General features: G+C 38.7%; 1 protein-coding gene and 2 non-coding genes across 3 annotated transcripts; all 3 read right to left on the bottom strand.

Moving 5' to 3' along the window:
- Positions 1-19,644: 19,644 nt before the first annotated feature.
- Positions 19,645-19,716, bottom strand: Trnag-ccc (transfer RNA glycine (anticodon CCC)). The gene has a single exon. It is a non-coding gene; the product is annotated as a tRNA-Gly (tRNA).
- Positions 19,717-37,922: 18,206 nt separating this feature from the next.
- LOC139710948 (uncharacterized) lies at positions 37,923-42,455 on the bottom strand. Its single transcript, XM_071622873.1, has one exon. The coding sequence runs from the start codon at positions 42,402-42,404 to the stop codon at positions 37,923-37,925; it is 4,482 nt and encodes a 1,493-aa protein (XP_071478974.1). The 5' UTR covers positions 42,405-42,455.
- A 21,472-nt stretch (positions 42,456-63,927) lies between these two features.
- Trnag-ccc (transfer RNA glycine (anticodon CCC)) lies at positions 63,928-63,999 on the bottom strand. Its single transcript has one exon. It is a non-coding gene; the product is annotated as a tRNA-Gly (tRNA).
- Positions 64,000-72,089: the final 8,090 nt, after the last annotated feature.

Below are 72,089 nucleotides of genomic sequence, written 5' to 3' on the forward strand. Positions count from 1 at the left end.
CCCATATAGTTTGTACAAACAATTTTGAAATTTCAAATTTTTCATACAAACACAGTTATGCCCGAGGCTCAAACCTGGTATATCTAACTAATTACTATTCTGAAGTTATTTAACCAGGAATAACATCATGTGTCAGACTGCAGTGACAGAAACATTGAAGTTTTGTCATCCTTTTGGTACAACTGTACATTGTACATGATCAGTGGAAAATTGTGAGGTTATGACATGGTTAGCTCACTCATTTGCATTCATTTCCACTGTACAAGAACTGTTTTGCAGAATTAGTAAAACTTCAAATGTCATAACTTCCTTATTCTGATTGCTTGATAAAGTGAGATTATATCTACTCATGTATATAACCCAGGATCTGATATTGTGCCATCTGCTGGTGTTCATATTGATGCCTCAGTTCCCCCTTGTTGAAAACAGTGGTTGATCCCTACACATAGGTTTGGAGACCGACAGATACCGGGGGATGATTATGTAGGGAATCGCCAGAGAATGTTGTCCGTTTCGTTGGTCACATCTGTCCGTGGCAAGGGCATAATCACAACAGTAAGTTGTGCAGTGGGTCACATACACTGTATCTCCAATATCGAAATATGTATGTCTAGTGGTGATTTTTGTCCCTGTGCCTTTGACTATCAAGATAGCAAACTGCTTTGGACAGGGGATAGTATTCCTTGAGGATAGTATGTAAAATGTACATTTATATGGATAGACATTGCCATACCTATGTAGTTTTCGCGCCCTTCCCAAGGGGGGGGGGGGGGGGGAGACCAAATTGTTTTAGTAGTTCAAACAGTACATACTGAATCGTTTAGCTGACAACACATATGCATTTTGGTCTTTGGTACTTGTTTCTTTTTTTTGTATAACTCAGTAATATTAGTATTGCCCTCTACACTTCCAAAAAATGTGTCAGCAACTGAAATACAGTGTATCATGAAGCATATGGAGGGATGGCAGTCAATACAATTTTATGTGTGACAAACAGAGTGAAATACGATGAAAGGATATGGCCTCTTGAAAGTAGGACTTTTCATATTTTCAATGTTAAAAAAATGAAGCCAGTGTAAACCACAGAATACAAAAATGTACTGCATAAAACCACTTCACCACATGGGAGGTGTACATGTAGTGCATTGTACTAAATTGTTGCAACCTCTGCTTTAAGGTTGAGCTAAATGGGTGGGACATATGTGGATGCTTTACAATTTTCTCTTCAGTGCCAATGAAATGGCAACATTGTACTTGCCCATTCTTACCAGTTAAACATTTCTTCTGACATTTTACTGGCCCAGGTCCAACAGATTAGTGGTAGTTTCAAGATTTTCTGAAAATCTAATTTTCCTCTAACAAATTGATTTTTGGGGATATTCCATCTCTTTTTTTTTTTTTTGAATGTCAAGAATGTGGCATGTCAAGCGAAGGAGTTATTGACAGGTTGTACACAAATTACTTTGTATGTGTGCTAAACATACATCATTTTGTCCATTGAGTGTAAGACAGGAGCATTGCAGTTCTCTTTCTTATTCAACATGAAGCAAAATTTATCTAATGTAGCATGTTAATATGAAGACGACCTATATTGCTGTTCAACTTGCTATTACACATCAAAATGAATAAGATTTTTTCCCCCTCGTGTTCACATGAACAATCGACAGCCTTGTATAACTCTTACAATTCATGTACATATCACTGATTACTGTGATCACATTGTCAACTCTTGGTTATGTCCACCTCAGATGGAAAGAATGATAAGCGATGCACATCTGTGAATAAAAGACAATATTATTACAGACCCTTGTGTCTCATAGACGTTTGGAAATTTGTGTGATGTCATCAAAGCTTTGCTGATGTGAATATACATGTAGCATTGATTCAGAAGCAGTGACATGTGCATACAATACACAACAGAAGTTTTTACACATCTTACCTGATTATATATATATATATATATATATATATATATATATATATACTCCTAGATGGGTCATTTGGAAGACATTTCCATTTGTTTTATATGCAAATTTTTATATACATGTTCAATGGCAGTTTACGCAATGGAGACACGAAAATTGTCTCCCTAATGACCAGTTGTCTCCCTAATGAAGACACTTCCCCCCAATATGTCTCCCTAAGGTGCCAACTAGGGATATATATATATATATATATATATATATATATATATATATATATATATATATATATACATACACTGGACAGCAAAGAAAAGTACCCACTTCTGTCAAAGGCTGCGCACAAAAGTTCACCTCCTAGAAATAAACAATTTGTGTACACAGGTATGCCGCAATATCCGTTAGTAATCACATACCCAATAGCAAGTGATTATCTTTATTACAAAGAAAAACAATGACATGCACAGCATCTTGGTCACTGAATCAAAAGTCACAAAATGTAACAGAATGAGCCTTACAAGTTTTACGCAAATTCAGTGTCACAGGACGAAAAAAGCAGTCACAAACATCAATTTTCAATAATGTGTATGTCCTCCTCGTGCCTGGACACATTCAAGGCATCTCTGACGCATGCTCTGGACGAGCTTTCTGGCGTAGTCCTGGGGAAGTTCTGTCCATTCCTCCTGCAGAGCTTGGATCAATGTTTGCCGATTGACGGGAGGCTGTTCCCGTGATCTCACCCATCTGTGGTGGAAAGTGCTTTTGCGTGTGACTTTTGACTCAGTGACCAAGATGATGTGCGTGTCAAGTTCTTCTTTCTTATGAAGACATTCACTTGCCTATGTGCTTGTGATTAGTAAGGGCATTGTAGCAACCCTATCATATGTACAAAAACTGTTTATTTCTAGGGGGTAAATTTTTGTGTGTGGCTTTGACAGAAGTGCACGGGTACTTTCTTTTGCTGTCCAGTTTATATATATATGTATATATATATGTATATATATACAATCTATATATATATATATATATATATATATATATATATCATATCATATGTGAGATATTGTATGAGAAAGGAAGGAGATATCGGTGCATAGCTTTGACATCATTATTCCTCTTACTGTTCCTCCTTTTCGGAAAAACGCAAGAGTTGAAAAATTGGTCTCCGCTGGGAATCGAACCCGGGTCTTTGGCATGGAACGCCAACGCCTTAACCGCTCGGTCACGGAGACGTCATACTTAGCTGTTCAGGCAGACCCAAGCTCGAATACCCGACGGACCAACCTTTCAACTCTTTATGCGCATGTTCCTTTTTGGGGCAGAGAGTTATGAATAACAACCAGCTGCGTGCCTCAGCTGGATCTTCTAATGAGATTCACGTAGCGGTGAATTGGGATGTTTTGCGAAAGAAGTCACCGCTACAACAGCTTTTTGGCTTCTCCTGAATAATTTTGCACATGTGAGATATGAGAAAAGAAGGAGAAATCGGTGCGTAGCTTCGACATAATTATTCCTCTTACTGTTCCTCCTTTTCTATATATACATATATATATAAGTAACAAAGCTGCAACAAAGTTCATGCTGTATTCACCAACGGTTTATTTCTTCACACAAATTTTCGGGCGTCTCGCCGCCCTTTCTCAAGTGTTGATACTGAGAGAACAATAACAAAATTAAGCCATAACAATATATTGCAACCGTGTTACTAAGGATGCGCGCTTTAACGCATCCATGCTAGGCATCCTAACACCCAGCGCGCATCCTGGCAACAGTACAATGTTACGTCATAATGAAATTACAATGAGTATAAAGCATACATGAAAAAACTTGGCACGACTGATACAGAAGTAATTCCTCTGAATACGCAGCTGCGGTGGTAATGTAAAAGCAGTGCATTATTTCTTTCAAAATTCAACATACACATAAATTAACTTTAATTCTAGTGTATAGATAATCTTTACATAATCTGAAATTATCATGATCAATATAAACATTCGATTTTTTTAAATCAAACTGAATCGTCACACTGATGGTTATGCAAAATATGTGCAAGCAGTTTACCATTCCTTTCAAACTTCAGCATACACATACATTAACTTCCAAATTCTGGTGAGTAGATAGTCTTTAAATAATCTGAGACTATAGCATGAATATGAAATACGTGAAAAATCATATTTTTCTTCTTTTGATTAAATAGATACGTCACAATACGTCTCGGAGTGGAAAAAAGACTGGTTCCAAGAAATGGTTAAAAGGAGCGTCAGCATTATATCACTCAAGCAATATAATGATAAGATCTATTGCAGCGGGGTAAACGGGAGAACATACAACAATAAGGGTGGGATTTCACGGAGCACGCGAACGATTTGCGAATGACGCGAATGGCAAAATCCAGCATTCGCATTTTAGTCTGCAAAAGATCGCCAAACAAACGTGAGGGTTCGGAAGCGTCGTCAATTGTTCGCGAATGTCGTTTTTACTTCGGCGATAGTTTCAAAAAAGTTTGAAATTTTTTGCGAACCTTTTCCGCACACTTAGTCGGGATTTGCTCGTGAATTGTTCTCGAAAGTGTCTTTAAAGCTTCGTCATATGCGCAAGACCTTCGCAAGACACGCGCGATGTTCGCAAAATGTTCGTGAAACCCAAAACAGACTCCGAAACTTCGGAGAATGTCTCGCGTATGTTACGCGAAATCTGCGAAGTTTTTCCGATCATTTTACGACGTAATCGCGAACTGTTCGCGTACCTTTTGAGACATTCTCGCGAACGTTTAGCGCACGTTTGAGGGATGTATGCCCTGTACGTTTTCTACAAATAAAAATCGTAGTATACATCTAAACATCAAACAATTAAATATTAACAACTATAGTAACGAAAGAAATTAAAGACTAGCAAAGAGAAAGAATATTTGATATACAAAAAAAATCGCAGAATACACTTAAAATCAATCTTAAAGGGAAGGTAAACCCCAAGAGCAATGTGGATTGAGTGAAAGCAGCAGCATTAGTAGAACACATCAGTGAAAGTTTGAGGAAAATCGGACAATCGATGCAAAAGTTATGAATTTTTAAAGTTTTGATGTTGGAACTGCTGGATGAGGAGACTACTAGAGGTTATGACGTATGAGTGGACAACAATACCAAGAAAATATAAAGAAATTTTTTCATGAAAATTACAAATTCCATCAACTTGATATTGACATATGTTAAGGGTAGCAATTATTCTTCCTGCTTTCTGAAAGCGGTTGGTCCATTGCTCTTTCATAATTCTAGAAAAGTGAATTTTTGTTGAATTTCCTTTATATTTTCTTTGTATTGTTGTCCACTCATACGTCATATCCTCTAGTAGTCTCCTCATCCAGCGGTTCCAACACCAAAACTTTAAAAATTCATAACTTTTGCATCGATTGTCCGATTTTCCTCAAACTTTCACTGATGTGTTCTACTAATGTTGCTGCTTTCACTCACTCCACATTGTTCTTTGGGTTTACCTTCCCTTTAAGTATGTAAATTTCATTTGAACTATAGAGATTATGTGTTGGAGGAACTGCAAAAAAAAAAGGAACAAATGCTTTACTAGTGGAGATACGTCCTAGGGGGAAAAAATGTAGGCAAACACACGATAGAGAAATGAGAGAAAAAGAAAGGAGAAATACAGGAAAAAAAATCAACTCAAGAAAGCTTTTTGAGTTGATTTTTTTCTTGCTTCCACCTCTCCTTGCTACATTTTCTCCCATGATTATTGAAAATGTTTCGTTGTTCGCATTTCCGTCGCGTGTTCTTCGTGTACGTAACATGCTGTACTTTGGCAATGATACACACGACAATCGCACATACGTCGTGGGAACTTCGCACAAATTGCGCAAGAATAGTTTTCGGCTTCATTGTCGGAAAACATTCGGAGAAAAACTTTTCCGAATGTTGGATTTTGTCATTCGCGTCCTTCGCAAATCGTTCGCGTGCTCCGTGAAATCCCACCCTAAGCGGCGCACCTACTTGTAAAAAGTGTAGTTCGTGAGCCATGATAGATCTATGTTCATGCCCTGTCCCTGGAAGCTTCGTGTGCGGATGATTGTTTTTAGTTCTTTCACGTGTCTTTCTTCAAATGCTTCCATGTCCTTGTATAAAATGCAACATTGCAGATCTGTTAGTGTGTGATTTGGTTTGTTGAAGTGTTGTGCGACTGGATGTTGTGTTTGACTTCTAATGATTGTGCTTTTGTGATTGTTGAAACGTTGTCTAAAATTTGTTGTTTCTCCGATGTAGACAGCCAGGGGACATTGCTTGCATGTAAGGCTGTATACTACATTCTTGCTGTTGCAGTCCCCTGACGTCGGATGGAGGGTGTGGCCGGAGCCAAGTGTGATATCTGTATCTGTGATTAGGTGAGCGCATATTTGACATCGTTTGTTTCCACATTTATGATTTCCAGTAGGATTGATTGTTCTGTTGACTCGAGATCGTGTAAGCAAACTCTTCAGGTTGCGTGGCTGTCGTTGTGCATGTAAGGGACGTGCTGTTAACTCGGGAGCTACCGATTGGACTTGTTTGAGAGTAGGCCATTCTTTCGTCACTTCCTTCATGAACTGTTGTGATGTGGGATGATATGTTGTTACAAAGACTTTGCGTGTGTGTGAGTCTTTGGGTTTCAGATTATCATGATGTAGTAAGGATGAGCGTCTTTTTGCTATCGCGCGGTCCCTACCTGCTTGCACAATGTCTAACGGGTACCCCGCTGCAACGAATTTTTGCCCCAGCTTCAAAGACGCATCCAGAAATTCCTTGTGATCAGAAATGATTCGTCTGTAGCGGAGCATTTGACTGTACACAATTGACCTCTTAATATGATTAGGATGGAAGCTGTTGTACTTAAGATACGTCTGTCTGTCTGTAGGTTTGTGGTAAACAGACGTGTTCAGCTTCCCTCCTTCTTTGCGGATAGTCACATCAAGAAAGTGTACTTCTGACCTAGAGCTGTCCATAGTAAATTTGATGTCGGGATGAACCATGTTGAGCTTGGAGTGGAACTCCGACAGCTGTTCGTCAGAATGGGGCCAAATGAGAAAAATGTCGTCAATGTAGCGGACGAACATGCTAGGTTTTAGAGTTTCTTTCGAGAGGAATTCTTCCTCGAGTACGGCCATAAAAATACTGGCATACGCTGGCGCAAATTTAGTACCCATGGCAGTACCCTGAGTTTGTAGAAAGCATTCATCATCAAATGTGAAGTAATTATGTTTCAAGATGAACTGGGCAAGACGACAAATGTCTTCTATGGGCATGTCAGAAGAAGGGTCGTGTTTGGTCAAAAATCTACGCAATGCATTAACCCCATCGGAGTGAGGAATGTTCGTGTACAGACTGACGACATCCAAAGTGACTAGAGTGCAATTTGGAGGAAGCTGAATGTTGTCGAGTCTATTAAGAAAATCATTGGTATCTTTTACATAGCTCTCGACGTTATGTAAGACCCCTTGTAGATACTTGTCAATGAAAGCTGACATCGGTTCAGTAAGTGAACCTACACTGGAAACAATTGGCCGTCCAGGCGGAATGATCTTATGTTCTCTCGATAACTCAGTAATTTCGGAAGTTTCCAAATCTTCAGCATTTTTGTCAGTGGCATTTGCTACCATCGTCGGAAGTTTATGGATCTTAGGTAATGTGTAAAATCTACTAGTTACCGGCTTACTTGGTACAAGTTGTTTCGCTTCTCTCTTATCGATGTGTTTCAGGTTATTACAAAGAGTCTCAGCTTCCTTCGTGAACAAGCTCGTAGGGTCACTGTCAAGCTTCTTGTAGAATCTAGTGTCGGACAGTTGTCTTTCCGCCTCGTTGATGTAGTCCGCTGTATCCTGGATGGTGACGGCTCCCCCTTTGTCAGCAGGCTTAATCGTGATGTCAGCGTTGTCACGCAGGGATCGGATGGCGTCTTGCTGCTTCCGTGATATGTTCGATGAGGGTTCCCGTTCAGTCTCCTTCAGCAGCTTGTCGAGGTGTCTCTCCACATTGCTCACAAACGAGTCGATGAAGGGGTTTCTTCCGCTGGGGACAGCAGGGCGTCGCTTTTGATAGACTAGTTTCCTCGTCGGCCTAGGTTGCGACGCTTCTTCTTCCTCTTCCGCAGCTGCGTATTCAGAGGAATTACTTCTGTATCAGTCGTGCCAAGTTTTTTCATGTATGCTTTATACTCATTGTAATTTCATTATGACGTAACATTGTACTGTTGCCAGGATGCGCGCTGGGTGTTAGGATGCCTAGCATGGATGCGTTAAAGCGCGCATCCTTAGTAACACGGTTGCAATATATTGTTATGGCTTAATTTTGTTATTGTTCTCTCAGTATCAACACTTGAGAAAGGGCGGCGAGACGCCCGAAAATTTGTGTGAAGAAATAAACCGTTGGTGAATACAGCATGAACTTTGTTGCAGCTTTGTTACTTATCTTTTTATCTTGCCAACACGTGGACTACCTTATCAACATACATATATATATATATATATATATATATATAATCAAAATGTGTACAATTTGTGAACTTTTTGCTCCCCCTGCTGAGCAGTCATACAGACGAGTTTGACAGCACACACACACACACACACACACACACACACACATATTATGTGTGTCCATTCAGTCTATCTAATGAGTGTCCTAATTTTAGACCTACTTGCCAGACCCATGGGATAAGTTAACGTGACTGCACATTTCTCTTGGCTCATTAAAAATTTCATGGTGCGTCAGCTGCAAAAGGCATATTGTTGTGTCAGACAACGTATCTCCCTAAACAAAGATATATCACAAAGTATGTGTCTGTTCAGAAGTCAGAGGGAATGTTTTGTCGTATTTCAACTTGATAAAATTCTACAAAGACCAAAAAAAAAAGGGGGGGGGAGTGAAGCTGTTTTCAATTTGAGGAAATTATACACACACGCTTATTTGTATTTGTTCTTTTTTTTTCGGGGTGATGGCGGGGGGGGGGGGGGGGTGTTGCATAAGGAAATGGAAATTGTCTCGCCAATTAGGAGGTATCCGACTCTCACATTATCGACCTCAATCATTTGCCACTTTTTTGTATTGGCAAAGTCATGTATATGATACTGATAATAATAAATGCTGTTTATAGTAATATGTTTGAATTTAAACATTTATTGATACATTTTCTTAATGTTACCAATGCATTTGAACACACACTTTTTTTTTGTTTTCAGTGATCTTTTCATTAATTCCATTTCCTTTGAGAATATAACAATTCAAAAAAAAATACACACATTCTACATAACATCTGTCATAATTCATGTAAATATTCCTACAGTTATGAGACATAATCCATAATCCATAAAACAAGAATAATCATTCAATTCATTTTAAGGCAGAAATCAAACAGAAGGAAGAAAATAGAATGAATTATCCGATCATTCCTTTTTAACTACAAAACAAACAAGAAAAATTCATATGCAATTGTAAGCAATTTAGCCAAACACTAGACAAACAGGAAATGAAATTTCTATTATATTAAAAGAACAATGACAACAACAACAACAACACAAACCACCTTCATTCCCACCTTTCCAAAATACCCAACCCTCAACTACTCATAACTTTAAACTTTAACCCCCCCCCCAAAAAAAAAAAAACGTCCTTCTCATATCTAAACCACCTCCCCACCCTCTACACCACATCCACCTCCTTACCCGAGACAGACACACTCCCTCTCATCCAGCTCTCATCTCATCCACCTTTCATCCACCCACCCATTCACACACCCACCCTGCACACACATCCACTTAACAACACACACACACACACACACACATCCACTTGTAAACACACATCCACACCCCCTGCACACACATTTACCTTTAAAAACACACGCACACACACATACACACAACGCACACACATTCACACACACAACACACACACACACACACACACATAATATGCTTGTGTGTGTGTGTGTGTGTGTGTGTGTGTGTGTGTGTGTGTGTGTGACATTATGCCTGTCGTGTGGCATATTATTACATAGATTGCAGAGAATTATCCTGAGATTGTGGATTTGGATTTTGTTTCCTTCTGATACATGAACGAAAAAAAAAATAACAAAAGAGAAGAGTAAGTGCTGCTTCATCAGAGCTTCGTAAAGTGACCTCTGACATCTTCTTGTACTTAGCAAAGCCCAAATGGCACTAAAGAATAATGTGATAAACTATTGATCGTGATGGTGGTCGGGTACATTCTACCCCTGTGCATGATATTATGATAACATGCATATTGAGAATGTGTCTGAGTGACAATGCCAGTTAAAAGAGGTACAGGGTGCAGAGGTACAGGTCTACCGAATGCACGGTCGACTGATGAAAATCAATTAAATGCTTTTCATATAATTATGTCGATGGAATGAAGACGAGAATAGAATATATTTATGTGTTTGTCTGCTCATCGGAGCGCGAGTCTTTGTTCCTCTCACCGCATCCAACACAGACATTCTTTGTGATTCAGAGCGAGATCTTCCCTCCCCATTGTTATATAACCATGACATTCCCACGAAGCGGGACTGCTCTTTCTTCCAGTATCTTTCCCACTAGAAATGAATAAGATTTGCAGGAAACATTAAAACATTCGAACATGCTTCTTACATTTCCCATCACGGTGCTTTTAAAGGTGATTTTTTTTTATTCTTTTTTAATGTAAATCATATTGTATGCGAATGAGTTACCAACGACATTTAAAGGCCCCCTGAAATCCAAAGGCATGTTGATTTGTGTTGATTTATGATACCATCAACATCACTTTTCCGGTGAAACGAATATCTAGAAACATTCCATATATTTTTACCGATTTTTTCTTCTATTTTTCTTCAGATTACTTGGGAACGCCCACAAAAAATCCTTCCAAACCAATATTCCTCAGATGATCTCATCTGTCAATCATTGCAATTAAGTACTAAAATGTTTAACAAAAGACATTGGAATGCACCTACCCCTCCACTCAGCATAACTCAGTTACCAAAATGTGCCATAACATGTTACGGCACATTTTTGTACCTGCACATTTTGGTAAATTTACCAAAATGTGCAGGACATTGACGGCACATTTTGGTAACTTTCTGCTCCTCCACAATCATCACAAATACAAATTGTAAGTGCAGTTGGTTTTTGTCTCCACCGAATGAGTTCGGTAACCTATAAGGGGACTATGAAAGTATTACGCATATCATTTTTAAACAAATCTAATTTTCTCATATAATAATTCCTTTTTTCTTTACGCAATACTATAGTGAGAGCATTTTTATATGCAGTATGCATTGGTCGGCCCCTTGAGACGAAAAGGGGTGTGTGGGGGTTGCACGGAACTCACCGACCTTCTTTCCCGTTTATCAGCACGATGCTCTAGTACTTTGATGATAGGTGTAGGATTTTGGTTAGCATTTGTTAGAAATATGCTAAATATGTGCACCTCTCAACTGGTAGTATGTATGTTAAATTCTTGTAGCGAATATTTGTTTTTGTTGTGGTAGTGGTTATTGTTGTCAATTTTCATTCATGTATTTTGATTTTGTCTTTATTCGTTCTGGCAATGAACGATATGGTAATCAATGTTTAGGAGAGGGATGAATGAGTAGAACCTGTAGAGATTCGAGTAAAATGATGCAATGCCGATATACAAACTGTGATTTTAAAGATCACCGTTTTGTTCTTTTCCTTGAGATGCTAACACTCAAAACTTTGAAATTTGACCGTTTGGTTTCGGTACGCACGTTACTGGAATGTGTAAACATTTAGAAGGCATGACAGCAATTTGTTCACGAAACGATGATTATTGTGCGTGTCCGGTGTGGTTGTGCGCGCATGGAATATCGAGGTATAGTGGAACCAGAGAGAGTTGACTTTTTTTTTTATTTGAGTCACAAGCTCCACCCCGTGCCCAGTGTACCCTTTTCAGGTGGTGAGCAATTAGGGACCGCCTCTATAATTGAGGAAGACTGTCTCCACAGGACGGTCAAAAAGGTGTCCGCTTCTACCTGGTGTTGTTGAAAGTGATGTTGAATGAAGAGAAGTTTCCCGTCCCCAGTGTCCCCCTTTCCGCAGGTGAGAATTTGCATTGGGACCGCCTCTATAAACAAGGAGGACTGTCTCCCCAGGACGGTCAAAAAGGTGTCCGCATTCACCTGGCAGGCTTGTGTATTATTGAAGTCAAGTTGTGCAGCCAGTTGTAGAAAGTGAAACAGGGTTGTTTCTTTCTTTCTAGTTTGGTTGACTGTGTTGATCCTGGTGAAGGTTGTGTTCTTTTTGTTTCCACTGACCGAGATTTTGATGTGAGTTAGTATGTTTGTGTCCATCGTTGTGCCGTCATGTTTTCCAAAAGCAAAACCAGCAATTTACAAAACTGTTCGGGTGTATAAGGCATCAGTATCATTTTGGAAAATGAAGCCAAAAGATAGAATGGCCGAATTTCAAGAGAAGGGTTATGACTATTATAAAGTCAATATTTATGCCCGGGGCATAGATGGTGTGATTCCATGGGACTCCCGGAGTGTGTTTGATAATAGTGAATTCATTTTGCTCGACAAAGTTATATTTTAAGTCATGCATGTGTCAGATAGTGATTTTTTTTTTTTTTTTTGTGACTGACAAAGGGAGGTCAGGATTTTTAAATGTGCATCTCAAAAGTGGATGAGATGTTTATGTACAGTTGATGTACATGAATGCGGATCAAACGATCTGTGAATTAGGGCATTAGAAGATAATGCTCAAAACTAATGAACCTTGCTATTACTTTATCAGTTTTGCGTCATCTAACCATGACCATGTCGATTTGAATTGTTGTGTATGTGCTTTGATTTATTAGAGTTGAAAAGTCTGGATAGGATGTATTTAACAGTCTGATTATTTTGTGTTGTATGTTTCATGGCAGCAAGGCCATGGTGAATGGCTATTGCCAAAGAAAAAGCAACATACAATAGGCTTATGAAAGGAATAAGGACTATCGAGTTTAGGAGATTGTTAGTCTCTCCGAACCTGCCGTATACTTTACAGATGAGGAATAACCACCCATCTTTTGCGTATTTCTATTGCCATGTAATGATGGACACTTTGATGTTATCATTAATTCGCATATGATGTGTTTCTGTTATGGGGAAGAGCTACCCCAGGACGAGTATTGTGATATATTATGTTTGAATGGTTTAGTGTGATGCTAATGTCATTACATTATGTTTAAGAATTTGCGAAAGAGCTATTATTACATTTTGATTCTGTCGACGATTGTCTTGATGTCGGGAGTGCAGATTAAGCAAGCCCTGCAATTAAATCCGCGTTGATGTTTTACGTGTTTTGTTATTAGTTCTCGAAGTTTATGAAGTCTCAGATTGAGAGGTGCAGACTTATCCTTTGTTGGAAGACAGATACTTTGTTATGATTTTGATCATGTTATTCATGTCTAACGATGGTAGTGACACGTTATCTTGATATTGACCATTGGGAGTATTGTATGTGTATCCTTACTTTGATGAGTATTAAGATTGGTCAAAGACATGGTTGGCAAGGTGATTTGATATGCTTGCTTGTAATAAGTATGTAAATATGACGCATCCTCTGCACGTTCTACCCAATTTCGAGGACGAAATTTTTCGGAGGTGGGGTAGATGTAGCCCAGATGGCTACTAGCACATATAATAAAGAATAGAATAGAAGAAGATAGAAAGTTAAAGAAAACAGAAGCATTACAGTTGTTTTCCAAGTCACCCTGTGACGTCAATATGAATCAGTCTTTTCCCCTTCATGGAGTTTATGAAACCCTTTATTTTGCTTCTAGCTAGACTTCCTTTTTTTTTTGTCAATTCTCCCCTCCCAAGAAAAGTTATTGGTCCTAGGAATTTATGAGTTTGACATTGGCCACTTTCTCCAGCTAGTGGTCAGTTCTCCGCACTCTCCATCCCCAAAGCCCCAGTCCAAATTACGGGAATGACGTGTTTTTTTTTGCCCTCTGATCCCTAAACATGAATGACCCTCTGAGCTGGAAGGTCGTTCTCCAGCCAGAACTTCTCCTTTATTTTGATGTACTTTAGTGGAGTAGGTCAGACAGGAATTCCAAAGACAAATTCAGGGACAACAACCCAGAAAAATGATGACGATCACGTTGGACGTCATAAGGACACTAACATTCATTTGTTTTATGATTCTATTATCCAAGAAACAATAAAGTCTTGACCAGTAGTTACAGAGAAGAAAGAAATAAAGAAATAAAAAGACAGTGGGCGAGTTAATCAGAAATTGAGATGAATCCAAGAAAACGGAGTTCCACAGAAACGAATGGGAGGAGCTATTGTGAGATCTGACCAATAAGAAATTAATTTCCAGTGAAGATCACACCCCAAAATAAGATTTAGCCAATGAAATACTTTTAGGGGACGGATACTACTAGTAAATTGTTATAAAAGACCAAGTTTGAGCAAGTAGGAGGAGTGAGGAGAGGAAGCATGGAGAGCATCATGGGAGCGGCTTCACACTATAGTGAAGCAAAGGCTGCAGAATACTTTGGAAGTTTGAGGAACTTTGAATAGTTGGAGACCACTTCTGAGATAGAGTCAGGAGATCCCCTTTCCTTGTACATCATGCTCCCCTCCATATTAATTAACTAAAGTCTTTCGACGCTGTGAATGTGACGAGGATCTCGGTTAGACTGCCCAAGAGTCAATGAGTCAACCGGTGGACAACGACAAGTTGAGAAACTGTACACCACGACAAAACAGAACTTTGGTTTACACCAATGTGGGGTGTAACGAACTCGAAATAGTCGACTGATGTCATTAGAGATGTTGAAGCGTCCTGTCAGGTTGCCACAACGTGGACGGCAATGGTGACGAACTGTTTAAGGAAGCAGTGAAAGCAGACCGGTTAACAGACGCCCCAGCCCTGTGGACGAGCTCGATATGCAGGCGAGGACCTCATCCCGCGACCATGCCGATGTCGAGATAAGTGGCCACACCCACTAACATCATTTCCCGATTAACTAAATCCCTCCCTTTCCCATAGATTAAGATGGTAGAATATGAAACGGTCTCCAAAGGTGTAGAAGAGTAAAGTGATAAATGATGTGTTCAATTGTGTTGTAAGGAAAGTAATTGGTGTTTGTAATCAAGTTTCTGGTTCAGACCTACGAGAAGGCAGGTCGGTGAATAAATATGCTGTTCGCAGCATTGACATTATCCATATAAATTTCATCCCTTCTCCCGCATTCTATATTCACTGTTGTTGTGAAGCAATACTTAGTTTCTCTCTGACTTTTGGAAATTTGTTGATGATTGGTGTCTATGTGATAAGCTAACCCCCGACCAGTACAGAGAGAAGCTAACAGACCAGACCAAAATTTATCCGCCTCTGTACAACATTGGTCGGCCCCTTGAGACGAAAAGGGGTGTGGGGGTTGCACGGAACTCACCGACCTTCTTTCCCGTTTATCAGCACGATGCTCTAGTACTTTGATGATAGGTGTAGGATTTTGGTTAGCATTTGTTAGAAATATGCTAAATATGTGCACCTCTCAACTGGTAGTATGTATGTTAAATTCTTGTAGCGAATATTTGTTTTTGTTGTGGTAGTGGTTATTGTTGTCAATTTTCATTCATGTATTTTGATTTTGTCTTTATTCGTTCTGGCAATGAACGATATGGTAATCAATGTTTAGGAGAGGGATGAATGAGTAGAACCTGTAGAGATTCGAGTAAAATGATGCAATGCCGATATACAAACTGTGATTTTAAAGATCACCGTTTTGTTCTTTTCCTTGAGATGCTAACACTCAAAACTTTGAAATTTGACCGTTTGGTTTCGGTACGCACGTTACTGGAATGTGTAAACATTTGGAAGGCATGACAGCAATTTGTTCACGAAACGATGATTATTGTGCGTGTCCGGTGTGGTTGTGCGCGCATGGAATATCGAGGTATAGTGGAACCAGAGAGAGTTGACTTTTTTTTTTTTATTTGAGTCACAAGCTCCACCCCGTGCCCAGTGTACCCTTTTCAGGTGGTGAGCAATTAGGGACCGCCTCTATAATTGAGGAAGACTGTCTCCACAGGACGGTCAAAAAGGTGTCCGCTTCTACCTGGTGTTGTTGAAAGTGATGTTGAATGAAGAGAAGTTTCCCGTCCCCAGTGTCCCCCCTTTCCGCAGGTGAGAATTTGCATTGGGACCGCCTCTATAAACAAGGAGGACTGTCTCCCCAGGACGGTCAAAAAGGTGTCCGCATTCACCTGGCAGGCTTGTGTATTATTGAAGTCAAGTTGTGCAGCCAGTTGTAGAAAGTGAAACAGGGTTGTTTCTTTCTAGTTTGGTTGACTGTGTTGATCCTGGTGAAGGTTGTGTTCTTTTTGTTTCCACTGACCGAGATTTTGATGTGAGTTAGTATGTTTGTGTCCATCGTTGTGCCGTCATGTTTTCCAAAAGCAAAACCAGCAATTTACAAAACTGTTCGGGTGTATAAGGCATCAGTATCATTTTGGAAAATGAAGCCAAAAGATAGAATGGCCGAATTTCAAGAGAAGGGTTATGAATATTATAAAGTCAATATTTATGCCCGGGGCATAGATGGTGTGATTCCATGGGACTCCCGGAGTGTGTTTGATAGTAGTGAATTCATTTTGCTCGACAAAGTTATATTTTAAGTCATGCATGTGTCAGATAGTGATTTTTTTTTTTTTTGTGACTGACAAAGGGAGGTCAGGATTTTTAAATGTGCATCTCAAAAGTGGATGAGATGTTTATGTACAGTTGATGTACATGAATGCGGATCAAACGATCTGTGAATTAGGGCATTAGAAGATAATGCTCACAACTAATGAACCTTGCTATTACTTTATCAGTTTTGCGTCATCTAACCATGACCATGTCGATTTGAATTGTTGTGTATGTGCTTTGATTTATTAGAGTTGAAAAGTCTGGATAGGATGTATTTAACAGTCTGATTATTTTGTGTTGTATGTTTCATGGCAGCAAGGCCATGGTGAATGGCTATTGCCAAAGAAAAAGCAACATACAATAGGCTTATGAAAGGAATAAGGACTATCGAGTTTAGGAGATTGTTAGTCTCTCCGAACCTGCCGTATACTTTACAGATGAGGAATAACCACCCATCTTTTGCGTATTTCTATTGCCATGTAATGATGGACACTTTGATGTTATCATTAATTCGCATATGATGTGTTTCTGTTATGGGGAAGAGCTACCCCAGGACGAGTATTGTGATATATTATGTTTGAATGGTTTAGTGTGATGCTAATGTCATTACATTATGTTTAAGAATTTGCGAAAGAGCTATTATTACATTTTGATTCTGTCGACGATTGTCTTGATGTCGGGAGTGCAGATTAAGCAAGCCCTGCAATTAAATCCGCGTTGATGTTTTACGTGTTTTGTTATTAGTTCTCGAAGTTTATGAAGTCTCAGATTGAGAGGTGCAGACTTATCCTTTGTTGGAAGACAGATACTTTGTTATGATTTTGATCATGTTATTCATGTCTAACGATGGTAGTGACACGTTATCTTGATATTGACCATTGGGAGTATTGTATGTGTATCCTTACTTTGATGAGTATTAAGATTGGTCAAAGACATGGTTGGCAAGGTGATTTGATATGCTTGCTTGTAATAAGTATGTAAATATGACGCATCCTCTGCACGTTCTACCCAATTTCGAGGACGAAATTTTTCGGAGGTGGGGTAGATGTAGCCCAGATGGCTACTAGCACATATAATAAAGAATAGAATAGAAGAAGATAGAAAGTTAAAGAAAACAGAAGCATTACAGTTGTTTTCCAAGTCACCCTGTGACGTCAATATGAATCAGTCTTTTCCCCTTCATGGAGTTTATGAAACCCTTTATTTTGCTTCTAGCTAGACTTCCTTTTTTTTTTGTCAATTCTCCCCTCCCAAGAAAAGTTATTGGTCCTAGGAATTTATGAGTTTGACATTGGCCACTTTCTCCAGCTAGTGGTCAGTTCTCCGCACTCTCCATCCCCAAAGCCCCAGTCCAAATTACGGGAATGACGTGTTTTTTTTTGCCCTCTGATCCCTAAACATGAATGACCCTCTGAGCTGGAAGGTCGTTCTCCAGCCAGAACTTCTCCTTTATTTTGATGTACTTTAGTGGAGTAGGTCAGACAGGAATTCCAAAGACAAATTCAGGGACAACAACCCAGAAAAATGATGACGATCACGTTGGACGTCATAAGGACACTAACATTCATTTGTTTTATGATTCTATTATCCAAGAAACAATAAAGTCTTGACCAGTAGTTACAGAGAAGAAAGAAATAAAGAAATAAAAAGACAGTGGGCGAGTTAATCAGAAATTGAGATGAATCCAAGAAAACGGAGTTCCACAGAAACGAATGGGAGGAGCTATTGTGAGATCTGACCAATAAGAAATTAATTTCCAGTGAAGATCACACCCCAAAATAAGATTTAGCCAATGAAATACTTTTAGGGGACGGATACTACTAGTAAATTGTTATAAAAGACCAAGTTTGAGCAAGTAGGAGGAGTGAGGAGAGGAAGCATGGAGAGCATCATGGGAGCGGCTTCACACTATAGTGAAGCAAAGGCTGCAGAATACTTTGGAAGTTTGAGGAACTTTGAATAGTTGGAGACCACTTCTGAGATAGAGTCAGGAGATTCCCTTTCCTTGTACATCATGCTCCCCTCCATATTAATTAACTAAAGTCTTTCGACGCTGTGAATGTGACGAGGATCTCGGTTAGACTGCCCAAGAGTCAATGAGTCAACCGGTGGACAACGACAAGTTGAGAAACTGTACACCACGACAAAACAGAACTTTGGTTTACACCAATGTGGGGTGTAACGAACTCGAAATAGTCGACTGATGTCATTAGAGATGTTGAAGCGTCCTGTCAGGTTGCCACAACGTGGACGGCAATGGTGACGAACTGTTTAAGGAAGCAGTGAAAGCAGACCGGTTAACAGACGCCCCAGCCCTGTGGACGAGCTCGATATGCAGGCGAGGACCTCATCCCGCGACCATGCCGATGTCGAGATAAGTGGCCACACCCACTAACATCATTTCCCGATTAACTAAATCCCTCCCTTTCCCATAGATTAAGATGGTAGAATATGAAACGGTCTCCAAAGGTGTAGAAGAGTAAAGTGATAAATGATGTGTTCAATTGTGTTGTAAGGAAAGTAATTGGTGTTTGTAATCAAGTTTCTGGTTCAGACCTACGAGAAGGCAGGTCGGTGAATAAATATGCTGTTCGCAGCATTGACATTATCCATATAAATTTCATCCCTTCTCCCGCATTCTATATTCACTGTTGTTGTGAAGCAATACTTAGTTTCTCTCTGACTTTTGGAAATTTGTTGATAATTGGTGTCTATGTGATAAGCTAACCCCCGACCAGTACAGAGAGAAGCTAACAGACCAGACCAAAATTTATCCGCCTCTGTACAACATTGGTCGGCCCCTTGAGACGAAAAGGGGTGTGGGGGTTGCATATATATATATATATATGCATATATATACATATCTATCTATCTATATATATATATATATATATATATATATATATATATATATATATATATCATATCATATCATATGTGAGATATTGTATGAGAAAGGAAGGAGATATCGGTGCATAGGTTTGACATCATTATTCCTCTTACTGTTCCTCCTTTTCGGAAAAACGCAAGAGTTGAAAAATTGGTCTCCGCTGGGAATCGAACCCGGGTCTTTGGCATGGGACGCCAACGCCTTAACCGCTCGGTCACGGAGACGTCATACTTAGCTGTTCAGGCAGACCCAAGCTCGAATACCCGACGGACCAACCTTTCAACTCTTTATGCGCCTGTTCCTTTTTGGGGCAGAGAGTTATGAATAACAACCAGCCGCGTGCCTCAGCTGGATCTGCAATGAGATTCGCGTAGCGGTGAATTGGGATAATGTTTTGCGAAAGAAGTCACCGCTACAACAGCTTTTTGGCTTCTCCTGAATAATTTTGCACATGTGAGATATGAGAAAAGAAGGAGAAATCGGTGCGTAGCTTCGACATAATTATTCCTCTTACTGTTCCTCCTTTTCTACATATACATATACATATATATATATATATATATATATATATATATATAATCAAAATGTGTACAATTTGTGAACTTTTTGCTCCCCCTGCTGAGCAGTCATACAGACGAGTTTGACAGCACACACACACACACACACACACACACACACACACACACACATTATGTGTGTCCATTCAGTCTATCTAATGAGTGTCCTAATTTTAGACCTACTTGCCAGACCCATGGGATAAGTTAACGTGACTGCACATTTTTCTTGGCTCATTAAAAATTTCATGGTGCGTCAGCTGCAATAGGCATATTGTTGTGTCAGACAACGTATCTCCCTAAACAAGGATATATCACAAAGTATGTGTCTGTTCAGAAGTCAGAGGGAATGTTTTGTCGTATTTCAACTTGATAAAATTCTACAAAGACCAAAAAAAAAAAAAGGGGGGGGGGAGTGAAGCTGTTTTCAATTTGAGGAAATTATACACACACGCTTATTTGTATTTGTTCTTTTTTTTCGGGGGTGATGGCGGGGGGCGTGTTTTTTTTTAGACGGCACTGATTGGGGAAACTAAAAATCTATCGGGGACCCTATCCCTAAACCTAACCCTAATCCTAATCCTAACCCTAACCATCAAACCCTAACCCTAACCCTAACCCTAACCCTAACCCTAACCCCAACCCTAACCCTAACCCTAACCATAACCATAACCAAAATCCCTAACCCAACGTTTTTCCCATAGGTTTAACACGCGCCATGCCCCAATCTGTGCCGTCTTTAAAAAAAAACGCTGGCGGGGGGGGGGGGGGGGTGTTGCATAAAGAAATGGAAATTGTCTCGCCAATTAGGAGGTATCCGACTCTCACATTATCGACCTCAATCATTTGCCACTTTTTTGTATTGGCAAAGTCATGTATATGATACTGATAATAATAAATGCTGTTTATAGTAATATGTTTGAATTTAAACATTTATTGATACATTTTCTTAATGTTACCAATGCATTTGAACACACACTTTTTTTTTGTTTTCAGTGATCTTTTCATTAATTCCATTTCCTTTGAGAATATAAAAATTCAAAAAAAAATACACACATTCTACATAACATCTGTCATAATTCATGTAAATATTCCTACAGTTATGAGACATAATCCATAATCCATAAAACAAGAATAATCATTCAATTCATTTTAAGGCAGAAATCAAACAGAAGGAAGAAAATAGAATGAATTATCCGATCATTCCTTTTTAACTACAAAACAAACAAGAAAAATTCATATGCAATTGTAAGCAATTTAGCCAAACACTAGACAAACAGGAAATGAAATTTCTATTATATTAAAAGAACAATGACAACAACAACAACAACACAAACCACCCTCATTCCCACCTTTCCACCATACCCAACCCTCAACTACTCATAACTTTAAACTTTAACCCCCCCCCCAAAAAAAAAGTCCTTCTCATATCTAAACCACCTCCCCACCCTCTACACCACATCCACCTCCTTACCCGAGACAGACACACTCCCTCTCATCCAGCTGTCATCTCATCCACCTTTCATCCACCCACCCATTCACACACCCACCCTGCACACACATCCACTTAACACACACACACACACACACATCCACTTGTAAACACACATCCACACCCCCTGCACACACATTCACCTTTAAAAACACACGCACACACACATACACACAACGCACACACATTCACACACACAACACACACACACACATAATATGCTTGTGTGTGTGTGTGTGTGTGTGTGTGTGTGTGTGTGTGTTACATTATGCCTGTCGTGTGGCATATTATTACATAGATTGCAGAGAATTATCCTGAGATTGTGGATTTGGATTTTGTTTCCTTCTGATACATGAACGAAAAAAAAATAACAAAAGAGAAAAGTAAGTGCTGCTTCATCAGAGCTTCGTAAAGTGACCTCTGACATCTTCTTGTACTTAGCAAAGCCCAAATGGCACTAAAGAATAATGTGATAAACTATTGATCGTGATGGTGGTCGGGTACATTCTACCCCTGTGCATGATATTATGATAACATGCATATTGAGAATGTGTCTGAGTGACAATGCCAGTTAAAAGAGGTACAGGGTGCCAGACTGCCATAAGTAGGTCTACCGAATGCACGGTCGACTGATGAAAATCAATTAAATGCTTTTCATATAATCATGTCGATGGAATGAAGACGAGAATAGAATATATTCATGTGTTTGTCTGCTCATCGGAGCGCGAGTCTTTGTTCCTCTCACCACATCCAACACAGACATTCTTTGTGATTCAGAGCGAGATCTTCCCTCCCCATTGTTATATAACCTTGACATTCCCACGAAGCGGGACTGCTCTTTCTTCCAGTATCTTTCCCAATAGAAATGAATAAGATTTGCAGGAAACATTAAAACATTCGAACATGCTTCTTACATTTCCCATCACGGTGCTTTTAAAGGTGATTTTTTTTAAATTCTTTTTTAATGTAAATCATATTGTATGCGAATGAGTTACCAACGACATTTAAAGGCCCCCTGAAATCCAAAGGCATGTTGATTTGTGTTGATTTATGATACAATCAACATCACTTTTCCGGTGAAACGAATATCTAGAAACATTCCATATATTTTTACCGATTTTTTCTTCTATTTTTCTTCAGATTACTTGGGAACGCCCACAAAAAATCCTTCCAAACCAATATTCCTCAGATGATCTCATCTATCAATCATTGCAATTAAGTACTAAAATGTTTAACAAAAGACATTGGAATGCACCTACCCCTCCACTCAGCATAACTCAGTTACCAAAATGTGCCATAACATGTTACGGCACATTTTTATACCTGCACATTTTGGTAAATTTACCAAAATGTGCAGGACATTGACGGCACATTTTGGTAACTTTCTGCTCCTCCACAATCATCACAAATACAAATTGTAAGTGCAGTTGGTTTTTGTCTCCACCGAATGAGTTCGGTAACCTATAAGGGGACTATGAAAGTATTACGCATATCATTTTTAAACAAATCTAATTTTCTCATATAATAATTCCTTTTTTCTTTACGCAATACTATAGTGAGAGCATTTTTATATGCAGTATGCTTATCACGGGATTGCTGTGTTTTTTTAAGCCTTACTTACATAATATAAATAATATAAATAATTTTTATGATTAATTGAACGTAATAATTGAACGTAATAATGACTTTGACACCCATGACAATCTTGGATAACGTTTATAACTACCCTCCTCACCCCCCCCCCCCCCCTTCCGACTCATCTAGCCCGCGATAAGAGGGTTCGGGGAACCCGTTTTGCAGTGGTGCTGAGTTTTGCAATGTCGGGAGATGCTTTTTGAATCTGTATTATTTTTGGGATGAGTGAAGTCTCCCGACCTCATGACACATCGGCATGCTTTCCTGGCCGTTCATGAAAAGAGGGGCAAAAAACTCTCGTTGAGACGTTAACAATCGCAATCTGTCAGGAATAAAGAAACAAAAACCAAATATAAATACCAAAGCTTCGCCAAGGTCTTCTAGAGTCGCTGGCTCTAAGTCTGCATTTGACTCCTATCTAGATAGCTCGTGTTGTACCATAGTCTCATTTCCCACTTTTTTGTTCTTTTTTTTTCCTCTTCTTTTTTCCCCTTCCTAAGTTAGTTTCATGTCAGTTGACATTGGTTTCTTTGACTTTGTGTACGTATTTTTTGAGGGTCCCATACCCTACAAGCTTTGCTTTTTAAGTGGGACCCTCCATTTCCATTCTAATCTTTGTATTAGGTATATACCTTAGAAACGAAATTCTGTTGTTACTCGTGACCACTTGTACGTTTTCTTTGAAATTGTTATAAATTTGTTCTGTAAACGTATTGTATATATTTTTTCTGTTTATTCAATGGAAATGGAAATAAAATTGAATTGAATTGAATTGAATTGAATAGATGTCATCATCACAAGAGGCACATGAGGTTCTTAAAAAGCTCGACATTTCACATAAGTCCCATTTAAAGAACAGTTCAAACCTGACTTTACATTGGTAAACTTGTTGAGACGTTAACAATCACGATTTGCAGGAATAAAGAAACCAAAACCAAATATACACTCAGCAAATAAAGAAAGTAAACACCTTTTTCAAGTTTATCCTTCTCATAGACTATCTGGCTGAAAAAGGTGTTTTATAGACCATGTTAAAGGCATATTTAATTGGCTATCAATCCAATAGGTCAATGAAAATGAAAACTTTACGTATGAGTGAACACATTCGTTTTTCTCTTCTAAGGCACAAAAGTAAACATTGCAAAAAGGACAAGTTGTTATTCAACCGTATTTGCTCTTCCATATAATAATGAGAACAACAGACAAATTCAACACAATAGAAATGCAAATTAATTTGCAAAAATCAACATATGATCTCAATAATGTCTCTGTAACCCTCCAAAGATAAAGAAAGGCAAAAAATAGTGGAGGAAAATGAAGAATTTTCTGTCAAATCCGCAGTCAAAAGACATAAGAGAGAAATTATGGTAACAAAGAAAGTTAAATCTAAAACGTTATTCCAAATTAAGACAATTTGAAATAATATTTGGTTCCTGAATTTGTCTCGTGCATTCTTGAATTCCTTAGTTAAAGGGTAAAATGAAGAAATTCTGTCGACTTTATCACCTTTACGGCTTACTCCCTATGTCATTTAAAGTTTGAATTGATGGATAATGCCTATGTTCCACCTTCGGTTTCCCCACTATGTTTTTGTTTTGAATATAAAAAGGAAACAAGGGAACGGAAACTTATTTCTGTTGTTTCATTCATGTCTCTCATTGTGTTAAATTGGTCTTTGGTTATCATTTGCTATCTTGGAGGTCATTTGCAAATGAATTTTGATATGTCCAATTCTGCAATTTTTACTTTTCTGCCTTGGAGGACAAAACGAATGTGTTCAGTCATGCGTAAAGTTTCCTTTTGCATAAACCTACCAGATTGATAGCCAATTAAGTGATCTTTGATATGGTATATGACACATTGATTTTTATCAAAACCTTCTATAAAAAATATTAAGTGGAAAAAGTGTTTACTTTCTTCTCTTTTTTTTTTTTTTTTTTTTTTTGCTGAGTGTAGATACCACAGCTTCGCCAAGGTCTAATGGAATCGCTGGCTCTAAGTCTGTATTTGACTCCTATCCAGATGTCAACATCACAAGAGGCACATGAGATTCTTAAAAAAGTCGACATGACACATAATTCCCACTTGAAGAAAAAAAAAACAGTTATCAGTGTTAGTTAATAGGAATGGTGAATTCAAAGATTGAAATTGTGAGGTATTAAAATGCATAATGTGATTCTCGAAATATCATATGATAATTCATTTCGTTGAAACCATCAGTTCATTTTAAAATTTCAAAGTTTAAGTGTATTTAATTGAAGACCTATCAAATTTTCATGAGAAAATGAAACATAATCTATGTAGATCTAGTAAACTATAATTTCCAATTAAAGGCATAATTTACCATTTGCAGATGAAACCAAAAAACAGTATTAGTGCTTTAAAATAGTTCTAAAATGTAAGTTAGGGATAGAAACAACCACTGTAAAAATTTGAATCTGTAAAATCGACGTTAAGTGTTGTTGAATATACAAAATGTGAACAATAGTAATAATAAAAATGTTTTCAGACTAAATCGTCTACAGTTACGGTTTAGTGAGAAAAATACAGATATCTCTTATATCTTAGGCTTTGTTGCGAACATTTTATATGATATAATGTTTTGTGGTACAACAGACTTACACACATGCATTACATGTCATATCTTGAACATTTTTAAAATCACTGTTGGAGTTATTGACAGGTTGTACACAAATTACTTTGTATGTGTGCTAAACATACATCATTTTGTCCATTGAGTATAAGACAGGAGCATTGCAGTTCTCTTTCTTATTCAACATGAAGCAAAATTTATCTAATGTAGCATGTTAATATGAAGACGACCGATATTGCTGTTCAACTTGCTATTACACATCAAAATGAATAAGATTTTTTTCCCCCTCGTGTTCACATGAACAATCGACAGCCTTGTATAACTCTTACAATTCATGTACATATCACTGATTACTGTGATCACATTGTCAACTCTTGGTTATGTCCACATCAGATGGAAAGAATGATAAGCGATGCACATCTGTGAATAAAAGACAATATTATTACAGACCCTTGTGTCTCATAGACGTTTGGAAATTTGAGTGATGTCATGAAAGCTTTGCTGATGTGAATATACATGTAGCATTGATTCAGAAGCAGTGACATGTGCATACAATACACAACAGAAGTTTTTACACATCTTACCTGATTATATATATATATATACATGTATATACACTGGACAGCAAAAGAAAAGTACCCACTTCTGTCAAAGGCTGCGCACAAAAATTCACCTCCTAGAAATAAACAATTTGTGTACACAGGTATGCCGCAATATCCATTAGTAATCACATACCCAATAGCAAGTGATTATCTTTATTACAAAGAAAAACAATGACATGCACAGCATCTTGGTAACTGAATCAAAAGTCACAAAATGTAACAGAATGAGCCTTACAAGTTTTATGCAAATTCAGTGTCACAGGACGAAAAAAGCAGTCACAAACATCAATTTTCAATAATGTGTATATCCTTCTCGTGCCTGGACACATTCAAGGCATCTCTGACGCATGCTCTGGACGAGCTTTCTGGCGTAGTCCTGGGGAAGTTCTGTCCATTCCTCCTGCAGAGCTTGGATCAATGTTTGCCGATTGACGGGAGGCTGTTCCCTTGATCTCACCCATCTGTGGTGGAAAGTGCTTTTGCGTGTGACTTTTGACTCAGTGACCAAGATGATGTGCGTGTCAAGTTCTTCTTTCTTATGAAGACATTCACTTGCCTATGTGCATGTGATTAGTAAGGGGCATTGTAGCAACCCTATGTACAAAAACTGTTTATTTCTAGGGGGTAAATTTTTGTGTGTGGCTTTGACAGAAGTGCACGGGTACTTTCTTTTGCTGTCCAGTTTATATATATGTATATATATATATATATATATATGTATATATACATATATAAATATATATATATATATATATATATATATATATATATATATCATATCATATGTGAGATATTGTATGAGAAAGGAAGGAGATATCGGTGCGTAGCTTTGACATCATTATTCCTCTTACTGTTCCTCCTTTTCGGAAAAACGCAAGAGTTGAAAAATTGGTCTCCGCTGGGAATCGAACCCGGGTCTTTGGCATGGAACGCCAACGCCTTAACCGCTCGGTCACGGAGACGTCATACTTAGCTGTTCAGGCAGACCCAAGCTCGAATACCCGACGGACCAACCTTTCAACTCTTTATGCGCATGTTCCTTTTTGGGGCAGAGAGTTATGAATAACAACCAGCCGCGTGCCTCAGCTGGATCTTCTAATGAGATTCACGTAGCGGTGAATTGGGATAATGTTTTGCGAAAGAAGTCACCGCTACAACAGCTTTTTGGCTTCTCCTGAATAATTTTGCACATGTGAGATATGAGAAAAGAAGGAGAAATCGGTGCGTAGCTTCGACATAATTATTCCTCTTACTGTTCCTCCTTTTCTATATATACATACATATATATATATATATATATATATACACTCAGCAAAAAAAAAGTAAGTTCCCCCCTAACATTTTTGGATATATCTCAAAAAGTATTTTACGGATGTTCATAATTCGAACGGGAATGGATAGGGAATTTCATTACTCATAACATGAATGGCATATCATTGCCACCAGATATCATTATTGGTGTAAAAAATCGCATTTTATGTCAAAATGCATGGGAAAAAAAGTTGCACTTTAGGCCATAGAGAGCATATTGTATACATTTCCTATGTAAGTTATCAAATGATCTTTTTAAATTGTGTAATTCTCAGGAATTTCTTCAGGTACAATGTGCTTCCCTATTAAACAGATGTTATGCATACTTTTTGAACAATAGGCCTTCTCAATATGAAAATATTGGTAGAAGCCATGTGATTTGTAATTCCAATTCAGGTTGATCACATTAATGTGCCTGTGGGCATTTTGCATCATGCCCTCAAGTTGTAGATCAGTTTGCTGAGGGAAATGGCATCGAACGTATGGAGTGGCCTGCAAGATCCCCCGACTGTAATCCAGTAGAGAATCTTTGGGATATCATTAAGTGGAAAGCGAGCAAGAAGTTGAAAGATGACACTTCACTGCAAGAATTTCAGCGCATCTTGCAGAGAGCATAGACCAACATTGAGCAGCGCCAAGTACAAACTTTAGATAACAGTTTGAGGAGGAGATGGCGGCTGGTCATTGCGGGTGGTGGACATATCAATTATCAAATACTTCACTATATGCTCATGAAAAGAAAGAGATAGAGAAATATGCAATAACCCATGCTTAAATGTTCAGAATCATGAGTGATTGTTTGATTATTTGTGTAAAAGTCATTGCAAATCACTAAAGTGCAACTTTTGTTTCCATGCATTTTGACATAAAATGCATTTTTTTTTCACACCAATAATGATATCTGGTGGCAATGATTTTCCACTCATGTTATGAGTAATAAAATTCTTTATCCATTTCCGTTTGAATTATGAAAATCGGTTGAATACTTTTTGAGATATATCCACAAATGCTAGGGGGAACTTACTTTTTTTGCTGAGTGTATATATATATATATATATATATATATATATATAATCAAAATGTGTACAATTTGTCTGTGAACTTTCTGCTCCCCCTGCTGAGCAGTCATACAGACGAGTTTGACAGCACACACATACACACACACACACACACACACACACACACACACACACACACATATTATGTGTGTCCATTCAGTCTATCTAATGAGTGTCCTAATTTTAGACCTACTTGCCAGACCCATGGGATAAGTTAACGTGACTGCACATTTCTCTTGGCTCATTAAAAATTTCACGGTGCGTCAGCTGCAATAGGCATATTGTTGTGTCAGACAACGTATCTCCCTAAACAAGGATATATCACAAAGTATGTGTCTGTTCGGAAGTCAGAGGGAATGTTTTGTCGTATTTCAACTTGATAAAATTCTACAAAGACCAAAAAAAAAAAAAAGGGGGGGGGGGGGGAAGTGAAGCTGTTTTCAATTTGAGGAAATTATACACACACGCTTATTTGTATTTGTTCTTTTTTTTTCGGGGGTGATGGCGGGGGGCGTGTTTTTTTTAGACGGCACTGATTGGGGAAACTAAAAATCTATCGGGGACCCTATCCCTAAACCTAACCCTAATCCTAATCCTAACCCTAACCATCAAACCCTAACCCTAACCCTAACCCCAACCCTAACCCTAACCATAACCATAACCATAACCAAAAACCCTAACCCAACGTTTTTCCCATAGGTTTAACACGCGCCATGCCCCAATCTGTGCCGTCTTTAAAAAAAAACGCTGGCGGGGGGGGGGGGGGGGGGGGGGGGGTGTTGCATAAAGAAATGGAAATTGTCTCGCCAATTAGGAGGTATCCGACTCTCACATTATCGACCTCAATCATTTGCCACTTTTTTGTATTGGCAAAGTCATGTATATGATACTGATAATAATAAATGCTGTTTATAGTAATATGTTTGAATTTAAACATTTATTGATACATTTTCTTAATGTTACCAATGCATTTGAACACACACTTTTTTTTTTGTTTTCAGTGATCTTTTCATTAATTCCATTTCCTTTGAGAATATAACAATTCAAAAAAAAATACACACATTCTACATAACATCTGTCATAATTCATGTAAATATTCCTACAGTTATGAGACATAATCCATAATCCATAAAACAAGAATAATCATTCAATTCATTTTAAGGCAGAAATCAAACAGAAGGAAGAAAATAGAATGAATTATCCGATCATTCCTTTTTAACTACAAAACAAACAAGAAAAATTCATATGCAATTTTAAGCAATTTAGCCAAACACTAGACAAACAGGAAATGAAATTTCTATTGTATTAAAAGAACAATGACAACAACAACACAAACCACCTTCATTCCCACCTTTCCACCATACCCAACCCTCAACTACTCATAACTTTAAACTTTAACCCCCCCCCCAAAAAAAAAAAACGTCCTTCTCATATCTAAACCACCTCCCCACCCTCTACACCACATCCACCTCCTTACCCGAGACAGACACACTCCCTCTCATCCAGCTCTCATCTCATCCACCTTTCATCCACCCACCCATTCACACACCCACCCTGCACACACATCCACTTAACAACACACACACACACACACACACATCCACTTGTAAACACACATCCACACCCCGTGCACACACATTCACCTTTAAAAACACACGCACACACACATACACACAACGCACACACATTCACACACACAACACACACACACACATAATATGCTTGTGTGTGTGTGTGTGTGTGTGTGTGTGTGTTACATTATGCCTGTCGTGTGGCATATTATTACATAGATTGCAGAGAATTATCCTGAGATTGTGGATTTGGATTTTGTTTCCTTCTGATACATGAACGAAAAAAAAAAATAACAAAAGAGAAAAGTAAGTGCTGCTTCATCAGAGCTTCGTAAAGTGACCTCTGACATCTTCTTGTACTTAGCAAAGCCCAAATGGCACTAAAGAATAATGTGATAAACTATTGATCGTGATGGTGGTCGGGTACATTTTCTACCCCTGTGCATGTTATTATGATAACATGCATATTGAGAATGTGTCTGAGTGACAATGCCAGTTAAAAGAGGTACAGGGTGCCAGACTGCCATCAGTAGGTCTACCGATAGCACGGTCGACTGATGAAAATCAATTAAATGCTTTTCATATAATTATGTCGATGGAATGAAGACGAGAATAGAATATATTTATGTGTTTGTCTGCTCATCGGAGCGCGAGTCTTTGTTCCTCTCACCACATCCAACACAGACATTCTTTGTGATTCAGAGCGAGATCTTCCCTCCCCATTGTTATATAACCTTGACGTTCCCACGAAGCGGGACTGCTCTTTCTTCCAGTATCTTTCCCACTAGAAATGAATAAGATTTGCAGGAAACATTAAAACATTCGAACATGCTTCTTACATTTCCCATCACGGTGCTTTTAAAGGTGATTTTTTTTTATTCTTTTTTAATGTAAATCATATTGTATGCGAATGAGTTACCAACGACATTTAAAGGCCCCCTGAAATCCAAAGGCATGTTGATTTGTGTTGATTTATGATACCATCAACATCACTTTTCCGGTGAAACGAATATCTAGAAACATTCCATATATTTTTACCGATTTTTTCTTCTATTTTTCTTCAGATTACTTGGGAACGCCCACAAAAAATCCTTCCAAACCAATATTCCTCAGATGATCTCATCTGTCAATCATTGCAATTAAGTACTAAAATGTTTAACAAAAGACATTGGAATGCACCTACCCCTCCACTCAGCATAACTCAGTTACCAAAATGTGCCATAACATGTTACGGCACATTTTTGTACCTGCACATTTTGGTAAATTTACCAAAATGTGCAGGACATTGACGGCACATTTTGGTAACTTTCTGCTCCTCCACAATCATCACAAATACAAATTGTAAGTGCAGTTGGTTTTTGTCTCCACCGAATGAGTTCGGTAACCTATAAGGGGACTATGAAAGTATTACGCATATCATTTTTAAACAAATCTAATTTTCTCATATAATAATTCCTTTTTTCTTTACGCAATACTATAGTGAGAGCATTTTTATATGCAGTATGCTTATCACGGGATTGCTGTGTTTTTTTTAAGCCTTACTTACATAATATAAATAATATAAATAATTTTTATGATTAATTGAACGTAATAATTGAACGTAATAATGACTTTGACACCCATGACAATCTTGGATAACGTTTATAACTACCCTCCTCACCCCCCCCCCCCCTTCCGACTCATCTAGCCCGCGATAAGAGGGTTCGGGGAACCCGTTTTGCAGTGGTGCTGAGTTTTGCAATGTCGGGAGATGCTTTTTGAATCTGTATTATTTTGGGGATGAGTGAAGTCTCCCGACCTCATGACACATCGGCATGCTTTCCTGGCCGTTCATGAAAAGAGGGGCAAAAAACTCTCGTTGAGACGTTAACAATCGCAATTTGTCAGGAATAAAGAAACCAAAACCAAATATAAATACCAAAGCTTCGCCAAGGTCTTCTAGAGTCGCTGGCTCTAAGTCTGCATTTGACTCCTATCTAGATAGCTCGTGTTGTACCATAGTCTCATTTCCCACTTTTTTGTTCTTTTTTTTCCTCTTCTTTTTTCCCCTTCCTAAGTTAGTTTCATGTCAGTTGACATTGGTTTCTTTGACTTTGTGTACGTATTTTTTGAGGGTCCCATACCCTACAAGCTTTGCTTTTTAAGTGGGACCCTCCATTTCCATTCTAATCTTTGTATTAGGTATATACCTTAGAAACGAAATTCTGTTGTTACTCGTGACCACTTGTACGTTTTCTTTGAAATTGTTATAAATTTGTTCTGTAAATGTATTGTATATATTTTTTTTTCTGTTTATTCAATGGAAATGGAAATAAAATTGAATTGAATTGAATTGAAAAGATGTCATCATCACAAGAGGCACATGAGGTTCTTAAAAAGCTCGACATTTCACATAAGTCCCATTTAAAGAACAGTTCAAACCTGACTTTACATTGGTAAACTTGTTGAGACGTTAACAATCACGATTTGCAGGTATAAAGAAACCAAAACCAAATATACACTCAGCAAATAAAGAAAGTAAACACCTTTTTCAAGTTTATCCTTCTCATAGACTATCTGGCTGAAAAAGGTGTTTTATAGACCATGTTAAAGGCATATTTAATTGGCTATCAATCCAATAGGTCAATGAAAATGAAAACTTTACGCATGAGTGAACACATTCGTTTTTCTCTTCTAAGGCACAAAAGTAAACATTGCAAAAAGGACAAGTTGTTATTCAACCGTATTTGCTCTTCCATATAATAATGAGAACAAAAGACAAATTCAACACAATAGAAATGCAAATTAATTTGCAAAAATCAACATATGATCTCAATAATGTCTCTGTAACCCTCCAAAGATAAAGAAAGGCAAAAAATAGTGGAGGAAAATGAAGAATTTTCTGTCAAATCCGCAGTCAAAAGACATAAGAGAGAAATTATGGTAACAAAGAAAGTTAAATCTAAAACGTTATTCCAAATTAAGACAATTTGAAATAATATTTGGTTCCTGAATTTGTCTCGTGCATTCTTAAATTCCTTAGTTAAAGGGTAAAATGAAGAAATTCTGTCGACTTTATCACCTTTACGGCTTACTCCCTATGTCATTTAAAGTTTGAATTGATGGATAATGCCTATGTTCCACCTTCGGTTTCCCCACTATGTTTTTGTTTTGAATATAAAAAGGAAACAAGGGAACGGAAACTTATTTCTGTTGTTTCATTCATGTCTCTCATTGTGTTAAATTGGTCTTTGGTTATCATTTGCTATCTTGGAGGTCATTTGCAAATGAATTTTGATATGTCCAATTCTGCAATTTTTACTTTTCTGCCTTGGAGGACAAAACGAATGTGTTCAGTCATGCGTAAAGTTTCCTTTTGCATAAACCTACCAGATTGATAGCCAATTAAGTGATCTTTGATATGGTATATGACACATTGATTTTTATCAAAACCTTCTATAAAAAATATTAAGTGGAAAAAGTGTTTACTTTCTTCTCTTTTTTTTTTTTTTTTTTTTTTTTTGCTGAGTGTAGATACCACAGCTTCGCCAAGGTCTAATGGAATCGCTGGCTCTAAGTCTGTATTTGACTCCTATCCAGATGTCAACATCACAAGAGGCACATGAGATTCTTAAAAAAGTCGACATGACACATAATTCCCACTTGAAGAAAAAAAAAACAGTTATCAGTGTTAGTTAATAGGAATGGTGAATTCAAAGATTGAAATTGTGAGGTATTAAAATGCATAATGTGATTCTCGAAATATCATATGATAATTCATTTCGTTGAAACCATCAGTTCATTTTAAAATTTCAAAGTTTAAGTGTATTTAATTGAAGACCTATCAAATTTTCATGAGAAAATGAAACATAATCTATGTAGATCTAGTAAACTATAATTTCCAATTAAAGGCATAATTTACCATTTGCAGATGAAACCAAAAAACAGTATTAGTGCTTTAAAATAGTTCTAAAATGTAAGTTAGGGATAGAAACAACCACTGTAAAAATTTGAATCTGTAAAATCGACGTTAAGTGTTGTTGAATATACAAAATGTGAACAATAGTAATAATAAAAATGTTTTCAGACTAAATCGTCTACAGTTACGGTTTAGTGAGAAAAATACAGATATCTCTTATATCTTAGGCTTTGTTGCGAACATTTTATATGATATAATGTTTTGTGGTACAACAGACTTACACACATGCATTACATGTCATATCTTGAACATTTTTAAAATCACTGTTGGAGTTATTGACAGGTTGTACACAAATTACTTTGTATGTGTGCTAAACATACATCATTTTGTCCATTGAGTATAAGACAGGAGCATTGCAGTTCTCTTTCTTATTCAACATGAAGCAAAATTTATCTAATGTAGCATGTTAATATGAAGACGACCGATATTGCTGTTCAACTTGCTATTACACATCAAAATGAATAAGATTTTTTTCCCCCTCGTGTTCACATGAACAATCGACAGCCTTGTATAACTCTTACAATTCATGTACATATCACTGATTACTGTGATCACATTGTCAACTCTTGGTTATGTCCACATCAGATGGAAAGAATGATAAGCGATGCACATCTGTGAATAAAAGACAATATTATTACAGACCCTTGTGTCTCATAGACGTTTGGAAATTTGAGTGATGTCATGAAAGCTTTGCTGATATGAATATACATGTAGCATTGATTCAGAAGCAGTGACATGTGCATACAATACACAACAGAAGTTTTTACACATCTTACCTGATTATATATATATATATACATGTATATACACTGGACAGCAAAAGAAAAGTACCCACTTCTGTCAAAGGCTGCGCACAAAAATTCACCTCCTAGAAATAAACAATTTGTGTACACAGGTATGCCGCAATATCCATTAGTAATCACATACCCAATAGCAAGTGATTATCTTTATTACAAAGAAAAACAATGACATGCACAGCATCTTGGTAACTGAATCAAAAGTCACAAAATGTAACAGAATGAGCCTTACAAGTTTTATGCAAATTCAGTGTCACAGGACGAAAAAAGCAGTCACAAACATCAATTTTCAATAATGTGTATATCCTCCTCGTGCCTGGACACATTCAAGGCATCTCTGACGCATGCTCTGGACGAGCTTTCTGGCGTAGTCCTGGGGAAGTTCTGTCCATTCCTCCTGCAGAGCTTGGATCAATGTTTGCCGATTGACAGGAGGCTGTTCCCTTGATCTCACCCATCTGTGGTGGAAAGTGCTTTTGCGTGTGACTTTTGACTCAGTGACCAAGATGATGTGCGTGTCAAGTTCTTCTTTCTTATGAAGACATTCACTTGCCTATGTGCATGTGATTAGTAAGGGGCATTGTAGCAACCCTATGTACAAAAACTCTTTATTTCTAGGGGGTAAATTTTTGTGTGTGGCTTTGACAGAAGTGCACGGGTACTTTCTTTTGCTGTCCAGTTTATATATATGTATATATATATATATATATATATATATATATATATATATGTATATATACATATATAAATATATATATATATATATATATATATATATATATATCATATCATATGTGAGATATTGTATGAGAAAGGAAGGAGATATCGGTGCGTAGCTTTGACATCATTATTCCTCTTACTGTTCCTCCTTTTCGGAAAAACGCAAGAGTTGAAAAATTGGTCTCCGCTGGGAATCGAACCCGGGTCTTTGGCATGGAACGCCAACGCCTTAACCGCTCGGTCACGGAGACGTCATACTTAGCTGTTCAGGCAGACCCAAGCTCGAATACCCGACGGACCAACCTTTCAACTCTTTATGCGCATGTTCCTTTTTGGGGCAGAGAGTTATGAATAACAACCAGCCGCGTGCCTCAGCTGGATCTTCTAATGAGATTCACGTAGCGGTGAATTGGGATAATGTTTTGCGAAAGAAGTCACCGCTACAACAGCTTTTTGGCTTCTCCTGAATAATTTTGCACATGTGAGATATGAGAAAAGAAGGAGAAATCGGTGCGTAGCTTCGTCATAATTATTCCTGTTACTGTTCCTCCTTTTCTATATGTCACATGGGCGGACTTAAATAATACTCAATCACACTCGTGCCATTCACTTCAATGTACAATTTAATAAACCATTTGTAGAATATTTACAAGACTGAAATCAAGGAGTTGTGACCAACATAAAATGCAAAATCAAAATTCTGAGTGAGATAAATTAAATTACAATACTCTTATGTTCGACAACCATGTAAACGGGACCCTGCCTTGGTCCGGTTCCACTTGTAATTTTTGGCTTGACACTTGTTCAGAATAATTATAACAGCTTCACTATCAATTCGTTGTCCCTGACAATACCACTATCTGCTATCTAGCGCAACACTATATGGTTCACTCCACCGTAGTGCTGATCCTGAGATGACCAGCCTGCACGCACGACGGTTTACCGCGGTTATAACACTTGCCTTCAATTACACTGCTTCCGTTTACATCCGGGTTCTGTGTTAACCCGCAACTATCATGGAGTGTATAAATACCAACATTCGAATTAGGTGCACATCATATTCATCCTTTTACCAATTTAACATGACCTTCACCTCTCTACTTCGGCGACACTTCCTCGTCATAACCAATCATATCAACAGGGTGTCATGCACCCGCCAGGTTCATCGCTCACCTGCGTTGTCCACAGAGTCACCTTAATTGTCAAACTATTCGCTTCCAGAACATAACTGATTCGTGGGTGGAGCGTCCTTGTATGCGAGGTTGCTGTTCCAGCTCCAAAGTTTCGCGAGGGACCCGCGTTCCGTATTCATTGGCGTCAAAAGTTCTCCCTAGCGAGGGGCGGGCACAGTCGCTCCGCTGCGAATGCGTCGGCCTGGGAGTAGATTCGACCTCGGCCTCGGCGCCATCAATGACCGGTGTAATATAACCAAAATGCCTCTTCTTCTTGGCTACTGGAAGGCTGCAAAGGCTGTTGGAATATGCCTTCTGGCAGCAAACAAAATCTGAACTCAAATCAGCCAGTATACAGGCTGACGGTAAGGTGGACGGACGGCTCCTGGCCGCAAACGAAATTGGGCTTAGACACAAAATTATCTTGCCAACTGGCGCCTGGGTGTGGCAGGTTGGTTTTCTGCCATCACGGAGCTAACTCAATGTTCTCTCGGTGAAATCAAAATGGTGTCTGCCACGAAAAGATCCAACTCTACTGTTAAATTGCTACTCGACTACGACACTCCTTTTCGAGGCATTTGGAATATTTGATACAACTAAAAGGACTTGAACGAAAACACCTATACAGCACTCTCCCGGAACTGGAGCTATTTCCTGTCTTCTCTTTCTACATTAATTGTCATGCAAAAATAAATGAACTCCTCTCGGTCATCGATGGCGCGACTTGTAAAACATTTACACCTGTCCTATCACTTTCTCTCTCTCGCTCTCGCTTTCTCTCTCGCTCCCTCACTCGCACTCTTTGTCTCGTTATCCCTACCCGTAAACATGTTTGTCTAGTTGAATGACCGATAGGTGTTGTACATGAAACAACCTGGAAATGCATTTTCAATGTGACATTTCACTCCCCCTTTCGAAAAATGCATTTCATAATTAAAAGAAATTACTTATAACACTATCTTTCTCTCTACAGCCGGCTTAGTAGGTCTGCGCCAACATTCTCGCTGCCGCGGATAGCTTCCACACGGAATCTGTAGGGTTGCAAAGCCAGAATCCAACGCATTAGCCTCCCATTTGCAGGGCTAGCCTTGTTCATGTACACTAGTGGGTGGTGGTCGGTTTCTAGCACAAATTGTCTGCCGTACAAGTATGGTTCGAACTTCTTTACTGCCCAAACTACAGCTAAGCACTCACGTTCTATGGTTGAGTATGCTTGTTCTCGTCGAAGCAGTTTTCGGCTCGCGTAGGAGACTGGAAATCGTTCGTCTTGGTGTGTTTGGAGGAGGACTGCTCCTAGTCCAACGTTGGAGGCGTCTGTCCTGAGGATGAAGTCCTGTGACAAATCTGGCAAATGAAGGATAGGGGGGTTAGAAAGTTTTTCCTTCAGTGTTGTGAAGGCCTGCTCTTGGCTCGTTTCCCATTTTACCTTGTTTGGTTCAGCATTTCTGGTCCTGTCTGTGAGTGGTGCGGCGACGGCGGCGTAGTTCGGAATGAACTTCCGGTAGTAGTTCGCCATACCTAGGAAGGATCTGAGCTCTCGTTTGGTCTGAGGCTGACTTACCTCTTGGATGGCTTTGAGTTTTTCAGGGCGGGGTCTTACCTGTCCGTGTTCGATCACATGTCCTAGGAATTCGACGCTTGTCTGTCCGATGAAGCACTTACTTGGTCTAGCAGTGAGCTTTGCGGCTCGTAGTCGTCTGAAGAGTTCTGTGAGTGTACGTAGGTGTTCTTCCCACGTGGTCGAATAGATGAGGATGTCGTCGATGTAGTTCACCGTTCCTCCGAGTCGGTCTAGCAGTCTCCTCATCAGTCGACTGAAGGAGGCGGGAGCGTTCACTAAGCCGAAGGGCATCATTGTGAACTGAAAGAGACCATCGGGGGTAAGAAAAGCGGTTAGTGGTTTGGATTCGGCAGCCATGGGTACCTGCCAGTATCCTTTGCTGAGATCTATTTTGGTGAAGAACTTTGCATGGGCGACTTTTGTGAAGAGTTCATCTTGATCTGGTATGGGTTCAGCATCAAATACAGTCACTTTATTGAGTTTTCTGAAGTCTACACAAAACCGGTTGCTGCCATCGGGCTTTTTAACCAGTACTATGGGGGAGGCAATGGGGCTTTCTGATGGCTCAATTACTCCGAGCGATAGCATGGTTTTTACCTCTTCTCTGACTGTGTCTCTAAGAGAGTGGGGAATGGGATATGGTTTACTCTTCGGGTGTTCATTTCCTTTGAGTTTGATGTGGTGTTCGCCTAACGTGGTTTGACCGGGAAGATCAGACAGGACGTCTTTGTACTCGTTGAGGAGTTCGTTGACCTGTTCTTTCTGTGGGGAGGAAAGGGCTGAGTTAATTGAGACATCGTCGAGTGACTCTTTCGCCTGAAATGGGAAAGGCTGTAGGAGAGATGTGTTAGTTAGTGGTTGCTGCGTTTCTTCCTCGTCATCATTTTGCTCTTCGCATTCGATCACGGCGGTACAAGCAGCTTCGGCATCTGAAATAGAGGGAACATCATTTCTAGCGTGATACTTTTTCAGAAGATTGATGTGGAACACCTTTGGTTTCCCGTTGAGGTCGATCCTGTAGTCCATGGAGCTGATTTTGGAGATCACGTCAAAGGGGCCCTTCCATTGTAGAAGGAGCTTATTCCTGTCAGTTGGTAGGAGTAGGAGTACCTTGTCTCCGACTTGTAGCTCCCTGTGTTTTGCCTTCTGATTGTAGTATTTTGCGTACCTGTTTGCTGATTTCTGAAGTTGAGTGCGGGCGTTGCGGCATGTCTCGTCGATCCTGTTTCGGAGATCAAGTACATAGTGGTAAGTAGACTTGGTCTCACCTGTTTCGGCTTCTCCTGTCCAGAGTTCTCTCAGGATGTCGAGGGGTCCGCGTACCTTCCGGCCGTAAAGAAGCTCGAACGGGGAGAACCCCATGCTCTCTTGTGGTGCTTCTCTCACTGCAAATAGAAGGGGAGTAATGTACCTGTCCCAGTCTTTTGGGTTTTCAGCGCACATACGTTTCAACATTTGTTTTAGAGTGCCATTGAAGCGCTCAACTAGTCCATTCGCGGCAGGGTGATATGGGGATGTAGTGAAGTGTTTGATGGAGAGTAATTTGCTTACCTCTTTCATGAGATCAGATGTGAACTGAGTCCCTTGATCGGTCAGCATTTCCTTGGGGATTCCGACTCTGGTGAAGATGCTCACTAGGGCTTCTGCAACTCTTTCTGTCTCGATGCTTGGGAGTGGGATTGCCTCGGGGTACCTAGTAGCAACATCAATAACGGTAAGTATGTACCTATTTTTCTGGTCAGTCATTGGGTGTATTGGTCCAACTATGTCTACAGCAATGCGTTCGAAGGGGACTTCGATGAGCGGCATTTTTCCGAGTGGGACCTTGGTTACACGACCTTTTGATAGTGTACGTTGGCAGACGTCACACGATCTACAGTACCTGGTAATGTCAGAGTTCATACCGGGCCAAAAGAAATTGGTAAGTATCTTTTCTGTTGTCTTTTTGGTACCTTGATGCCCTCCGAGTATATTTTCATGGGCTGTTTGCATAACCTGTTTGCGGTATTGTTTTGGTACTACCACTTGTGTGATTGTTGTGTCGGGGTCCATTTGGGGAGAGTGGAATGAGCGATACAGCATTCCGTCTTTGTAAAAGAAGGAAGAGAGACCGTTATTGCGACTTACCTTCTCGGAACGAGTATCGGCGAGTTCTCGCAGGCGGTGTAATGTTTCATCCTTCTGTTGTGCCTCTTTGAGAGCTGTTGGAGTCACGATATCTTCCATTGGGTGTGGGGTTCTGAGAGGACGAAATGGCTTACCGTCTCGTTGAGCCTGGGCTCTCGTCTGTACTGCGCCGACAGGCATTGGTGTAGCCGTCCAGTCAGGATCTGGGTTGTCTGGTTCTCTTACTCCGGGTAGGTTACCTAAAATCAGGTCATAGAGTGGAGTTTTCATGCACAATGCGTTAACTTTTCCTACGTAGAAGGGAGTGTCTACATCTATTCTAGCGACGGGGAGAGTTTTCACTGTGCCGTCAATCAGCACGCAAGTACTTTCTTCACCTGTCATTTGGGTTGGCTGGACAAGATCTTGTTTAATGACAGCTCCGCTGCAGCCGCTGTCTCTGAGAACAGAAATTTGATTGTTATTGACTAGTCCGTTAGTAACTGGCATTTGTCTGACCACATGTTCTTTGGTGCATGCTGCACTCATCAACGGCAAGGAGTGTCCACATTTGAATTGGATATGGTCTGTGGTGGATTCTAGCTTGGGGGCATTGAGTGGCATCCGAACCATCATACAAGAAGCCTCAATTTTGACCTTTGTGTTAGTGCAAGCTGGACATTGACAGGGAGTATGTGGATTTGGTTCTACCTGATCGGGTTCCAATGAAGCCAGGTTGTGTTCCGAGATAGGGGGGTTTCCTTGCTCTGGATCCTGGGCGAGGACTAGACCTGCCGATTTCATGGGGGAGAAAGGACAATAGTTAGCAATGTGACCTGGTTTGTGGCATATGAAACACGTTCTGCCTCTGTTTCCCTGTTTTGTACAATCACGGGCAAGGTGACCGTGTTGGTGGCAGTTGTAACATTTGGGTTGAGATGGGGGCCTATTTCCTGAAATGTTATTTGGAGGGATTTTACCTTCAGGTCTGGTGTTGCTCCGTGGCATCTGTCCCACGTGTGTCTGGATGTTCCTTTGTGCCGGTGGGGGTGGTTTGAAGGTGCCTCCTCTGGCGTCTAAGTACTGCTCAGCTAGTTTCACCACGTCCTTCGAAGTCTCGTGCTGCCGTTCCTTCAGGAAGATGGCCAGCTCTCGATGACACCCACTGATGAGCTGCTCCCGGAGGAGTAGATCTGCCAGCTCCTCGAAGGTGTGCTCTATACCAGAGAGGCTTACCCACCTGTTCAAGTAGTTCTCTAGTCGGTTTGCATACTGGGATGCCGTTTCTCCTGTTGTCGGTTTGCCTGAAAAAAACTTGGAGCGAAATCCTTCTGCAGTGAGCTGAAAGGATTTCAAGAGTGCATGTTTCAAAGTGTCATAATCATTGGATTCCGCACTTGACAATCTAGAGTGAACATCAAGAGCCTTACCTGTAAGCAGTGTGCTTAAGTTGAGTGCCCAGTCTGTAGTTGGCCAGTTTTGATTTTTGGCATATCGTTCGAACCGCTGTAGATAGGCATCTATGTTATCTTTGTCTTCCTGAAATAGAGGCAATTTTGGAGATCGAGCTTTGCACCCATTAGAACTTGATTCGCTTTTGGTTTGCTTTTCACGCGCTATCGCCAATTGTAGCTCGGCTGTTTCTCTTTCCTGTCGCCTTAACTCTAACATGTCCGCTCTTTCCTCTCTGAGTCTCTTTTGCTCGTCTGTAACAAACTGCCTAAGCTCCTCTCCACTGAATCCGAACTTTTCTCCAATTTCAGTTAACTTAGCTAGCTCCATTCTGAATTACCTGAGCACTTATAATACAAAAATGTATTCAGATCAGTTCAGATCATGTACACAATGAATATACAACGGTGCACATATAGATAGTACATACATAGATACATACATAGATAGTACATACATACAAATGTAGAGGAAACAAAAAAAATCACAAGTTTTCCTCAACCTTTTTCTTTACTCTGTTTTCTCCGTTTATATACCCATGTGACTTCGAATGGCACGAGTTATACTCCCGGACAAGCCCCCAGAAAATGTCACATGGGCGGACTTAAATAATACTCAATCACACTCGTGCCATTCACTTCAATGTACAATTTAATAAACCATTTGTAGAATATTTACAAGACTGAAATCAAGGAGTTGTGACCAACATAAAATGCAAAATCAAAATTCTGAGTGAGATAAATTAAATTACAATACTCTTATGTTCGACAACCATGTAAACGGGACCCTGCCTTGGTCCGGTTCCACTTGTAATTTTTGGCTTGACACTTGTTCAGAATAATTATAACAGCTTCACTATCAATTCGTTGTCCCTGACAATACCACTATCTGCTATCTAGCGCAACACTATATGGTTCACTCCACCGTAGTGCTGATCCTGAGATGACCAGCCTGCACGCACGACGGTTTACCGCGGTTATAACACTTGCCTTCAATTACACTGCTTCCGTTTACATCCGGGTTCTGTGTTAACCCGCAACTATCATGGAGTGTATAAATACCAACATTCGAATTAGGTGCACATCATATTCATCCTTTTACCAATTTAACATGACCTTCACCTCTCTACTTCGGCGACACTTCCTCGTCATAACCAATCATATCAACAGGGTGTCATGCACCCGCCAGGTTCATCGCTCACCTGCGTTGTCCACAGAGTCACCTTAATTGTCAAACTATTCGCTTCCAGAACATAACTGATTCGTGGGTGGAGCGTCCTTGTATGCGAGGTTGCTGTTCCAGCTCCAAAGTTTCGCGAGGGACCCGCGTTCCGTATTCATTGGCGTCAAAAGTTCTCCCTAGCGAGGGGCGGGCACAGTCGCTCCGCTGCGAATGCGTCGGCCTGGGAGTAGATTCGACCTCGGCCTCGGCGCCATCAATGACCGGTGTAATATAACCAAAATGCCTCTTCTTCTTGGCTACTGGAAGGCTGCAAAGGCTGTTGGAATATGCCTTCTGGCAGCAAACAAAATCTGAACTCAAATCAGCCAGTATACAGGCTGACGGTAAGGTGGACGGACGGCTCCTGGCCGCAAACGAAATTGGGCTTAGACACAAAATTATCTTGCCAACTGGCGCCTGGGTGTGGCAGGTTGGTTTTCTGCCATCACGGAGCTAACTCAATGTTCTCTCGGTGAAATCAAAATGGTGTCTGCCACGAAAAGATCCAACTCTACTGTTAAATTGCTACTCGACTACGACACTCCTTTTCGAGGCATTTGGAATATTTGATACAACTAAAAGGACTTGAACGAAAACACCTATACAGCACTCTCCCGGAACTGGAGCTATTTCCTGTCTTCTCTTTCTACATTAATTGTCATGCAAAAATAAATGAACTCCTCTCGGTCATCGATGGCGCGACTTGTAAAACATTTACACCTGTCCTATCACTTTCTCTCTCTCGCTCTCGCTTTCTCTCTCGCTCCCTCACTCGCACTCTTTGTCTCGTTATCCCTACCCGTAAACATGTTTGTCTAGTTGAATGACCGATAGGTGTTGTACATGAAACAACCTGGAAATGCATTTTCAATGTGACACTATATATACATACATATATATATATATATATATATATATATACACTCAGCAAAAAAAAGTAAGTTCCCCCCTAACATTTTTGGATATATCTCAAAAAGTATTTTACGGATGTTCATAATTCGAACGGGAATGGATAGGGAATTTCATTACTCATAACATGAATGGCATATCATTGCCACCAGATATCATTATTGGTGTAAAAAATCGCATTTTATGTCAAAATGCATGGGAAAAAAAGTTGCACTTTAGGCCATAGAGAGCATATTGTATACATTTCCTATGTAAGTTATCAAATGATCTTTTTAAATTGTGTAATTCTCAGGAATTTCTTCAGGTACAATGTGCTTCCCTATTAAACAGATGTTATGCATACTTTTTGAACAATAGGCCTTCTCAATATGAAAATATTGGTAGAAGCCATGTGATTTGTAATTCCAATTCAGGTTGATCACATTAATGTGCCTGTGGGCATTTTGCATCATGCCCTCAAGTTGTAGATCAGTTTGCTGAGGGAAATGGCATCGAACGTATGGAGTGGCCTGCAAGATCCCCCGACTGTAATCCAGTAGAGAATCTTTGGGATATCATTAAGTGGAAAGCGAGCAAGAAGTTGAAAGATGACACTTCACTGCAAGAATTTCAGCGCATCTTGCAGAGAGCATAGACCAACATTGAGCAGCGCCAAGTACAAACTTTAGATAACAGTTTGAGGAGGAGATGGCGGCTGGTCATTGCGGGTGGTGGACATATCAATTATCAAATACTTCACTATATGCTCATGAAAAGAAAGAGATAGAGAAATATGCAATAACCCATGCTTAAATGTTCAGAATCATGAGTGATTGTTTGATTATTTGTGTAAAAGTCATTGCAAATCACTAAAGTGCAACTTTTGTTTCCATGCATTTTGACATAAAATGCATTTTTTTTTCACACCAATAATGATATCTGGTGGCAATGATTTTCCACTCATGTTATGAGTAATAAAATTCTTTATCCATTTCCGTTTGAATTATGAAAATCGGTTGAATACTTTTTGAGATATATCCACAAATGCTAGGGGGAACTTACTTTTTTTGCTGAGTGTATATATATATATATATAATCAAAATGTGTACAATTTGTCTGTGAACTTTCTGCTCCCCCTGCTGAGCAGTCATACAGACAAGTTTGACAGCACACACATACACACACACACACACACACACACACACACATATTATGTGTGTCCATTCAGTCTATCTAATGAGTGTCCTAATTTTAGACCTACTTGCCAGACCCATGGGATAAGTTAACGTGACTGCACATTTCTCTTGGCTCATTAAAAATTTCACGGTGCGTCAGCTGCAATAGGCATATTGTTGTGTCAGACAACGTATCTCCCTAAACAAGGATATATCACAAAGTATGTGTCTGTTCGGAAGTCAGAGGGAATGTTTTGTCGTATTTCAACTTGATAAAATTCTACAAAGACCAAAAAAAAAAAGGGGGGGGGGGAGTGAAGCTGTTTTAAATTTGAGGAAATTATACACACACGCTTATTTGTATTTGTTCTTTTTTTTCGGGGGTGATGGCGGGGGGGGGGGGGGGGTGTTGCATAAAGAAATGGAAATTGTCTCGCCAATTAGGAGGTATCCGACTCTCACATTATCGACCTCAATCATTTGCCACTTTTTTGTATTGGCAAAGTCATGTATATGATACTGATAATAATAAATGCTGTTTATAGTAATATGTTTGAATTTAAACATTTATTGATACATTTTCTTAATGTTACCAATGCATTTGAACACACTATATACTTGTAGAACCTTATAAAGGGATATTTTCACTCGTCAAACGCGTGGTTTATAAATATTCGAGAGTAAATAATTCAAATTTCACGGTACACATAGAGGGTATTTTAAGAAAACAAACCATGTTTTTATGATCGTTTTCTTTTTCTCTGCATACACACATGCACTCACACACGCACACACACACACTTTTTTTGTTTTCAGTGATCTTTTTATTAATTCCATTTCCTTTGAGAATATAACAATTCAAAAAAAGAATACACACATTCTACATAACATCTGTCATAATTCATGTAAATATTCCTACAGTTATGAGACATAATCCATAATCCATAAAACAAGAATAATCATTCAATTCATTTTAAGGCAGAAATCAAACAGAAGGAAGAAAATAGAATGAATTATCCGATCATTCCTTTTTAACTACAAAACAAACAAGAAAAATTCATATGCAATTGTAAGCAATTTAGTCAAACACTAGAAAAACAGGAAATGAAATTTCTATTATATTAAAAGAACAATGACAACAACAACAACAACACAAACCACCCTCATTCCCACCTTTCCACCATACCCAACCCTCAACTACTCATAACTTTAAACTTTAACCCCCCCCCCAAAAAAAAAGTCCTTCTCATATCTAAACCACCTCCCCACCCTCTACACCACATCCACCTCCTTACCCGAGACAGACACACTCCCTCTCATCCAGCTGTCATCTCATCCACCTTTCATCCACCCACCCATTCACACACCCACCCTGCACACACATCCACTTAACACACACACACACACACACATCCACTTGTAAACACACATCCACACCCCCTGCACACACATTCACCTTTAAAAACACACGCACACACACATACACACAACGCACACACATTCACACACACAACACACACACACACATAATATGCTTGTGTGTGTGTGTGTGTGTGTGTGTGTGTGTGTGTGTGTTACATTATGCCTGTCGTGTGGCATATTATTACATAGATTGCAGAGAATTATCCTGAGATTGTGGATTTGGATTTTGTTTCCTTCTGATACATGAACGAAAAAAAAATAACAAAAGAGAAAAGTAAGTGCTGCTTCATCAGAGCTTCGTAAAGTGACCTCTGACATCTTCTTGTACTTAGCAAAGCCCAAATGGCACTAAAGAATAATGTGATAAACTATTGATCGTGATGGTGGTCGGGTACATTCTACCCCTGTGCATGATATTATGATAACATGCATATTGAGAATGTGTCTGAGTGACAATGCCAGTTAAAAGAGGTACAGGGTGCCAGACTGCCATAAGTAGGTCTACCGAATGCACGGTCGACTGATGAAAATCAATTAAATGCTTTTCATATAATCATGTCGATGGAATGAAGACGAGAATAGAATATATTCATGTGTTTGTCTGCTCATCGGAGCGCGAGTCTTTGTTCCTCTCACCACATCCAACACAGACATTCTTTGTGATTCAGAGCGAGATCTTCCCTCCCCATTGTTATATAACCTTGACATTCCCACGAAGCGGGACTGCTCTTTCTTCCAGTATCTTTCCCAATAGAAATGAATAAGATTTGCAGGAAACATTAAAACATTCGAACATGCTTCTTACATTTCCCATCACGGTGCTTTTAAAGGTGATTTTTTTTAAATTCTTTTTTAATGTAAATCATATTGTATGCGAATGAGTTACCAACGACATTTAAAGGCCCCCTGAAATCCAAAGGCATGTTGATTTGTGTTGATTTATGATACAATCAACATCACTTTTCCGGTGAAACGAATATCTAGAAACATTCCATATATTTTTACCGATTTTTTCTTCTATTTTTCTTCAGATTACTTGGGAACGCCCACAAAAAATCCTTCCAAACCAATATTCCTCAGATGATCTCATCTATCAATCATTGCAATTAAGTACTAAAATGTTTAACAAAAGACATTGGAATGCACCTACCCCTCCACTCAGCATAACTCAGTTACCAAAATGTGCCATAACATGTTACGGCACATTTTTATACCTGCACATTTTGGTAAATTTACCAAAATGTGCAGGACATTGACGGCACATTTTGGTAACTTTCTGCTCCTCCACAATCATCACAAATACAAATTGTAAGTGCAGTTGGTTTTTGTCTCCACCGAATGAGTTCGGTAACCTATAAGGGGACTATGAAAGTATTACGCATATCATTTTTAAACAAATCTAATTTTCTCATATAATAATTCCTTTTTTCTTTACGCAATACTATAGTGAGAGCATTTTTATATGCAGTATGCTTATCACGGGATTGCTGTGTTTTTTTAAGCCTTACTTACATAATATAAATAATATAAATAATTTTTATGATTAATTGAACGTAATAATTGAACGTAATAATGACTTTGACACCCATGACAATCTTGGATAACGTTTATAACTACCCTCCTCACCCCCCCCCCCCCCTTCCGACTCATCTAGCCCGCGATAAGAGGGTTCGGGGAACCCGTTTTGCAGTGGTGCTGAGTTTTGCAATGTCGGGAGATGCTTTTTGAATCTGTATTATTTTTGGGATGAGTGAAGTCTCCCGACCTCATGACACATCGGCATGCTTTCCTGGCCGTTCATGAAAAGAGGGGCAAAAAACTCTCGTTGAGACGTTAACAATCGCAATCTGTCAGGAATAAAGAAACAAAAACCAAATATAAATACCAAAGCTTCGCCAAGGTCTTCTAGAGTCGCTGGCTCTAAGTCTGCATTTGACTCCTATCTAGATAGCTCGTGTTGTACCATAGTCTCATTTCCCACTTTTTTGTTCTTTTTTTTTCCTCTTCTTTTTTCCCCTTCCTAAGTTAGTTTCATGTCAGTTGACATTGGTTTCTTTGACTTTGTGTACGTATTTTTTGAGGGTCCCATACCCTACAAGCTTTGCTTTTTAAGTGGGACCCTCCATTTCCATTCTAATCTTTGTATTAGGTATATACCTTAGAAACGAAATTCTGTTGTTACTCGTGACCACTTGTACGTTTTCTTTGAAATTGTTATAAATTTGTTCTGTAAACGTATTGTATATATTTTTTCTGTTTATTCAATGGAAATGGAAATAAAATTGAATTGAATTGAATTGAATTGAATAGATGTCATCATCACAAGAGGCACATGAGGTTCTTAAAAAGCTCGACATTTCACATAAGTCCCATTTAAAGAACAGTTCAAACCTGACTTTACATTGGTAAACTTGTTGAGACGTTAACAATCACGATTTGCAGGAATAAAGAAACCAAAACCAAATATACACTCAGCAAATAAAGAAAGTAAACACCTTTTTCAAGTTTATCCTTCTCATAGACTATCTGGCTGAAAAAGGTGTTTTATAGACCATGTTAAAGGCATATTTAATTGGCTATCAATCCAATAGGTCAATGAAAATGAAAACTTTACGTATGAGTGAACACATTCGTTTTTCTCTTCTAAGGCACAAAAGTAAACATTGCAAAAAGGACAAGTTGTTATTCAACCGTATTTGCTCTTCCATATAATAATGAGAACAACAGACAAATTCAACACAATAGAAATGCAAATTAATTTGCAAAAATCAACATATGATCTCAATAATGTCTCTGTAACCCTCCAAAGATAAAGAAAGGCAAAAAATAGTGGAGGAAAATGAAGAATTTTCTGTCAAATCCGCAGTCAAAAGACATAAGAGAGAAATTATGGTAACAAAGAAAGTTAAATCTAAAACGTTATTCCAAATTAAGACAATTTGAAATAATATTTGGTTCCTGAATTTGTCTCGTGCATTCTTGAATTCCTTAGTTAAAGGGTAAAATGAAGAAATTCTGTCGACTTTATCACCTTTACGGCTTACTCCCTATGTCATTTAAAGTTTGAATTGATGGATAATGCCTATGTTCCACCTTCGGTTTCCCCACTATGTTTTTGTTTTGAATATAAAAAGGAAACAAGGGAACGGAAACTTATTTCTGTTGTTTCATTCATGTCTCTCATTGTGTTAAATTGGTCTTTGGTTATCATTTGCTATCTTGGAGGTCATTTGCAAATGAATTTTGATATGTCCAATTCTGCAATTTTTACTTTTCTGCCTTGGAGGACAAAACGAATGTGTTCAGTCATGCGTAAAGTTTCCTTTTGCATAAACCTACCAGATTGATAGCCAATTAAGTGATCTTTGATATGGTATATGACACATTGATTTTTATCAAAACCTTCTATAAAAAATATTAAGTGGAAAAAGTGTTTACTTTCTTCTCTTTTTTTTTTTTTTTTTTTTTGCTGAGTGTAGATACCACAGCTTCGCCAAGGTCTAATGGAATCGCTGGCTCTAAGTCTGTATTTGACTCCTATCCAGATGTCAACATCACAAGAGGCACATGAGATTCTTAAAAAAGTCGACATGACACATAATTCCCACTTGAAGAAAAAAAAAACAGTTATCAGTGTTAGTTAATAGGAATGGTGAATTCAAAGATTGAAATTGTGAGGTATTAAAATGCATAATGTGATTCTCGAAATATCATATGATAATTCATTTCGTTGAAACCATCAGTTCATTTTAAAATTTCAAAGTTTAAGTGTATTTAATTGAAGACCTATCAAATTTTCATGAGAAAATGAAACATAATCTATGTAGATCTAGTAAACTATAATTTCCAATTAAAGGCATAATTTACCATTTGCAGATGAAACCAAAAAACAGTATTAGTGCTTTAAAATAGTTCTAAAATGTAAGTTAGGGATAGAAACAACCACTGTAAAAATTTGAATCTGTAAAATCGACGTTAAGTGTTGTTGAATATACAAAATGTGAACAATAGTAATAATAAAAATGTTTTCAGACTAAATCGTCTACAGTTACGGTTTAGTGAGAAAAATACAGATATCTCTTATATCTTAGGCTTTGTTGCGAACATTTTATATGATATAATGTTTTGTGGTACAACAGACTTACACACATGCATTACATGTCATATCTTGAACATTTTTAAAATCACTGTTGGAGTTATTGACAGGTTGTACACAAATTACTTTGTATGTGTGCTAAACATACATCATTTTGTCCATTGAGTATAAGACAGGAGCATTGCAGTTCTCTTTCTTATTCAACATGAAGCAAAATTTATCTAATGTAGCATGTTAATATGAAGACGACCGATATTGCTGTTCAACTTGCTATTACACATCAAAATGAATAAGATTTTTTTCCCCCTCGTGTTCACATGAACAATCGACAGCCTTGTATAACTCTTACAATTCATGTACATATCACTGATTACTGTGATCACATTGTCAACTCTTGGTTATGTCCACATCAGATGGAAAGAATGATAAGCGATGCACATCTGTGAATAAAAGACAATATTATTACAGACCCTTGTGTCTCATAGACGTTTGGAAATTTGAGTGATGTCATGAAAGCTTTGCTGATGTGAATATACATGTAGCATTGATTCAGAAGCAGTGACATGTGCATACAATACACAACAGAAGTTTTTACACATCTTACCTGATTATATATATATATATACATGTATATACACTGGACAGCAAAAGAAAAGTACCCACTTCTGTCAAAGGCTGCGCACAAAAATTCACCTCCTAGAAATAAACAATTTGTGTACACAGGTATGCCGCAATATCCATTAGTAATCACATACCCAATAGCAAGTGATTATCTTTATTACAAAGAAAAACAATGACATGCACAGCATCTTGGTAACTGAATCAAAAGTCACAAAATGTAACAGAATGAGCCTTACAAGTTTTATGCAAATTCAGTGTCACAGGACGAAAAAAGCAGTCACAAACATCAATTTTCAATAATGTGTATATCCTTCTCGTGCCTGGACACATTCAAGGCATCTCTGACGCATGCTCTGGACGAGCTTTCTGGCGTAGTCCTGGGGAAGTTCTGTCCATTCCTCCTGCAGAGCTTGGATCAATGTTTGCCGATTGACGGGAGGCTGTTCCCTTGATCTCACCCATCTGTGGTGGAAAGTGCTTTTGCGTGTGACTTTTGACTCAGTGACCAAGATGATGTGCGTGTCAAGTTCTTCTTTCTTATGAAGACATTCACTTGCCTATGTGCATGTGATTAGTAAGGGGCATTGTAGCAACCCTATGTACAAAAACTGTTTATTTCTAGGGGGTAAATTTTTGTGTGTGGCTTTGACAGAAGTGCACGGGTACTTTCTTTTGCTGTCCAGTTTATATATATGTATATATATATATATATATGTATATATACATATATAAATATATATATATATATATATATATATATATATATATATATCATATCATATGTGAGATATTGTATGAGAAAGGAAGGAGATATCGGTGCGTAGCTTTGACATCATTATTCCTCTTACTGTTCCTCCTTTTCGGAAAAACGCAAGAGTTGAAAAATTGGTCTCCGCTGGGAATCGAACCCGGGTCTTTGGCATGGAACGCCAACGCCTTAACCGCTCGGTCACGGAGACGTCATACTTAGCTGTTCAGGCAGACCCAAGCTCGAATACCCGACGGACCAACCTTTCAACTCTTTATGCGCATGTTCCTTTTTGGGGCAGAGAGTTATGAATAACAACCAGCCGCGTGCCTCAGCTGGATCTTCTAATGAGATTCACGTAGCGGTGAATTGGGATAATGTTTTGCGAAAGAAGTCACCGCTACAACAGCTTTTTGGCTTCTCCTGAATAATTTTGCACATGTGAGATATGAGAAAAGAAGGAGAAATCGGTGCGTAGCTTCGACATAATTATTCCTCTTACTGTTCCTCCTTTTCTATATATACATATATATATATATATATATATATATATATAATCAAAATGTGTACAATTTGTGAACTTTTTGCTCCCCCTGCTGAGCAGTCATACAGACGAGTTTGACAGCACACACACACACACACACACACACACACACACACACACACATATTATGTGTGTCCATTCAGTCTATCTAATGAGTGTCCTAATTTTAGACCTACTTGCCAGACCCATGGGATAAGTTAACGTGACTGCACATTTCTCTTGGCTCATTAAAAATTTCATGGTGCGTCAGCTGCAAAAGGCATATTGTTGTGTCAGACAACGTATCTCCCTAAACAAAGATATATCACAAAGTATGTGTCTGTTCAGAAGTCAGAGGGAATGTTTTGTCGTATTTCAACTTGATAAAATTCTACAAAGACCAAAAAAAAAAAAGGGGGGGGGGGAGTGAAGCTGTTTTCAATTTGAGGAAATTATACACACACGCTTATTTGTATTTGTTCTTTTTTTTTCGGGGTGATGGCGGGGGGGGGGGGGTGTTGCATAAAGAAATGGAAATTGTCTCGCCAATTAGGAGGTATCCGACTCTCACATTATCGACCTCAATCATTTGCCACTTTTTTGTATTGGCAAAGTCATGTATATGATACTGATAATAATAAATGCTGTTTATAGTAATATGTTTGAATTTAAACATTTATTGATACATTTTCTTAATGTTACCAATGCATTTGAACACACACTTTTTTTTTGTTTTCAGTGATCTTTTCATTAATTCCATTTCCTTTGAGAATATAACAATTCAAAAAAAAATACACACATTCTACATAACATCTGTCATAATTCATGTAAATATTCCTACAGTTATGAGACATAATCCATAATCCATAAAACAAGAATAATCATTCAATTCATTTTAAGGCAGAAATCAAACAGAAGGAAGAAAATAGAATGAATTATCCGATCATTCCTTTTTAACTACAAAACAAACAAGAAAAATTCATATGCAATTGTAAGCAATTTAGCCAAACACTAGACAAACAGGAAATGAAATTTCTATTATATTAAAAGAACAATGACAACAACAACAACAACACAAACCACCTTCATTCCCACCTTTCCAAAATACCCAACCCTCAACTACTCATAACTTTAAACTTTAACCCCCCCCCCAAAAAAAAAAAACGTCCTTCTCATATCTAAACCACCTCCCCACCCTCTACACCACATCCACCTCCTTACCCGAGACAGACACACTCCCTCTCATCCAGCTCTCATCTCATCCACCTTTCATCCACCCACCCATTCACACACCCACCCTGCACACACATCCACTTAACAACACACACACACACATACACACAACGCACACACATTCACACACACAACACACACACACACACACACATAATATGCTTGTGTGTGTGTGTGTGTGTGTGTGTGTGTGTGTGTGTGTGACATTATGCCTGTCGTGTGGCATATTATTACATAGATTGCAGAGAATTATCCTGAGATTGTGGATTTGGATTTTGTTTCCTTCTGATACATGAACGAAAAAAAAAAATAACAAAAGAGAAGAGTAAGTGCTGCTTCATCAGAGCTTCGTAAAGTGACCTCTGACATCTTCTTGTACTTAGCAAAGCCCAAATGGCACTAAAGAATAATGTGATAAACTATTGATCGTGATGGTGGTCGGGTACATTCTACCCCTGTGCATGATATTATGATAACATGCATATTGAGAATGTGTCTGAGTGACAATGCCAGTTAAAAGAGGTACAGGGTGCAGAGGTACAGGTCTACCGAATGCACGGTCGACTGATGAAAATCAATTAAATGCTTTTCATATAATTATGTCGATGGAATGAAGACGAGAATAGAATATATTTATGTGTTTGTCTGCTCATCGGAGCGCGAGTCTTTGTTCCTCTCACCGCATCCAACACAGACATTCTTTGTGATTCAGAGCGAGATCTTCCCTCCCCATTGTTATATAACCATGACATTCCCACGAAGCGGGACTGCTCTTTCTTCCAGTATCTTTCCCACTAGAAATGAATAAGATTTGCAGGAAACATTAAAACATTCGAACATGCTTCTTACATTTCCCATCACGGTGCTTTTAAAGGTGATTTTTTTTAATTCTTTTTTAATGTAAATCATATTGTATGCGAATGAGTTACCAACGACATTTAAAGGCCCCCTGAAATCCAAAGGCATGTTGATTTGTGTTGATTTATGATACCATCAACATCACTTTTCCGGTGAAACGAATATCTAGAAACATTCCATATATTTTTACCGATTTTTTCTTCTATTTTTCTTCAGATTACTTGGGAACGCCCACAAAAAATCCTTCCAAACCAATATTCCTCAGATGATCTCATCTGTCAATCATTGCAATTAAGTACTAAAATGTTTAACAAAAGACATTGGAATGCACCTACCCCTCCACTCAGCATAACTCAGTTACCAAAATGTGCCATAACATGTTACGGCACATTTTTGTACCTGCACATTTTGGTAAATTTACCAAAATGTGCAGGACATTGACGGCACATTTTGGTAACTTTCTGCTCCTCCACAATCATCACAAATACAAATTGTAAGTGCAGTTGGTTTTTGTCTCCACCGAATGAGTTCGGTAACCTATAAGGGGACTATGAAAGTATTACGCATATCATTTTTAAACAAATCTAATTTTCTCATATAATAATTCCTTTTTTCTTTACGCAATACTATAGTGAGAGCATTTTTATATGCAGTATGCATTGGTCGGCCCCTTGAGACGAAAAGGGGTGTGTGGGGGTTGCACGGAACTCACCGACCTTCTTTCCCGTTTATCAGCACGATGCTCTAGTACTTTGATGATAGGTGTAGGATTTTGGTTAGCATTTGTTAGAAATATGCTAAATATGTGCACCTCTCAACTGGTAGTATGTATGTTAAATTCTTGTAGCGAATATTTGTTTTTGTTGTGGTAGTGGTTATTGTTGTCAATTTTCATTCATGTATTTTGATTTTGTCTTTATTCGTTCTGGCAATGAACGATATGGTAATCAATGTTTAGGAGAGGGATGAATGAGTAGAACCTGTAGAGATTCGAGTAAAATGATGCAATGCCGATATACAAACTGTGATTTTAAAGATCACCGTTTTGTTCTTTTCCTTGAGATGCTAACACTCAAAACTTTGAAATTTGACCGTTTGGTTTCGGTACGCACGTTACTGGAATGTGTAAACATTTGGAAGGCATGACAGCAATTTGTTCACGAAACGATGATTATTGTGCGTGTCCGGTGTGGTTGTGCGCGCATGGAATATCGAGGTATAGTGGAACCAGAGAGAGTTGACATTTTTTTTATTTGAGTCACAAGCTCCACCCCGTGCCCAGTGTACCCTTTTCAGGTGGTGAGCAATTAGGGACCGCCTCTATAATTGAGGAAGACTGTCTCCACAGGACGGTCAAAAAGGTGTCCGCTTCTACCTGGTGTTGTTGAAAGTGATGTTGAATGAAGAGAAGTTTCCCGTCCCCAGTGTCCCCCTTTCCGCAGGTGAGAATTTGCATTGGGACCGCCTCTATAAACAAGGAGGACTGTCTCCCCAGGACGGTCAAAAAGGTGTCCGCATTCACCTGGCAGGCTTGTGTATTATTGAAGTCAAGTTGTGCAGCCAGTTGTAGAAAGTGAAACAGGGTTGTTTCTTTCTTTCTAGTTTGGTTGACTGTGTTGATCCTGGTGAAGGTTGTGTTCTTTTTGTTTCCACTGACCGAGATTTTGATGTGAGTTAGTATGTTTGTGTCCATCGTTGTGCCGTCATGTTTTCCAAAAGCAAAACCAGCAATTTACAAAACTGTTCGGGTGTATAAGGCATCCGTATCATTTTGGAAAATGAAGCCAAAAGATAGAATGGCCGAATTTCAAGAGAAGGGTTATGACTATTATAAAGTCAATATTTATGCCCGGGGCATATATGGTGTGATTCCATGGGACTCCCGGAGTGTGTTTGATAATAGTGAATTCATTTTGCTCGACAAAGTTATATTTTAAGTCATGCATGTGTCAGATAGTGATTTTTTTTTTTTTTTTTGTGACTGACAAAGGGAGGTCAGGATTTTTAAATGTGCATCTCAAAAGTGGATGAGATGTTTATGTACAGTTGATGTACATGAATGCGGATCAAACGATCTGTGAATTAGGGCATTAGAAGATAATGCTCAAAACTAATGAACCTTGCTATTACTTTATCAGTTTTGCGTCATCTAACCATGACCATGTCGATTTGAATTGTTGTGTATGTGCTTTGATTTATTAGAGTTGAAAAGTCTGGATAGGATGTATTTAACAGTCTGATTATTTTGTGTTGTATGTTTCATGGCAGCAAGGCCATGGTGAATGGCTATTGCCAAAGAAAAAGCAACATACAATAGGCTTATGAAAGGAATAAGGACTATCGAGTTTAGGAGATTGTTAGTCTCTCCGAACCTGCCGTATACTTTACAGATGAGGAATAACCACCCATCTTTTGCGTATTTCTATTGCCATGTAATGATGGACACTTTGATGTTATCATTAATTCGCATATGATGTGTTTCTGTTATGGGGAAGAGCTACCCCAGGACGAGTATTGTGATATATTATGTTTGAATGGTTTAGTGTGATGCTAATGTCATTACATTATGTTTAAGAATTTGCGAAAGAGCTATTATTACATTTTGATTCTGTCGACGATTGTCTTGATGTCGGGAGTGCAGATTAAGCAAGCCCTGCAATTAAATCCGCGTTGATGTTTTACGTGTTTTGTTATTAGTTCTCGAAGTTTATGAAGTCTCAGATTGAGAGGTGCAGACTTATCCTTTGTTGGAAGACAGATACTTTGTTATGATTTTGATCATGTTATTCATGTCTAACGATGGTAGTGACACGTTATCTTGATATTGACCATTGGGAGTATTGTATGTGTATCCTTACTTTGATGAGTATTAAGATTGGTCAAAGACATGGTTGGCAAGGTGATTTGATATGCTTGCTTGTAATAAGTATGTAAATATGACGCATCCTCTGCACGTTCTACCCAATTTCGAGGACGAAATTTTTCGGAGGTGGGGTAGATGTAGCCCAGATGGCTACTAGCACATATAATAAAGAATAGAATAGAAGAAGATAGAAAGTTAAAGAAAACAGAAGCATTACAGTTGTTTTCCAAGTCACCCTGTGACGTCAATATGAATCAGTCTTTTCCCCTTCATGGAGTTTATGAAACCCTTTATTTTGCTTCTAGCTAGACTTCCTTTTTTTTTTGTCAATTCTCCCCTCCCAAGAAAAGTTATTGGTCCTAGGAATTTATGAGTTTGACATTGGCCACTTTCTCCAGCTAGTGGTCAGTTCTCCGCACTCTCCATCCCCAAAGCCCCAGTCCAAATTACGGGAATGACGTGTTTTTTTTTGCCCTCTGATCCCTAAACATGAATGACCCTCTGAGCTGGAAGGTCGTTCTCCAGCCAGAACTTCTCCTTTATTTTGATGTACTTTAGTGGAGTAGGTCAGACAGGAATTCCAAAGACAAATTCAGGGACAACAACCCAGAAAAATGATGACGATCACGTTGGACGTCATAAGGACACTAACATTCATTTGTTTTATGATTCTATTATCCAAGAAACAATAAAGTCTTGACCAGTAGTTACAGAGAAGAAAGAAATAAAGAAATAAAAAGACAGTGGGCGAGTTAATCAGAAATTGAGATGAATCCAAGAAAACGGAGTTCCACAGAAACGAATGGGAGGAGCTATTGTGAGATCTGACCAATAAGAAATTAATTTCCAGTGAAGATCACACCCCAAAATAAGATTTAGCCAATGAAATACTTTTAGGGGACGGATACTACTAGTAAATTGTTATAAAAGACCAAGTTTGAGCAAGTAGGAGGAGTGAGGAGAGGAAGCATGGAGAGCATCATGGGAGCGGCTTCACACTATAGTGAAGCAAAGGCTGCAGAATACTTTGGAAGTTTGAGGAACTTTGAATAGTTGGAGACCACTTCTGAGATAGAGTCAGGAGATCCCCTTTCCTTGTACATCATGCTCCCCTCCATATTAATTAACTAAAGTCTTTCGACGCTGTGAATGTGACGAGGATCTCGGTTAGACTGCCCAAGAGTCAATGAGTCAACCGGTGGACAACGACAAGTTGAGAAACTGTACACCACGACAAAACAGAACTTTGGTTTACACCAATGTGGGGTGTAACGAACTCGAAATAGTCGACTGATGTCATTAGAGATGTTGAAGCGTCCTGTCAGGTTGCCACAACGTGGACGGCAATGGTGACGAACTGTTTAAGGAAGCAGTGAAAGCAGACCGGTTAACAGACGCCCCAGCCCTGTGGACGAGCTCGATATGCAGGCGAGGACCTCATCCCGCGACCATGCCGATGTCGAGATAAGTGGCCACACCCACTAACATCATTTCCCGATTAACTAAATCCCTCCCTTTCCCATAGATTAAGATGGTAGAATATGAAACGGTCTCCAAAGGTGTAGAAGAGTAAAGTGATAAATGATGTGTTCAATTGTGTTGTAAGGAAAGTAATTGGTGTTTGTAATCAAGTTTCTGGTTCAGACCTACGAGAAGGCAGGTCGGTGAATAAATATGCTGTTCGCAGCATTGACATTATCCATATAAATTTCATCCCTTCTCCCGCATTCTATATTCACTGTTGTTGTGAAGCAATACTTAGTTTCTCTCTGACTTTTGGAAATTTGTTGATGATTGGTGTCTATGTGATAAGCTAACCCCCGACCAGTACAGAGAGAAGCTAACAGACCAGACCAAAATTTATCCGCCTCTGTACAACATTGGTCGGCCCCTTGAGACGAAAAGGGGTGTGGGGGTTGCACGGAACTCACCGACCTTCTTTCCCGTTTATCAGCACGATGCTCTAGTACTTTGATGATAGGTGTAGGATTTTGGTTAGCATTTGTTAGAAATATGCTAAATATGTGCACCTCTCAACTGGTAGTATGTATGTTAAATTCTTGTAGCGAATATTTGTTTTTGTTGTGGTAGTGGTTATTGTTGTCAATTTTCATTCATGTATTTTGATTTTGTCTTTATTCGTTCTGGCAATGAACGATATGGTAATCAATGTTTAGGAGAGGGATGAATGAGTAGAACCTGTAGAGATTCGAGTAAAATGATGCAATGCCGATATACAAACTGTGATTTTAAAGATCACCGTTTTGTTCTTTTCCTTGAGATGCTAACACTCAAAACTTTGAAATTTGACCGTTTGGTTTCGGTACGCACGTTACTGGAATGTGTAAACATTTGGAAGGCATGACAGCAATTTGTTCACGAAACGATGATTATTGTGCGTGTCCGGTGTGGTTGTGCGCGCATGGAATATCGAGGTATAGTGGAACCAGAGAGAGTTGACTTTTTTTTTTTTATTTGAGTCACAAGCTCCACCCCGTGCCCAGTGTACCCTTTTCAGGTGGTGAGCAATTAGGGACCGCCTCTATAATTGAGGAAGACTGTCTCCACAGGACGGTCAAAAAGGTGTCCGCTTCTACCTGGTGTTGTTGAAAGTGATGTTGAATGAAGAGAAGTTTCCCGTCCCCAGTGTCCCCCCTTTCCGCAGGTGAGAATTTGCATTGGGACCGCCTCTATAAACAAGGAGGACTGTCTCCCCAGGACGGTCAAAAAGGTGTCCGCATTCACCTGGCAGGCTTGTGTATTATTGAAGTCAAGTTGTGCAGCCAGTTGTAGAAAGTGAAACAGGGTTGTTTCTTTCTAGTTTGGTTGACTGTGTTGATCCTGGTGAAGGTTGTGTTCTTTTTGTTTCCACTGACCGAGATTTTGATGTGAGTTAGTATGTTTGTGTCCATCGTTGTGCCGTCATGTTTTCCAAAAGCAAAACCAGCAATTTACAAAACTGTTCGGGTGTATAAGGCATCAGTATCATTTTGGAAAATGAAGCCAAAAGATAGAATGGCCGAATTTCAAGAGAAGGGTTATGAATATTATAAAGTCAATATTTATGCCCGGGGCATAGATGGTGTGATTCCATGGGACTCCCGGAGTGTGTTTGATAATAGTGAATTCATTTTGCTCGACAAAGTTATATTTTAAGTCATGCATGTGTCAGATAGTGATTTTTTTTTTTTTTTTTGTGACTGACAAAGGGAGGTCAGGATTTTTAAATGTGCATCTCAAAAGTGGATGAGATGTTTATGTACAGTTGATGTACATGAATGCGGATCAAACGATCTGTGAATTAGGGCATTAGAAGATAATGCTCAAAACTAATGAACCTTGCTATTACTTTATCAGTTTTGCGTCATCTAACCATGACCATGTCGATTTGAATTGTTGTGTATGTGCTTTGATTTATTAGAGTTGAAAAGTCTGGATAGGATGTATTTAACAGTCTGATTATTTTGTGTTGTATGTTTCATGGCAGCAAGGCCATGGTGAATGGCTATTGCCAAAGAAAAAGCAACATACAATAGGCTTATGAAAGGAATAAGGACTATCGAGTTTAGGAGATTGTTAGTCTCTCCGAACCTGCCGTATACTTTACAGATGAGGAATAACCACCCATCTTTTGCGTATTTCTATTGCCATGTAATGATGGACACTTTGATGTTATCATTAATTCGCATATGATGTGTTTCTGTTATGGGGAAGAGCTACCCCAGGACGAGTATTGTGATATATTATGTTTGAATGGTTTAGTGTGATGCTAATGTCATTACATTATGTTTAAGAATTTGCGAAAGAGCTATTATTACATTTTGATTCTGTCGACGATTGTCTTGATGTCGGGAGTGCAGATTAAGCAAGCCCTGCAATTAAATCCGCGTTGATGTTTTACGTGTTTTGTTATTAGTTCTCGAAGTTTATGAAGTCTCAGATTGAGAGGTGCAGACTTATCCTTTGTTGGAAGACAGATACTTTGTTATGATTTTGATCATGTTATTCATGTCTAACGATGGTAGTGACACGTTATCTTGATATTGACCATTGGGAGTATTGTATGTGTATCCTTACTTTGATGAGTATTAAGATTGGTCAAAGACATGGTTGGCAAGGTGATTTGATATGCTTGCTTGTAATAAGTATGTAAATATGACGCATCCTCTGCACGTTCTACCCAATTTCGAAGACGAAATTTTTCGGAGGTGGGGTAGATGTAGCCCAGATGGCTACTAGCACATATAATAAAGAATAGAATAGAAGAAGATAGAAAGTTAAAGAAAACAGAAGCATTACAGTTGTTTTCCAAGTCACCCTGTGACGTCAATATGAATCAGTCTTTTCCCCTTCATGGAGTTTATGAAACCCTTTATTTTGCTTCTAGCTAGACTTCCTTTTTTTTTGTCAATTCTCCCCTCCCAAGAAAAGTTATTGGTCCTAGGAATTTATGAGTTTGACATTGGCCACTTTCTCCAGCTAGTGGTCAGTTCTCCGCACTCTCCATCCCCAAAGCCCCAGTCCAAATTACGGGAATGACGTGTTTTTTTTTGCCCTCTGATCCCTAAACATGAATGACCCTCTGAGCTGGAAGGTCGTTCTCCAGCCAGAACTTCTCCTTTATTTTGATGTACTTTAGTGGAGTAGGTCAGACAGGAATTCCAAAGACAAATTCAGGGACAACAACCCAGAAAAATGATGACGATCACGTTGGACGTCATAAGGACACTAACATTCATTTGTTTTATGATTCTATTATCCAAGAAACAATAAAGTCTTGACCAGTAGTTACAGAGAAGAAAGAAATAAAGAAATAAAAAGACAGTGGGCGAGTTAATCAGAAATTGAGATGAATCCAAGAAAACGGAGTTCCACAGAAACGAATGGGAGGAGCTATTGTGAGATCTGACCAATAAGAAATTAATTTCCAGTGAAGATCACACCCCAAAATAAGATTTAGCCAATGAAATACTTTTAGGGGACGGATACTACTAGTAAATTGTTATAAAAGACCAAGTTTGAGCAAGTAGGAGGAGTGAGGAGAGGAAGCATGGAGAGCATCATGGGAGCGGCTTCACACTATAGTGAAGCAAAGGCTGCAGAATACTTTGGAAGTTTGAGGAACTTTGAATAGTTGGAGACCACTTCTGAGATAGAGTCAGGAGATTCCCTTTCCTTGTACATCATGCTCCCCTCCATATTAATTAACTAAAGTCTTTCGACGCTGTGAATGTGACGAGGATCTCGGTTAGACTGCCCAAGAGTCAATGAGTCAACCGGTGGACAACGACAAGTTGAGAAACTGTACACCACGACAAAACAGAACTTTGGTTTACACCAATGTGGGGTGTAACGAACTCGAAATAGTCGACTGATGTCATTAGAGATGTTGAAGCGTCCTGTCAGGTTGCCACAACGTGGACGGCAATGGTGACGAACTGTTTAAGGAAGCAGTGAAAGCAGACCGGTTAACAGACGCCCCAGCCCTGTGGACGAGCTCGATATGCAGGCGAGGACCTCATCCCGCGACCATGCCGATGTCGAGATAAGTGGCCACACCCACTAACATCATTTCCCGATTAACTAAATCCCTCCCTTTCCCATAGATTAAGATGGTAGAATATGAAACGGTCTCCAAAGGTGTAGAAGAGTAAAGTGATAAATGATGTGTTCAATTGTGTTGTAAGGAAAGTAATTGGTGTTTGTAATCAAGTTTCTGGTTCAGACCTACGAGAAGGCAGGTCGGTGAATAAATATGCTGTTCGCAGCATTGACATTATCCATATAAATTTCATCCCTTCTCCCGCATTCTATATTCACTGTTGTTGTGAAGCAATACTTAGTTTCTCTCTGACTTTTGGAAATTTGTTGATAATTGGTGTCTATGTGATAAGCTAACCCCCGACCAGTACAGAGAGAAGCTAACAGACCAGACCAAAATTTATCCGCCTCTGTACAACATTGGTCGGCCCCTTGAGACGAAAAGGGGTGTGGGGGTTGCATATATATATATATATATGCATATATATACATATCTATCTATCTATATATATATATATATATATATATATATATATATATATATCATATCATATCATATGTGAGATATTGTATGAGAAAGGAAGGAGATATCGGTGCATAGGTTTGACATCATTATTCCTCTTACTGTTCCTCCTTTTCGGAAAAACGCAAGAGTTGAAAAATTGGTCTCCGCTGGGAATCGAACCCGGGTCTTTGGCATGGGACGCCAACGCCTTAACCGCTCGGTCACGGAGACGTCATACTTAGCTGTTCAGGCAGACCCAAGCTCGAATACCCGACGGACCAACCTTTCAACTCTTTATGCGCCTGTTCCTTTTTGGGGCAGAGAGTTATGAATAACAACCAGCCGCGTGCCTCAGCTGGATCTGCAATGAGATTCGCGTAGCGGTGAATTGGGATAATGTTTTGCGAAAGAAGTCACCGCTACAACAGCTTTTTGGCTTCTCCTGAATAATTTTGCACATGTGAGATATGAGAAAAGAAGGAGAAATCGGTGCGTAGCTTCGACATAATTATTCCTCTTACTGTTCCTCCTTTTCTACATATACATATACATATATATATATATATATATATATATATATATATATAATCAAAATGTGTACAATTTGTGAACTTTTTGCTCCCCCTGCTGAGCAGTCATACAGACGAGTTTGACAGCACACACACACACACACACACACACACACACACACACACACACACACATTATGTGTGTCCATTCAGTCTATCTAATGAGTGTCCTAATTTTAGACCTACTTGCCAGACCCATGGGATAAGTTAACGTGACTGCACATTTTTCTTGGCTCATTAAAAATTTCATGGTGCGTCAGCTGCAATAGGCATATTGTTGTGTCAGACAACGTATCTCCCTAAACAAGGATATATCACAAAGTACTGTATACGCTATAATTTTCGCGTACATAAATTTTCGCGAATTGCCGCCGTCACACATTTTCGCGAGTGGTTAAATTCGCGATTGGGGGACCAGAGAAAATATGAAGTGGCAAAGAAAGTGTGAATTTTCAACTTACTAGCAAATAAGAATGATACTAGTTATACACTGCATGAAAAAGACTTGCCAAACTCTGCAAACTAGTAAGTTAGAATTCAACATTTTTGAAGTGGTTAAGTCCATCGCGCTAGATTTCTGACAAGTGGTCCCCTTGCGATAATGGATTGGCTCTCTACAGTATTCGTAAGTAGACGTGGACATGCGTAAACAAGCTTAGCCAGTATGGTCTGTTCGGTAAGCCGTGACATGGTATACTAGTACTGAAATGTTCGTATCATCAAGGCAAGGGATTCATTTTGGAAGGTAATATTTTCGCGTGTTGTTAATTTCGCGAATAGCTCCCGACTCGCGAAATTCGCGAAAATAAAACCCCCGCGAAATATATAGCGTATACAGTATGTGTCTGTTCAGAAGTCAGAGGGAATGTTTTGTCGTATTTCAACTTGATAAAATTCTACAAAGACCAAAAAAAAAAAGGGGGGGGGGAGTGAAGCTGTTTTCAATTTGAGGAAATTATACACACACGCTTATTTGTATTTGTTCTTTTTTTTTCGGGGGTGATGGCGGGGGCGTGTTTTTTTTAGACGGCACTGATTGGGGAAACTAAGAATCTATCGGGGACCCTATCCCTAAACCTAACCCTAATCCTAATCCTAACCCTAACCATCAAACCCTAACCCTAACCCTAACCCTAACCCTAACCCTAACCCCAACCCTAACCCTAACCCTAACCATAACCATAACCAAAATCCCTAACCCAACGTTTTTCCCATAGGTTTAACACGCGCCATGCCCCAATCTGTGCCGTCTTTAAAAAAAAAACGCTGGCGGGGGGGGGGGGGGGGGGTGTTGCATAAAGAAATGGAAATTGTCTCGCCAATTAGGAGGTATCCGACTCTCACATTATCGACCTCAATCATTTGCCACTTTTTTGTATTGGCAAAGTCATGTATATGATACTGATAATAATAAATGCTGTTTATAGTAATATGTTTGAATTTAAACATTTATTGATACATTTTCTTAATGTTACCAATGCATTTGAACACACACTTTTTTTTTGTTTTCAGTGATCTTTTCATTAATTCCATTTCCTTTGAGAATATAAAAATTCAAAAAAAAAATACACACATTCTACATAACATCTGTCATAATTCATGTAAATATTCCTACAGTTATGAGACATAATCCATAATCCATAAAACAAGAATAATCATTCAATTCATTTTAAGGCAGAAATCAAACAGAAGGAAGAAAATAGAATGAATTATCCGATCATTCCTTTTTAACTACAAAACAAACAAGAAAAATTCATATGCAATTGTAAGCAATTTAGCCAAACACTAGACAAACAGGAAATGAAATTTCTATTGTATTAAAAGAACAATGACAACAACAACACAAACCACCTTCATTCCCACCTTTCCACCATACCCAACCCTCAACTACTCATAACTTTAAACTTTAACCCCCCCCCCCAAAAAAAAAAGTCCTTCTCATATCTAAACCACCTCCCCACCCTCTACACCACATCCACCTCCTTACCCGAGACAGACACACTCCCTCTCATCCAGCTCTCATCTCATCCACCTTTCATCCACCCACCCATTCACACACCCACCCTGCACACACATCCACTTAACAACACACACACACACACACACACACATCCACTTGGAAACACACATCCACACCCCGTGCACACACATTCACCTTTAAAAACACACGCACACACACGTACACACAACGCACACACATTCACACACACAACACACACACACACACATAATATGCTTGTGTGTGTGTGTGTGTGTGTGTGTGTGTGTGTGTGTTACATTATGCCTGTCGTGTGGCATATTATTACATAGATTGCAGAGAATTATCCTGAGATTGTGGATTTGGATTTTGTTTCCTTCTGATACATGAACGAAAAAAAAAATAACAAAAGAGAAAAGTAAGTGCTGCTTCATCAGAGCTTCGTAAAGTGACCTCTGACATCTTCTTGTACTTAGCAAAGCCCAAATGGCACTAAAGAATAATGTGATAAACTATTGATCGTGATGGTGGTCGGGTACATTTTCTACCCCTGTGCATGTTATTATGATAACATGCATATTGAGAATGTGTCTGAGTGACAATGCCAGTTAAAAGAGGTACAGGGTGCCAGACTGCCATCAGTAGGTCTACCGAATGCACGGTCGACTGATGAAAATCAATTAAATGCTTTTCATATAATTATGTCGATGGAATGAAGACGAGAATAGAATATATTTATGTGTTTGTCTGCTCATCGGAGCGCGAGTCTTTGTTCCTCTCACCACATCCAACACAGACATTCTTTGTGATTCAGAGCGAGATCTTCCCTCCCCATTGTTATATAACCATGACATTCCCACGAAGCGGGACTGCTCTTTCTTACAGTATCTTTCCCACTAGAAATGAATAAGATTTGCAGGAAACATTAAAACATTCGAACATGCTTCTTACATTTCCCATCACGGTGCTTTTAAAGGTGATTTTTTTTTATTCTTTTTTAATGTAAATCATTTTGTATGCGAATGAGTTACCAACGACATTTAAAGGCCCCCTGAAATCCAAAGGCATGTTGATTTGTGTTGATTTATGATACCATCAACATCACTTTTCCGGTGAAACGAATATCTAGAAACATTCCATATATTTTTACCGATTTTTTCTTCTATTTTTCTTCAGATTACTTGGGAACGCCCACAAAAAATCCTTCCAAACCAATATTCCTCAGATGATCTCATCTGTCAATCATTGCAATTAAGTACTAAAATGTTTAACAAAAGACATTGGAATGCACCTACCCCTCCACTCAGCATAACTCAGTTACCAAAATGTGCCATAACATGTTACGGCACATTTTTGTACCTGCACATTTTGGTAAATTTACCAAAATGTGCAGGACATTGACGGCACATTTTGGTAACTTTCTGCTCCTCCACAATCATCACAAATACAAATTGTAAGTGCAGTTGGTTTTTGTCTCCACCGAATGAGTTCGGTAACCTATAAGGGGACTATGAAAGTATTACGCATATCATTTTTAAACAAATCTAATTTTCTCATATAATAATTCCTTTTTTCTTTACGCAATACTATAGTGAGAGCATTTTTATATGCAGTATGCTTATCACGGGATTGCTGTGTTTTTTTTAAGCCTTACTTACATAATATAAATAATATAAATAATTTTTATGATTAATTGAACGTAATAATTGAACGTAATAATGACTTTGACACCCATGACAATCTTGGATAACGTTTATAACTACCCTCCTCACCCCCCCCCCCCCTTCCGACTCATCTAGCCCGCGATAAGAGGGTTCGGGGAACCCGTTTTGCAGTGGTGCTGAGTTTTGCAATGTCGGGAGATGCTTTTTGAATCTGTATTATTTTGGGGATGAGTGAAGTCTCCCGACCTCATGACACATCGGCATATATATACTCAGCAAATAAAGAAAGTAAACACCTTTTTCAAGTTTATCCTTCTCATAGACTATCTGGCTGAAAAAGGTGTTTTATAGACCATGTTAAAGGCATATTTAATTGGCTATCAATCCAATAGGTCAATGAAAATGAAAACTTTACGTATGAGTGAACACATTCGTTTTTCTCTTCTAAGGCACAAAAGTAAACATTGCAAAAAGGACAAGTTGTTATTCAACCGTATTTGCTCTTCCATATAATAATGAGAACAAAAGACAAATTCAACACAATAGAAATGCAAATTAATTTGCAAAAATCAACATATGATCTCAATAATGTCTCTGTAACCCTCCAAAGATAAAGAAAGGCAAAAAATAGTGGAGGAAAATGAAGAATTTTCTGTCAAATCCGCAGTCAAAAGACATAAGAGAGAAATTATGGTAACAAAGAAAGTTAAATCTAAAACGTTATTCCAAATTAAGACAATTTGAAATAATATTTGGTTCCTGAATTTGTCTCGTGCATTCTTAAATTCCTTAGTTAAAGGGTAAAATGAAGAAATTCTGTCGACTTTATCACCTTTACGGCTTACTCCCTATGTCATTTAAAGTTTGAATTGATGGATAATGCCTATGTTCCACCTTCGGTTTCCCCACTATGTTTTTGTTTTGAATATAAAAAGGAAACAAGGGAACGGAAACTTATTTCTGTTGTTTCATTCATGTCTCTCATTGTGTTAAATTGGTCTTTGGTTATCATTTGCTATCTTGGAGGTCATTTGCAAATGAATTTTGATATGTCCAATTCTGCAATTTTTACTTTTCTGCCTTGGAGGACAAAACGAATGTGTTCAGTCATGCGTAAAGTTTCCTTTTGCATAAACCTACCAGATTGATAGCCAATTAAGTGATCTTTGATATGGTATATGACACATTGATTTTTATCAAAACCTTCTATAAAAAATATTAAGTGGAAAAAGTGTTTACTTTCTTCTCTTTTTTTTTTTTTTTTTTTTTTGCTGAGTGTAGATACCACAGCTTCGCCAAGGTCTAATGGAATCGCTGGCTCTAAGTCTGTATTTGACTCCTATCCAGATGTCAACATCACAAGAGGCACATGAGATTCTTAAAAAAGTCGACATGACACATAATTCCCACTTGAAGAAAAAAAAAACAGTTATCAGTTTTAGTTAATAGGAATGGTGAATTCAAAGATTGAAATTGTGAGGTATTAAAATGCATAATGTGATTCTCGAAATATCATATGATAATTCATTTCGTTGAAACCATCAGTTCATTTTAAAATTTCAAAGTTTAAGTGTATTTAATTGAAGACCTATCAAATTTTCATGAGAAAATGAAACATAATCTATGTAGATCTAGTAAACTATAATTTCCAATTAAAGGCATAATTTGCCATTTGCAGATGAAACCAAAAAACAGTATTAGTGCTTTAAAATAGTTCTAAAATGTAAGTTAGGGATAGAAACAACCACTGTAAAAATTTGAATCTGTAAAATCGACGTTAAGTGTTGTTGAATATACAAAATGTGAACAATAGTAATAATAAAAATGTTTTCAGACTAAATCGTCTACAGTTACGGTTTAGTGAGAAAAATACAGATATCTCTTATATCTTAGGCTTTGTTGCGAACATTTTATATGATATAATGTTTTGTGGTACAACAGACTTACACACATGCATTACATGTCATATCTTGAACATTTTTAAAATCACTGTTGCCAAAGGTAAACAAGACCTTTAAGACTAAAGAGAGAGAGAGAGAGAGAGAGAGAGAGAGCAAAGAAGAAAGGGAGGGGGGGGGGGAGGAGAGTGAAAGAAAAAAAAAAGAAATTGCATCCACCTATAGAATAAGCGTCAGCGTTGATTACAGAATAACATATTCATGAATATGGCCTAATTCCGAGACGGAAAATTTTATATGACTTTCATTGTGCATTGCATGGTTTTTCTTTTAACATGTTTGGTCCAGATCGTGGTCCTGTGGCATCAGTTCAATTGCAGACGACGGCAGCAACAAATACTAGTGCACGCATATCCTCCATGACGAAGGACTTTATTGAGGCAAGGTAAAACTCATCACTTGCGTGTGATTGTCCTACAGCTATACAGCATCCTCTTTAAATGCTGTGCAACAGTGCAAGTAAATCGTAACGAAAATTAATTGTTTAATAATAACCACACAACTTTAACTGAAGTTATTCCAGGTGGTCCAAGAATATCATTCTCTTCTTTACATTTCGCTGTTCAAATGCAGTGCATAGACCCTACCTAGTTCCATCAACATTGATGGTTGACTTGTAGTCTTTGAAAATGTAAGTCAACGATATGTACATTATTATTCGATTTTTTTTTTCTCTCTCTCTCGTTCCACCAAAGGAAAAAGTTGACCTGCAAGAAGATCATCAAGATATTTCTCCCTGGAATACGGCCGAGTGAAATGAAAATAACCAAGTCTCTGACTGCCTTGGCGCGGAACAAGCAGACCAGGTCGATCCCGCTGGTAGATTCCTGCGCACTCGTGGGAAATAGCGGCATTCTATCGAATAACAGTTGTGGTGACGCCATCGACATGGCGGATCTAGTTCTGCGAATGAACCTCGCTCCCGTGGGAGGGGAATACACTCGTGATGTTGGATCGAAGGCTGCGTTTATCAACTTTCCCCAGTTTAAACGACTTTCGAAAGCCCTTTCGATAGCCCTTTCCATAGCCCTTTCCATAGCCCTTTCGAAAGCCCTGCCCACTCCCTGTACTATTAATATGCCGCTTGTTTTTGTCGGCTGCGTTTATCAACTTTCGATAGCCCTTTCGATAGCCCTTTCCATAGCCCTTTCGAGAGCCCTTTCCAAAGCCCTGACTGCCTGTACTATTAATGTGCCGCTTGTTTTCTAAAAAGGGACGGCGAAAAGCAATTACCATCATAAAGACATATCTTCCTTTGAGAGTGACGAGTCATGATGGCTGCGTTTATCATGTTTATCAACTTTCCCCAGTTTAAACGAACTTCGAAAGGCTTTTACAAACAGGTTTCTGATAACCTGTTTAGGAAACCTGTTTGGATCGTCACAAATTTCGGGCTTTCGAAAAGGCTTTCCTAAAGGGCTTTCAAAACAGCTTTGCGTTTATCAACTCGTGAAAATTCCTTGAAAGCTGTTTGGATAACCTGTTTCTGCCGAGAAAGGAGAGTTGATAAACGCACCCTTTCGTAAAAGGCTTTCCTAAAGGGCTTTCAAAACAGCTTTGCGTTTATCAACTCGTAAAAATTCCTTGAAAGCTGTTTGGATAACCTGTTTCTGCCGAGAAAAGGAGTTGATAAACGCAGCCCACTAATCTAACAACGATTGACATGTGTTAATTAGAACTCAAAATTGTCGATACCATGGTAGTACAAAATATAATTCACAACTTAATTCTCAGACTCAGAACTTGCTAAATACAGGCTGAATCATTTCTGAATCTCTATGAAAGAAGTGTAATTATCTAGAGCCTTTTTTTAAGTAGGACTTGCTTGATTAAGTAAATTACTGTAGAGGAGCCTACCTTGTCTTGTGGGAACCCGAAGTCATGTGCATAGGCCTAACCTTTTTACAATGATAGTTATGCGTCATTTCGTATTCTCAACACAAAACTTTTGCAAATTATACTGCATCATTTTCACAGTATTGGACAAGATCTACAATTGCGTCAGAAGGGTAGGTAGCTTCTAAGCTTGGAAGAGCACAAACCACCACGTGTGTTGTAGGGTCATTACATGTATGTCATGACCTGTAAAAGTAAAATGTTTTGATGACATTGCAGCACAAATGGATAATGGCATTACAGACCAGAGTCCTGT

Source organism: Diadema antillarum, unplaced genomic scaffold (assembly GCF_040938485.1).
Source record: "Diadema antillarum isolate AM-2024a unplaced genomic scaffold, OU_Dant_1.0 scf00000039, whole genome shotgun sequence".
NCBI classification, from domain to species: Eukaryota; Metazoa; Echinodermata; class Echinoidea; order Diadematoida; family Diadematidae; genus Diadema; species Diadema antillarum.

Bases quoted from the DNA above. Each gene is read 5' to 3' on its own strand.
- LOC139710948 (XM_071622873.1), bottom strand. From the start codon at position 42,404: ATGGAGCTAGCTAAGTTAACTGAAATTGGAGAAAAGTTCGGATTCAGT.